Raw genomic sequence first — 72089 nt, 5'->3', positions numbered from 1 at the left:
GTTTGACCGTGGCGACAGTCTAAGTGCGAGTAGGTCAGAAATTTCTGCACAACGTTAAAGGACATAGTAACGATCGGAGGGCCATAAATCCTAAACCGTAACTCGGATTAAGATGAGTCTTATATGAAAAGTTATCTAATCAAAAAGATATATCTATAAATCAAGGTTATAACAGCCCAGGTCTACTGGTCTGTTACAGAATCACCAGGCCAGTAGCTTTTGGACAGAACGGTGAGTTTAAAAGGGTTCCGGTGGTCTTGGTGCTTGATGTTCATCATGGTTCTCATCCTTGATGCATATAGCTTCAAGTGTACAACTCATTGATGTATTTACATCATCTTAACCAAGTCTTGACCATCATAACCCATGTGCAAGTCTAAGACATGAAGCACAACTCACTTAAGAGTTGTTATGAAGTTTGATGAACCAAAGTTGCATCAAAGTCTTAGATCTAACACATACATGGACTTTAAAGCTAATAACAAGTTAGTTCCATGTTCTATATCTCTTAACTAGCTAGTTCCATGTTCTAAATGATACTTACACTTGAAAGAGTGGGCTAAAGGGTCCATTAATATCGTAGGGTGGGCTTGGAAGTCCAATAACATGAGTCCATTACACTAACAAAGCCCAAGTTCAAATAAATCACAAGTTAAACCAATTAAAGCCCAAGTAACTAACTAACAATATTAGTTAATTAAAATAATTAATAAACTTAATCATGAATGTAAATAATACTCTAAAAATATTATTCGTGAAGTTTCGTGTGTCACAAAGACGTTTCGGGCAATTAAAGTCAAGTTCGGGCAATCATGGCAACATGTAAATGTAATAACGTACATTCGTTTAATCACACGTATTAATAACAATAATTATTAATAAATAAATGTTGGAAAATCCAGGGTCGTTACACAACCTATTTCTAACATCAATTAACACATACAAACACATAATATGAAGATTCAAGCTCAAAATTCATCAAACCCATATGAACCCAAAACCCATTTTGAGCAAGAATTAGTACATGAATCTATGATATGCATACCTTATATTGATCACGAAATCACAAGGAATATATCTCTAGCTTCAATTAATCCAAAGGCTCACAAAATCAAATTAGGGTTCATGTGTGTGTTTGTGTATGCGTTCGTGTGTGTGTTTGAAGAAATGAGAAATGGATAGAACTATCCAGATACATACAGAGTACAAACTCATACCCCATATCACACAGGTATTTATCAGTTATCTTATCTGATAACCCTTCGTATCTCCTTAGGCGGTCCTAACGGAGTCCAAATTAAATAAACCAACCTGTTCTGGGACCCTTGTCACAAACTGGTCACAACACAATTATAATAAAACACTAATAAAATAATTAAAAAAAAGCACTTAAGACTAAGCACAAACCCTAAGGCAAAATAGGCAACTTACAACTATCCCGGGTTTCAGTCTGTTACAGTTATACTACGAAAGAAGGAAGTCTTTTGACGCCAAAAATGCATTGTTAAGTGATAATGCAATCTCCGAGTTACTTGTTTGGGCCATCTCAATTTCTACATCACCATCTTTTTACACTAGAAGATCATCTTCCGTTCACAAGAAGATTCATTGAAGTATGTGAAATTTCAATTACACGATTTAACCAGGAGACTACACTGTCTCACTCATCGCTCTAGACACGTCCAATTCTTCCACCGACATGTCAATGATCATCGGTACAGAATTTCTCATCTATCTATGACTTACACGTGTATTTCTATATTTAACATTATCGTATTAATTGGTTGTTTTCAAATACACGAGTATGAGTATATGCCAGTGTTGTAAATCTCCCGAGATCTCCACGAGATCTCCCCCGAGATCTCGTTTTTAGAAGGCAACCGAGACGAGATGTTCATCTCCCGAGATTTCTCGTTCAACGGGGTCAAACTTAGTCAAAACCACGATTTCTCGGATTTTCTTGCTAGTTTGTAAGATTTTCTTTTAAAATTCGTAATTTCTAAGATTTTCTCACTCATTTTCCGAATATTTTTGTAAAATCTCGTAAAAAAGTATATAAATATACATGTATTTATGTTTTTATGTATATTTTTATTAAAAAAACTACAAAGTCAACGTAAGTCAACGTCCGAGATCTCCCGAGATTATTCCGAGATGCCGAGATTCCCCTAAAAAGTCCAAACGAGATCTCCCCGAGATCCGAGTTCTCCAACCTTGGTATATGCATTTCTTTATATTTTTTTAAAGGTGTTTTTAACGGTGTTTCTTTACATTTAACATACGAATTATGGTGGCCAACAAAATTAATTTCAAAAATAAGTTACTCACAAATATAAAACGACAAATTTGAGTGGATAACAAAATCATTTTCAAATGTGAGTAGTCTAAAAATATAAAACCATAAACTTGGGTGTTCTTCAATATAAAATCTCTAAATTTATTAATGTGTTTTCAATCATTGTTAACCTTTAAGCCCGTTGTCAAGTTATTTCGTTCTTTTTCTGTAATTAATTCGATCATTTATGCTTCTTTCTTAATTTGATGAAACAACTTTTATGAGACTTGCCGGTTAACATAACATTGGGGACAAATCTCATCAAAAGTACAATGAATTTCTTTTAAATTAACATAGTTAAACCTTCTAGATGATTAAATCTGCTACAAACGATACTCGTTCACCTCATTCAAATATTCATTTTAATTGGACAAAGTTTTAAAATATTCATTAATTATACTTTTTCAACGATCAAATAATATATTATCCATTAAAGGCTTTTTGATTGGTTGTAAAATGAAAACTAACGTTATAAAAAGCAAAATAGTACTCGTAATTTAACACTATCATCTACGGAGTATAATGGGACGCCGAAGGGAGCATTGAGTAATGACAATTTTACTTGTTTTTTTTTTTTTGAAAAGCAAAATATATTATTATTAATGGAATATTTAATTACAAGATCCTATACTCATCTATACAATGAAATGGAGATACATGTTGTGGGGAACTAAATTATGAGGGTAGCCGTCGGATACCATAAAGACTAGCGAGGGCATAAGAACTTGAAAAAACAAGCCGGGGTAGAGAGAGGAACAGTGACGATCAAGCGCCAACAAAGTTACTACAGACTAACCCGATTAATCGAACCCTCAGTAGAAGATATAGTATTCGAGGGCTACGCTTGAGAGTAGGAGCGTATCAACCGATGCCGACACGATGTGGGGGATCCGCCACAAAGAATGAAGGATTGATGAGCCATTGGTGCCATATGATAGGTTTCTTTTTACTCAATCTTTTGGAGATCCAGCTAAAACTTTGAGATTGAATTTCGGAGAGGATCGATGCAATGGACCAGACTTTTTTGGAGAATACTTTTGCGTTTCTATGTTTCCATAACATGTAACATGTAATCCATTTGGTTGCTTGCCATATTGAAGAGCCGAGATTGTTGTGTGTGAAAGTTTGCTTATTGATGATAGCGTCATTAAGGTTTGAAATTAGTGAGTGGTCTTGGTTCCACCAATCTAGTACGTGTTTCCATATTTGGGCCGATTTTGGACAAAGAACAAGAGAATGCTCAATGGTTTCTATGTCCGATTCGCATAAAGGGCAAAGGATGGAGTCGAGATCAATACCACGTTTGTCTAATTCGAATCTAGTAGGTATCTTTTTTTGAAATGCTCGCCATATGAAAATGAAGACTTTTTGTGGTAGTAGATTGTTGCGGGGAATCGTCATGTTGAGGGTATTACCACCAAGCTTAAGGGAGTTTATCAAGTGTGCCATAGATTTGGTGGTGTAAGTGCCCGAAGGGTCGAGAGAACATTTCCAAGAGTCGGGTTTTTCGGACAATGTCACGGAGGAAATTATATTGTTTAGTTCAGTTAATTCATTGAGAACACGGCCGTATGGAGATCGTGACCAGCACCAATTACCGAGTGAAAGTCCATTATTTTGCGTGATTCTTTCAGCGACTGTTGCTTCTTTATTGGACTCGAGCATGTATAACCTGTGGAAAAGTGTGCTGAAACGTTCCGACCCAAACCAAATGTCATTCCAAAATTTAATAGAGTCACCATTTCCGAGGTATTTTGTGATGGCAGTAGAGAAGGAAGTCCCGCATTTGTTCGCAACCTTGCCAGCTTTGATGATTTCTTTCCAAACTGTGCGACCTGAAATATTCCTGCAAGAAACGTCAAATTCCAACCCCCCCTTTCCCGTATATACTTGTGATAATTTTAACCCAAAGCGCATTTTCCTCGTTTTTAAAACGCCAACACCATTTGCATAGTAGTGAGATATTTTTGCTAAATAGGGAACCCACGTTTAACCCACCGTTTTCGTAAGGAAGTAGAATTTGATCCCATTTTACCCAATTAGTTTTGTTTTCAGAGGATGTCCCACCCCAAAACAATTTGCGTCTTTTGGCCTCAAGGAGATTAAGGATGGAGGTAGGTGCATGGAAGAGAGAGAAGTAGTAGAGCGGTATACTACTTAGTATGGATTTAATGAGGGTGAGCCGACCTCCGAAAGATACGGTTTTGGCAGCCCAATCGGAAAGCCTTTTATCAAACTTTTCCACAATAGGATGCCAAGATGAAGGGTGTGATGAGGGGATACCGATAGGAAGGCCGAGATATGTGAAGGGAGTGATACCGGTAGAACAGTTAATGTAGTTTGCCATTTCTTCGGTTTCGGGAGGGGAAGTTCCGATACCGAAAAGTTTACTTTTTCGGAAATTGACTTTGAGTCCAGAGATTTTCTCGAAGCATTTAAGGAGTTTGGAAATGTTTTTGGCGTTCCTTTTACTCCATTCCCCGAAAAAGATGGTGTCGTCGGCATACTGTAGGTGGGTGACCGTGACGTTGTCATTCCCTACATTGATACCATGAATATGGCCATTAGAAAGTGCCCGTTTAGTAAGAATGTTGAGTCCTTCAGCGACGATGATAAAGAGAAAAGGTGAGATGGGATCACCTTGGCGAATGCCCCTTTCAGGGGAGAATTCCATTGTGGGAGAGCCATTAACAAGGATGGAAATGGATGAGGACGAAAGGCACGCACGAATGAGATTAATCCATTTCGGACCAAATCCCATGTAGTGCATGGTATTAAACAGAAAGTTCCATTCGATGCAGTCAAAAGCTTTTTCAAAATCAACTTTAAAAATCAGACCTTTGCATTTTTTTCGTTTAAGTTCGTCGATAATTTCGTTTGCAATAAGAACGCTGTCTAGGATGTTGCGACCTTTGAGGAAGGCTGTTTGCTCTACCCCAATGACCTTGTGGATGACTTTGGCGAGGCGATTAGAGAGGATTTTGGTTAGAATTTTATAATAACTGCCGATAAGACAAATAGGACGGTATTCGTTCAAACCGATGGGATTAGGTTTTTTGGGTATGAGGGTGAAGAAAGATGCATTGCAGCCTTTGGAGATTTCGGAGTTGGTCCAAAACCATTCGAGTGCTTTAATGAGATCGTGTTTAATAAGGTCCCAGTATTTCTTAAAGAATTTCATATTAAAGCCGTCGGGACCGGGCGCCTTAGAGCTATCACAATTGGAGAGTGCGTCCCAGATTTCTTTTTCGTTGAGTTCAGATTCGAGTATGAGATTATCCTGGGGGGAGATGTATTGAAGGTGGGGAGCATTATCGAAGGGGCAATGGTTATTAAGGTTATTGGATTTGAAGAGGTTTTTGTAGTAGAGGTATGTTTCTTGTTTTATGACGTTGGGGTCTTCGATCCAGGATCCGTTAATGGATATGCTGTGACGATCGCTCTAAATCCACTTGGACGAACACGTCATTCATTGATTTCATTGCGAGGTATTTGACCTCTATATGATACGTTTTGTAAACATTGCATTCTTTTGAAAAGGCACACCATAAATGAATATTTAAATCAAAGGTTTTCGACATCTGATGATTTCTACATATAGACAATCACCATAAATAATAGTTTACAACAGTATTTCCGTTGACAATGCAGTCAAAATAAGATACATGGTGATGATTTGGTGAATGCAACGTTTCCTTGAAAAATATGTCATGTAAGACTCCATGCACATAGCTTGTCTAACATCTAAGCAAACAGCGGAAGACTTCTAGGAAACCTGAGAATAAACATGCTAACAAGTGTCAACACAAAAGTTGGTGAGTTCATAGTTTTAATGTTGCGCATAATCTGTATATAAAGGTGGATCACAAGATTTCAATTGTTTCATCTAGAAACGTTTATCAAAATATTCTACGAAATTGAGCACCCTGGTAACTAAACTTAACATATATATAATTTGTACCCTTTGTATAATCATCTTAATAATACACGCAAACCAACGTGTACGCTTCTCAAATAGCATACGTCCGTTAAAAAGGCTAGTGCTCTAGCTCGGACGGGGATATCAAGCCCTATGGATCCATATACAATTATTCGCGCCCACCAGTCCATATCCTATGTACTGGCAGCTACTAGTTACCAAAGCTAAGGGATTTTCGGTTTAACTCAGTGTAGAATTTAGTATGTACTTGTGTCTTATCGCGTTTAAAATAAATTGCATGTATTCTCAGCCCAAAAATATTTAAAGTATTTAAAAAGGGAGACTATAACTCACGCATATAAATATTGTAAATCAGTTTATAAAGCATTTGCATGTATTCTCAGCCCAAAAATGTAGAGAGTAAAAGGGATCTTATGAAACTCACTGTTTAATATTGATATACAATATTGCAGGAAAGCACGTTGACGCATCGGAGATGATAAACACGAGGTTTAATTCACAAAAATACCCCCGAACATTACCCATAATTTCCTTGGCAATAACTCATATTTTTCTTAGCTCTAGCTCGCTTGGAAACACGTTTTGAAAATTACTTGGACAGCACTCCGTCGTAATATTTTATGTACATTATTATTTTCGTATCGCAAAAATAATAACACTAATAATAAAAAATAATAAGATTAATAATAATCTTATTAATAATAATAATAATAATAATAATAATAATAATAATAATAATAATAATAATAATAATAATAATAATAATAATAATAATAATAATAATAATAATAATAATAATAATAAATAATATTACGGAGTATATCTATATTTGTGTATGTGTGTGATTATCTCGAGCCAAAAACTGCAATTTATAGCAATCATACCTGAAAAAGTACCCCATGCGATCGCATGGTTATTGTGAGGGGAGGCCATGCGATCGCATGGCTCCTTTTTTCAGCCCACATGCATTTGTTTGTTACCTCGTCCACATATTAAATATTACGTAAATCGAATATTAAAATTTTAAAAAGTCGTATTTATTAAATACTTCAGGGGTATTCTATGTAACTTATAATTAATAATTTCTATCATGTTTTCATGTGAATAGTAAATGAATTAATTTAAATTCAACTATTTAAGCTACACGTTGTACGTTGTGCTTTACAAATTGTACATTATTAATTTAACTTCGTTTCTTAAAAAAATTTACAAAAATTATATCATAAAAATAAAATGACTTAATACGTAAAAATTTTAATTTGAAATAGCATCGTTTAATAGTAAATTTTTAATCATTTCGTATATAAATATTATTCGCATGATTCCGTATATATCGAAAACTCTTATATTTATTAAAATATGTATATAATACATGTTATGACATTCGTGAATCGTTGGACAAACAGGGTGGTCAACCGTTATATATAAAAAAATCATTTTTTAAAAGTTTTAAAACTTGTCAAAATTCATTGCTTATCATGTCGAAAATATTAAATCATATAGAGAATTGGTTTAAATAAGTCAAAATTTTTCGGGTCATCACAGTACCTCCCCGTTAAAGAAATTTCGTCTCGAAATTTGAGTGAGGTCGTCATGGTTAACAATAAAAATGTTTTTATGACGAATATGAGTTGATAAATAGAATTTCTATCACCGTTGAATAATATGGATAAAACAATCCAATTACTCGAAGCGTATGAGGGAAGTTATCGTAAAATAGTGAAATGGAGAATAGAGATGCGTCTTATCTCTTGACGTAGTAACGATTGATTTCCGGAATTTAAAGAATAGAAAATCTTCATAATCTAAATAAGATTTGATTCTTCGGTAATTGCGAAAATTAGGATTTCCTTTGATTAAATGCGTAATCTGCCTCGATTGCTATGTCTGATATTTCGCTATAAATTAACCACTTCCGTTTCATTATTTTCACCACTCCTACATCTTCTTCCTTATTTCATACTTCCAAAAGATTGTGAAATGCTTAATCCTGTTCTGATTCTTGATATACTCCTAACTTTTATATCTGTCATTCTTCTTTTTCATCTACCACCAGAGGAAGTTATTTTCTTCTACCATTACCTTGGGGTTATAGTGTTTTTCATTCTCCCGTGTCTTTACATTGCTGTACGTATTGATATACATGGTTTGTAAATTTCGGGGTTGTTATCGGGCCTATATTCTCCTTTATATTTCTGTAACGACCCGCACTTTTCCGATCGTTCTATACTTATGAGATTAATATTTACATAAATTAAACCTTACCAACATGATAAGCAATCCAAATTGTTGAGACTTATGTTTTTGAAAAGAGTTTTACACAACGTTTGACCGTCTAGTTTGACCGATGATATCACGAACTATACAATATATGATAATTATACATACATATTTAACATGATCTAAGGATGTTTTAATATCTCATTTTGTATTAATAACAAAAAGTCATAAGTATATTTTGAAACTACTAACTTAAGTTTTCAAAACAATAACCTACGTAACGTTATTTGACATAAATACTGATGATTTATAATGTTTATACATATATCGTATAAGTAATGTATTTAATCATTTTTAAAGGGCTTTTATACATAAAACAATATAAGTATATTTACAAAAGATAGTTATATTTGAATTCTCGTTCCGTTTCCTCAATAATCCTATACGTATATCTAGGGTACTATACACAGCTTCTAGAAGTATTTACTATTGGTATATACCAATAGAAATCTTCAATTATTGGAATAATATGTCATTCATGACATAATAAATTTTAACTTATCTTAGATATTTTCACTAAAAACCAAATTTTCAAGCCTATAAATAAGCACCATTTCTAACTCATTTTTACACATTCATTTTCTAAATTTTACTTCCAATTTTCACACACACTTGCAAGAACTCTCTCAACTTTTATTTTACTACTTCTTTCCAGCAACTTTACATTTTAAACTTGAGGTAAAAACTCTACTTCAACTCTTTTTCAATTCATATATTTATAGCTATATATATAAGAGTTTATAAACTAGAACATAGTTTGAATGATTTCAAACTTGTTCGCAAACTAAATAGATCCTTCTAACTTAACTTTTAAAATACTTCAAGACCTGTAACATATCTTAATTATATGCTAACTTAACAAGGTATAACTTGGTTTTTCAAAGAACACCTTAAAAACTGAATCTACGGTGTCGGAGTGTAATCGGGGGCTGTTTTGGGTTGGATAATTAAAAACTATTTTGAACCTTGAATTGGAGGTTTATTTTCTGGAAAAATGATATTTTCTATGAATATGATAATACATAAAAATTTCATGATTTAATTCAAAGTATATGTATTTTTAGAAAAATAATTATTTAAGGTTGTTTACATGATGGAAAATGATTAACTTCATAAGTTTCACTAAAGTTTGACCTATGCCGTGTGATTTTGAATACAAACTAAGGTATTTACAGTTCATAGTCTTAAAGAGGGACTCGATCCAAGGAGATGGCAAGTTGAATCAACGAAAACGGAGTTGTAACGAAGAAACTATGACCGAAACAAAATCGGATATCCAAGACTAGTTTAGCCACGAAAATAATTGGGAAAAAATTAAATAAATCACATCTTTTTAAGTTAACATGATATTTTATATATATGTACTTATAATTCAAATTTTATATGGTTCAGGATCACCCGTAAACAACACGAGAAGATTAATCATAAGATCCCATGATTGTACGCAACACGTCATTTGACAACACCGGTACTTTATGTACGCAACACGTCATTTGACAACACCGGTACCATGGGTCAAGATTAATCTCGACCAATACATATACGATGGGGTTTTATTTATTTCGTTGGGGGTTTTATTTATTTCATTGCGGGTATATTAAACATCTAAAAATGAACCATTAAAATTGAATTACTAACAACGAACTGCTAACTACGGACTAAGGAATTATTCAAAGTATTAAAAGTATAACAAGTATATATATGTGACGTTTGTTTAAAAAGAAAAGGTATTGATATATTATATATGGATAGGTTGGTGATATCAACCGGAGACCAAGTCAAATTATATATATATATCTTCAAGACGAAAGTGAGTATATAGTCCCACTTTTAAACTCTAAATATTTCGGGATGAGAATACATGTATTTTATGTTTTACGTTATGGACACAAGTAACTGAAAAATATATTCTACGTTGAGTTGTACCACTGGCATACTTCCCTGTAGCTTGGTAACTGTTATTTACAGCGGTATTGTAAACGCGAATCCTGTTGATAGATCTATCGGGCCTGACAACCCCAACCGGACTGGACGACCAGTATTCAACGGTTGCACAGTACTTCGTTTCGTGACTACACTTGGTACGGTGTAGTAAGATTTCATAATAAAGGGAATATGCGACGTGATTAAATGTTAAGTATGGTTACCAAGTGCTCAACCACTTAGAATATTTTTATTAAACTGTTTATATACGAAATCTTGTGGTCTATATATATATATTGCTGCCGGCATTAAACCTATATCTCACCAACTTTATGTTGACCTTTTAAAACATGTCTATTCTCAGGTGATTACTAAAGCTTCCGCTGCATTATGTTGAATTTGAGCAGGATCTTGCGTACGCATATTTGTGTCAAAAATAAAACTGCATACCCAAGGATTTGTGTTGTAAAATATGCTCGAAATCGTGTTGTTATCATTATATGTAAAGTTTGTAAGTCGAAGATTATCGCTAAATGATAATCATCTTTTTATTGTCTAAAGCTTGTAACAAAAATAATGGTTATGGTTTGTAATGTATAATATATGCAGTTTCTCTTTTAAAAATGTCGCATATAGAGGTCAATACCTCGCAATGAAATCATACGTTATCTAACACGTTCTTATGGTTAAGGACGGGTTATGACATGTGGTATCAGAGCGGTGGTATTAGCGAACCAGGTTTGCATTAGTGTGTCTAACCGATAAGTCGTTAGGATACATTAGTAAGTCTGGACTTTGACCGGGTCTGATTTAAAAACCATTGCTTATCATTGTTGGTTAAAATTTATATGTAAATATTATGTAGTACTAATGGGTTATTTGTTGTATGATAGATGTCGGGCTCAAAACTTGTTATCACATTCAGCGACTCCGAACCAGAATCTTCAGATGGTGTTCCAGTCATTAACCTATCCGATGACGAAAATGATATCTTTGGGGAAGACTCACAAATTCCGGATGAACCAACTATAGAGAACCCGGAAAGTGAACCCGAGGAGGAAAGTGAACCCGAGGAGGAAAGTGAACCCGAGGAGGAAAGTGAACCCGAGGAAGAAATACAGGAAATTACAAAAGACGAGTTCGAACTAGGAAAGAAACGAAAGGCTAATGAATTAGAAAATTCAAATCCCGAGTTTAGTAAGGATGATGTGGCACCAACTCCACTAGACACTACCACCCCTATTCCCGCTATTCCTATTCGTTCTATCCCGGCATCCAGTTCTTTAGTCCCACAGCCAAAATATAGGCAGACAGCCAGGATAAGCGTTAAGCGATTCTTTGAACCTAAACGTCCTAGAAAATAGACCAAACGATGCGCTGCCGTATTAAACCATGGGATCATATAATGTTTTGTATAATATTATTAGTGTGGTTTGTTTAATGTTCGATGTAAGATAAGCATATGTAAAATAGTGAAGTGTGAAATGCAATAATTTTCCATGGTTAAGTATTATTTAGATGGTAGTAATTGATTCTGTACTAAGCTATTAAGTATGGACATTAACGGGTAGGTACTACCCTAGATATAATTATAAAACGCTAATAAGAAGAAAAGGCTTTTATAATAATACCTGGTTCATATTATTAATAAGCTATAATGTACTGTAAATATACACTACATCTATAATATTCCATGTGAATAATTATTTTCTTTTCATTCTTATAGAAGAATATGGCGCGATTGAACCGAATGACGGAACAAGAAATCCAGGAACTCATCAATCAGCGAGTGAACGACAGAATGTTATGGGTCGAGGCTGCAAGAGGTGCTGCAGTTAACCCAAATCCTCGTGTGGGGTGCACTTACAAAACTTTTCAAGCTTGCAAGCCCTCATCATTCAGTGGAACAGAAGGACCAATCGGTTTAACCCGGTGGATAGAAAAGATGGAGACTGTGTTTAAAATCAGTGGTTGTGTTGAAAAGGACATGACCAAGTATGCATCGTGCACTTTACAAGATAGTGCACTCACGTGGTGGAAAAATTATGTGAAGGCTGTAGGAGGAGATGTAGCTTATGATACTCCGTGGGAAGAATTCAAAACAATGTTAATCAACGAATATTGTCCAAGGAACGAGGTTAGGAAGTTGGAAGATGAATTACGAAGTCTGAAGGTTGTTGGTACTGAAATCACCAACTACAATCAGCGATTCATGGAATTAGTTTTGCTATGTCCTGAATTGGTTCCAACCGAAGAACGGAAGATTGAAATGTACAAAGATGGTTTGCCCAAAAAGGTCAAGGCAAACGTTACAGCATCAAAACCTAAGACAATTCATGAAGCTATAACCATGGCAAACGAGCTAATGGATCAGGTCATCATGGATAAGAAAGCATCCAATACTGATGTGAAGGTATCAGGTAACAAAAGAAAGTGGAATGGAAATTATGATCGAGGTAACCAACAACAATCTTTTAAGAAACAAGAAACCATACAAGGTGCAGGTGGTGGTTCAAGCTTTGGTTACAAAGGACAAAATCCTTTATGCAACCGATGCCACAAACATCACTCTGGCTACTGTAATGTGGTATGCAACAAATGTAATCGAAAGGGTCATCTTGCTGAAGATTGTAGGGCTCTCGTTACAAATACAAATGGTACCAAGACTCCTGCCACCAATGCAAATAGAACTGCTTTGGCTACCATTACTTGTTATGGGTGTGGAAAACAAGGTCACTATAAGAGCCAGTGTCCGAATCCAGAGAAGAATAATGGATCTGCACGTGGAAGAGCATTTGTTATTAATGCTAGAGAGGCGTGTGAAGACCCGGAGCTTGTTACGGGTACGTTTACCATTAATAACTTATCCGCATCTATTATATTTGATACTGGTGCCGATAGAAGTTACGTGAGTAGAGGCTTTTACGCTAAATTGAATTGTTCATCATTACCTCTAGATGCTAAGTACATGATTGAGTTAGCTAATGGTAAACTAATTAAAGCCGATAAAATTTGTCGTGATTGTAAAATAAATTTAGCCGGAGAAACATTTAAAATTGACTTAATACCCGTAGAATTAGGAAGTTTTGATGTAATAGTCGGCATGGATTGGATGTCCAAAGTAGGAGCTGAAGTTGTGTGTGCCAAGAAGGCAATTCGCATTCCTTGTAAGGATAGAATGCCGGTGATGATTTATGGAGAGAAGGGTAACTCAAAGCTAAAACTCATTAGTTATTTGAAAGCTCAAAAGTGCTTGAAGAAAGGGTGCTATGCTATCTTAGCACATGTTAATAAAGTCGAAAAGAAAGAAAAAGAGAAGTGCATCAACGACGTGCCTGTGGCAAGAGATTTTCCTGAAGTTTTTCCGGAAGAGTTGCCGGGATTACCTCCATTTAGATCTGTAGAATTTCAAATAGATCTTGTACCAGGAGCTGCACCGGTTGCCCGTGCTCCATATAGACTTGCACCGTCCGAGTTAAAAGAACTTCAGAGTCAGTTAAAAGAATTACTGGATCGTGAATTCATACGACCAAGTACTTCACCGTGGGGAGCTCCAATTTTATTCGTCAAAAAGAAAGACGGATCTTTCCGAATGTGTATAGATTATCGTGAATTAAATAAGTTAACTATCAAGAATCGGTATCCACTACCGAGAATTGACGACTTATTTGATCAACTCCAAGGATCATGTGTTTATTCGAAAATCGACCTAAGATCGGGTTATCATCAATTACGTGTCAAAGAAGAAGATATACCGAAAACTGCTTTTCGGACACGTTACGGTCATTACGAATTTTTGGTCATGCCGTTTGGATTGACGAATGCGCCAGCTGTATTCATGGACCTCATGAATCGAGTTTGTAGTCCATATTTAGATAAGTTTGTTATCGTTTTCATTGATGATATTCTTATCTATTCCAAGAGTGAGCAAGAGCATGAGCAGCATGTAAGGTTGATATTAGAGTTGTTAAGAAAAGAACAGCTATATGCTAAATTTTCTAAATGTGCTTTCTGGTTGAAAGAAGTGCAATTTCTTGGCCACGTTGTTAGTAGCAAAGGAATTCAGGTTGATCCAGCAAAAATTGAAGCCATTGAAAAATGGGAGACTCCTAAGACACCAACGCAGATACGCCAATTTTTGGGTTTAGCCGGTTATTATAGAAGGTTTATTCAAGATTTTTCCCGAATAGCTAAGCCGTTGACAGCATTAACGCAAAAAGGGAAGAAATACGAATGGACCTCGGAGCAGGAGAACGCATTTCAATTACTGAAGAAGAAGTTAACTACGGCGCCTATTTTATCGTTACCTGAAGGGAACGATGATTTTGAAATATATTGTGACGCTTCGCGACAAGGTTTTGGTTGTGTTCTTATGCAACAAAAGAAAGTTATTGCATATGCATCCCGACAATTAAAGATTCACGAGCGGAATTATACGACGCATGATCTAGAACTGGGAGCAGTCGTGTTTGCATTGAAGATATGGAGACACTACTTGTATGGGGTTAAATGCACTGTGTTTACTGATCATAAAAGCCTTCAACATATTTTTGATCAGAAACAGCTGAACATGAGGCAACGTAGGTGGGTCGAGTTAATAAACGACTATGATTGTGAAATTCGTTATCATCCCGGGAAAGCGAACGTGGTGGCCGACGCTCTAAGCAGAAAGGAACGAGAACCAATTCGAGTACGAGCGATGAACATAAAAATTCGCATGAATCTCAACTCACAAATCAAAGAAGTTCAACGAAAAGCACTTACTAAATAAAATATAGGAAATGAAATAATGAAGAAGTATGAGAAGCAACTCGTTATGCGGGAAGATGGAATTCGATATTTTGCAAATCGTATTTGGGTACCGAAGTTGGGTGGATTAAGGAAGTTGATATTGAACGAGGCACATAAGACAAGATACTCGATACATCCTGGAGTTGGAAAGATGTATCAAGATCTTAAGACACATTATTGGTGGCCTAACTTAAAGACAGACGTTGCAACATATGTTGGGGAGTGTTTAACTTGTTCCAAGGTCAAGGCAGAACACCAGAAACCATCAGGGTTACTTCAACAACCAGAAATCCCAGAATGGAAATGGGATGGTATTACCATGGATTTCATCACGAAGTTACCAAAGACTGCCTGGGGATACGACACCATTTGGGTGATTGTTGATCGTCTTACCAAATCTGCCCATTTCTTGCCTATAAAGGAAACGGATAGAATGGAGAAACTATTACGATTGTATATAAAGGAAATTGTTTCAAGGCATGGAATACCTATTTCCATTATATCCGATCGTGATAGTAGATTTACCTCAAAGTTCTGACAATCACTGCAGGAGGCACTAGGAACTCGTTTAGATATGAGTACCGCATATCATCCGCAAACCGACGGGCAGAGTGAAAGAACGATTCAGACTCTTGAAGACATGCTCAGGGCATGTGTGATCGATTTTGGAAACGGATGGGATAAGTATCTACCGTTAGCAGAATTTTCGTATAATAATAGTTATCATGCAAGCATTAAAGCTGCACCATTCGAAGCATTGTATGGAAGGAAGTGTAGATCTCCTATCTGTTGGAATGAAGTAGGAGATCGACAATTAACTGGTCCCGAGATCATACACGAAACGACTGAGAAGATAGTACAAATCAAGGAGAGATTGAAAACAGCCCGAAGTCGCCAAAAGAGCTACGCCGATGTCCGAAGGAAACCATTAGAGTTTCAGATTGGGGACATGGTTATGCTAAAGGTGTCACCTTGGAAAGGTGTAATACGTTTCGGTAAAAGAGGTAAACTGAACCCAAGATATGTAGGCCCGTTCAAGATCATCGAACGCATTGGACCGGTAGCTTATCGACTCGAGTTACCGCAACAACTCGCCGGAGTACACAATACCTTTCACGTCTCAAACCTTAAGAAGTGTCTTGCAAAGGAAGACCTCACCATTCCTCTTGAAGAAATCCATGTAGATGAGAAACTACAATTCATCGAAGAACCAATCGAAATCATGGATCGTGAAGTTAAACAGCTCAAGCAGAGCAACATACCAATCGTTAAGGTTCGTTGGAATGCTCGGAGAGGTCCTGAGTTTACTTGGGAACGAGAGGATCAGATGAAACAAAAGTATCCACACTTGTTTCTCGATGACGCAAAATAGGTACAATTTTAAAATTTCGGGACGAAATTTATTTAACGGGTAGGTACTGTAACGACCCGCACTTTTCCGATCGTTCTATACTTATGAGATTAATATTTACATAAATTAAACCTTACCAACATGATAAGCAATCCAAATTGTTGAGACTTATGTTTTTGAAAAGAGTTTTACACAACGTTTGACCGTCTAGTTTGACCGATGATATCACGAACTATACAATATATGATAATTATACATACATATTTAACATGATCTAAGGATGTTTTAATATCTCATTTTGTATTAATAACAAAAAGTCATAAGTATATTTTGAAACTACTAACTTAAGTTTTCAAAACAATAACCTACGTAACGTTATTTGACATAAATACTGATGATTTATAATGTTTATACATATATCGTATAAGTAATGTATTTAATCATTTTTAAAGGGCTTTTATACATAAAACAATATAAGTATATTTACAAAAGATAGTTATATTTGAATTCTCGTTCCGTTTCCTCAATAATCCTATACGTATATCTAGGGTACTATACACAGCTTCTAGAAGTATTTACTATTGGTATATACCAATAGAAATCTTCAATTATTGGAATAATATGTCATTCATGACATAATAAATTTTAACTTATCTTAGATATTTTCACTAAAAACCAAATTTTCAAGCCTATAAATAAGCACCATTTCTAACTCATTTTTACACATTCATTTTCCAAATTTTACTTCCAATTTTCACACACACTTGCAAGAACTCTCTCAACTTTTATTTTACTACTTCTTTCCAGCAACTTTACATTTTAAACTTGAGGTAAAAACTCTACTTCAACTCTTTTTCAATTCATATATTTATAGCTATATATATAAGAGTTTATAAACTAGAACATAGTTTGAATGATTTCAAACTTGTTCGCAAACTAAATAGATCCTTCTAACTTAACTTTTAAAATACTTCAAGACCTGTAACATATCTTAATTATATGCTAACTTAACAAGGTATAACTTGGTTTTTCAAAGAACACCTTAAAAACTGAATCTACGGTGTCGGAGTGTAACCGGGGGCTGTTTTGGGTTGGATAATTAAAAACTATTTTGAACCTTGAATTGGAGGTTTATTTTCTGGAAAAATGATATTTTCTATGAATATGATAATACATAAAAATTTCATGATTTAATTCAAAGTATATGTATTTTTAGAAAAATAATTATTTAAGGTTGTTTACATGATGGAAAATGATTAACTTCATAAGTTTCACTAAAGTTTGACCTATGCCGTGTGATTTTGAATACAAACTAAGGTATTTACAGTTCATAGTCTTAAAGAGGGACTCGATCCAAGGAGATGGCAAGTTGAATCAACGAAAACGGATTTGTAACGAAGAAACTATGACCGAAACAAAATCGGATATCCAAGACTAGTTTAGCCACGAAAATAATTGGGAAAAAATTAAATAAATCACATCTTTTTAAGTTAACATGATATTTTATATATATGTACTTATAATTCAAATTTTATATGGTTCAGGATCACCCGTAAACAACACGAGAAGATTAATCATAAGATCCCATGATTGTACGCAACACGTCATTTGACAACACCGGTACTTTATGTACGCAACACGTCATTTGACAACACCGGTACCATGGGTCAAGATTAATCTCGACCAATACATATACGATGGGGTTTTATTTATTTCGTTGGGGGTTTTATTTATTTCATTGCGGGTATATTAAACATCTAAAAATGAACCATTAAAATTGAATTACTAACAACGAACTGCTAACTACGGACTAAGGAATTATTCAAAGTATTAAAAGTATAACAAGTATATATATGTGACGTTTGTTTAAAAAGAAAAGGTATTGATATATTATATATGGATAGGTTGGTGATATCAACCGGAGACCAAGTCAAATTATATATATATCTTCAAGACGAAAGTGAGTATATAGTCCCACTTTTAAACTCTAAATATTTCGGGATGAGAATACATGTATTTTATGTTTTACGTTATGGACACAAGTAACTGAAAAATATATTCTACGTTGAGTTGTACCACTGGCATACTTCCCTGTAGCTTGGTAACTGTTATTTACAGCGGTATTGTAAACGCGAATCCTGTTGATAGATCTATCGGGCCTGACAACCCCAACCGGACTGGACGACCAGTATTCAACGGTTGCACAGTACTTCGTTTCGTGACTACACTTGGTACGGTGTAGTAAGATTTCATAATAAAGGGAATATGCGACGTGATTAAATGTTAAGTATGGTTACCAAGTGCTCAACCACTTAGAATATTTTTATTAAACTGTTTATATACGAAATCTTGTGGTCTATATATATATATATTGCTGCCGGCATTAAACCTATATCTCACCAACTTTATGTTGACCTTTTAAAACATGTCTATTCTCAGGTGATTACTAAAGCTTCCGCTGCATTATGTTGAATTTGAGCAGGATCTTGCGTACGCATATTTGTGTCAAAAATAAAACTGCATACCCAAGGATTTGTGTTGTAAAATATGCTCGAAATCGTGTTGTTATCATTATATGTAAAGTTTGTAAGTCGAAGATTATCGCTAAACGATAATCATCTTTTTATTGTCTAAAGCTTGTAACAAAAATAATGGTTATGGTTTGTAATGTATAATATATGCAGTTTCTCTTTTAAAAATGTCGCATATAGAGGTCAATACCTCGCAATGAAATCATACGTTATCTAACACGTTCTTATGGTTAAGGACGGGTTATGACAATTTCGGAGCTACATGCTTTCGATTTCTCTTCCCGACCTTAAGTCAAGCGGATAATGGTTCAGAATTTGTAGGTATGAATTTCGGATGAACATAATTAATGTTCTAAGAAATAAATTGTAATGGCACGATCTTGATTTGTCAAATTACCAGAATATCTGGAAAAGACCGAATCATCAAGCAATATATTTTCTTGATATATTTAGAGATTATATAGAATGAAAGAGTTATGTAACATGGTTTATGATGAGGGTATGATCTATGAACCTTTATCACGTTTCATTAGAAACTCATCATGATTTACTGTAATATAATCACGTTGATCAAGTGTCATTATATTATACTAACTCATGCTTCAGTTCCCAATATTACTTCAAAACATCCATTTTTTTTTTCTTCCAGATTTTAGAAACCTAAATAGTTTCTTTTATGATGTAACACAGATAGTGTGAAGAGATGAATGATTTCCGATAAGAATAGGTATGAAGATATCTTCAGAAATATCGAGGATATTTATAATGAAAGATACGATGATATCTTAGAATTTCTAATATCAGAGGATGATGAAGAATATTGTCCGCAAGAGTTTAGATTCGGAAGCAAGGTATTCGTTAATGGCTTCAGCAGATACTGAATCATTTGGATTCTTTGAAGACAGGTTTCGTCCTTGTGATTTATCCACAGCCTCTTTCATACTTTGCTCAATCCGTTTTCCAGTTCCAAACTTTCTCTTTTTCTCAGCTTTACCACCATACTATTCTTTATCATCAAACTTTTGACTGTTAAGGTCGTTTACAGTTTTTGCTGCTTCATCAACATTTTTCCAAAATATGGAGAACTAGTTTCGTAGTTTGGGGTGTTTTTCGGAAACTTCACATTCGAAGTATGTAAGTCCAGGAGGTAGACGTTATATGTACACATATAACTGTTGGCGTAGACGTGCTACAAGATTTCAAAATACTGATTGCTAATTCCCGATAGTTGGTATGTCAATTGCCGTTATAAGATGTGGATGAGTACATGATACGGTTTCAATGAGTATAAGGATTTTTCGAAAGGTCAAAGATCAATGAAGTTGTTGGTAAATTTACTGCTAATGTGGTGGAACATGAAAGATTCCACGATAACAAAAATGTATATGCCAAAGTTACAAGTCTGAAAGGTCATCGTTAACTGGTTGAACGGTTGATAATACTGGATACTTTGAAAATAAATTGCATGGTTATTTTCAGTAATAACAATGCTAAAGGATCTTTCACATTTTTGAAGTCAAAGTATAGCTTTGAAAGATGTAGAGATCTAAGAATGATGTCACCCGTTAAATCTTGATTTGGATTCTGATCCGTCAATATCATAATATGTAATTGAATTTGTATGGAAACGATTGTATATCGTTGTGAGCATAGTTAATAATTTTTGAATCAAAGTTGAAGAATGTACAGTATAACATATTAATTGTGAACTTATATATTTCCTGGGAATTACCTACCCGTTAAAGATTTCACAAGTAATATTTTGTACAAAAGAATTTTTATTACCGTCTTTATGAAAATATATGTATATTTTCTTCAGATGTAATACAGATTTGATGAGTTAAGCTCATTTAATTTTTGGCTGGATTAGAAATGAATAATCTTTAAAACATTAAAGATTTCATAATCTTCGTGGAGTATTTTACTAATGTAATCAATACTTCGTTATTCAGTTTTATTGATATTTCCTCAGTGAATCATGTTGGTGCTTATGGAACTCTTGCTAACTTCGCAAGGTAAAAATGATGTTTTCTAGAAAGTTTCGAGTATATCGAAATTGAAAATGTAAAATCAATTATGTAATTGATTAATACACTTGGTTTATTATGAAATGGAATTCATTGGGTTGAAACAGAGATTGTAGTTAACAAAGGTTAAGTTGTTAAGGAAGGATGTACATCATTGCATATTAGTAATATGAACTAACCGAGTAGTACCTACCAGTTAAGATTCACACGTAATAGCTTAGTACAAAAAGATTTATTTTGTTTTAAAAATTCATATATATTAAATATACATAAAATTTCTTCAGGGAAATGAGTTAATACTTCATCGGTTATTGTTGCTGGTATTTCTTGGTAATTACGGTGCGTATGACGTTGATGTTCAAGGTACATATTGTGATGTTGAGGCTTGCGGTGCGGATGTTGTTGGTGGTGGTAATGGTACTGTTGGTGTTGTTGTCGGTGGTACTGTTGATGCCGGAGATTCTGCTGGTGCTTGTAACCTTTGCACCATATTCTCCAAAGCCACTACCCGAGCGCGAAGCTCGTTGACTTCTTCTACTACACCGGGATGATTGGCGGTTCGGATGAGTGGATGAATAAGATCCAGAATTTGAGAGAGTATATGATTATGACGAGATCATCTGGAGATGAGAGAGAAAATGGTATTACGAACAGGTTCGCCGGTAAGTGCTTCAGGTTCTTCGCCAAGAGGGCAATGTGGTGGATGGAAGGGATTGCCTTCTTCTTGTCTCCAATAATTAAGTAGGCTACGAACCCATCCCCAATTCATCCAGAATAGATGATGGCTAATTGGTTGATCCATTCCGGTTACACTGTCTTCGGAATTCAGGTGAATATCCATATCGGAATAGCTGTCAGAGTTTAAGGAATTTAAACTAGATACGGGATCCATCTTGTATAATTAGGGAGATGATTTTTTTTATATGAATTAGATTATAGAATGTAATTTGGTATTCTTCAATACATAATTTACATATGTATATATAATGCCAAATTCCATAAATCACGGAGAAATTTTCGGAAGATGTCAGGAAAAGTTTACAGTAACAGATACGCTAAGATATGAATTTTGTCTATACGCTATTCATACAATCAATGCAGTAAAACGTTTCTAGACTAGGAATGATAAGCAGGTAATTTCCGACAAAAATGATAAGTAAAACTTTTGACATGCAGACACGGTCGAAGTCCAGACTTACTAATGCATCCTAACAACTATTAGTTAGACACACTCATGCAAGACCTGGTTCGCTAGGACCAACGCTCTGATACCAACTGTGACGATCGCTCTAAATCCACTTGGACGAACACGTCATTCATTGATTTCATTGCGAGGTATTTGACCTCTATATGATACGTTTTGTAAACATTGCATTCTTTTGAAAAGGCACACCATAAATGAATATTTAAATCAAAGGTTTTCGACATCTGATGATTTCTACATATAGACAATCACCATAAATAATAGTTTACAACAGTATTTCCGTTGACAATGCAGTCAAAATAATATACATGGTGATGATTTGGTGAATGCAACGTTTCCTTGAAAAATATGTCATGTAAGACTCCATGCACATAGCTTGTCTAACATCTAAGCAAACAGCGGAAGACTTCTAGGAAACCTGAGAATAAACATGCTAACAAGTGTCAACACAAAAGTTGGTGAGTTCATAGTTTTAATGTTGCGCATAATCTGTATATAAAGGTGGATCACAAGATTTCAATTGTTTCATCTAGAAACGTTTATCAAAATATTCTACGAAATTGAGCACCCTGGTAACTAAACTTAACGTATATATAATTTGTACCCTTTGTATAATCATCTTAATAATACACGCAAACCAACGTGTACGCTTCTCAAATAGCATACGTCCGTTAAAAAGGCTAGTGCTTTAGCTCGGACGGGGATATCAAGCCCTATGGATCCATATACAATTATTCGCGCCCACCAGTCCATATCCTATGTACTGGCAGCTACTAGTTACCAAATCTAAGGGATTTTCGGTTTAACTCAGTGTAGAATTTAGTATGTACTTGTGTCTTATCGCGTTTAAAATAAATTTCATGTATTCTCAGCCCAAAAATATTTAAAGTATTTAAAAAGGGAGACTATAACTCACGCATATAAATATTGTAAATCAGTTTATAAAGCATTTGCATGTATTCTCAGCCCAAAAATGTAGAGAGTAAAAGGGATCTTATGAAACTCACTGTTTAATATTGATATACAATATTGCAGGAAAGCACGTAGACGCATCGGAGATGATAAACACGAGGTTTAATTCACAAAAATACCCCCGAACATTACCCATAATTTCCTTGGCAATAACTCATATTTTTCTTAGCTCTAGCTCGCTTGGAAACACGTTTTGAAAATTACTTGGACAGCACTCCGTCGTAATATTTTATGTACATTATTATTTTCGTATCGCAAAAATAATAACAATAATAATAAAAAATAATAAGATTAATAATAATCTTATTAATAATAATAATAATAATAATAATAATAATAATAATAAATAATAATATTACGGAGTATATCTATATTTGTGTATGTGTGTGATTATCTCGAGCCAAAAACTGCAATTTATAGCAATCATACCTGAAAAAGTACCCCATGCGATCGCATGGTTATTGTGAGGGGAGGCCATGCGATCGCATGGCTCCTTTTTTCAGCCCACATGCATTTGTTTGTTACCTCGTCCACATATTAAATATTACGTAAATCGAATATTAAAATTTTAAAAAGTCGTATTTATTAAATACTTCAGGGGTATTCTATGTAACTTATAATTAATAATTTCTATCATGTTTTCATGTGAATAGTAAATGAATTAATTTAAATTCAACTATTTAAGCTACACGTTGTACGTTGTGCTTTACAAATTGTACATTATTAATTTAACTTCGTTTCTTAAAAAAATTTACAAAAATTATATCATAAAAATAAAATGACTTAATACGTAAAAATTTTAATTTGAAATAGCATCGTTTAATAGTAAATTTTTAATCATTTCGTATATAAATATTATTCGCATGATTCCGTATATATCGAAAACTCTTATATTTATTAAAATATGTATATAATACATGTTATGACATTCGTGAATCGTTGGACAAACAGGGTGGTCAACCATTATATATAAAAAAATCATTTTTTAAAAGTTTTAAAACTTGTCAAAATTCATTGCTTATCATGTCGAAAATATTAAATCATATAGAGAATTGGTTTAAATAAGTCAAAATTTTCCGGGTCATCACATATGCCGTGTATGTTGTTTTTACTTGTGCGTTTTTTAATGTAATTATGGAAGTATTTTGAGTTTTCATCGCCTTCGAGGGCCCATTTAATTCTTGATTTTTGTTTTAGCATGTTGGTTTTAGTTTTTTCTTTTTCGAGGTGAGAGAATTTTTCATTTAACCAATTATTTTTCTCTGTTTCGGACAAAGGTCTAGATTCAGCAATGGCTTCCCATTCGTTGATTGCATTAAGGTGATCTTGGATTTGGGAGTCGATGTTATCAAGTTGTGTACTATGTTTTTTGAGTTCCATTTTTACATTTTTGAGTTTGTTACGAAATACACAGTCAGGGCGGTTTCCAGTCGTTGGGAGTGACCATGCCCGAGTAATGACGGAATCAGCATCTTTAAGGTCGAGCCATGTGTTAAAAACGCGAATAGGTTTAGGTCCGGAGTCAGCAAAGGTATTCCTAAGGAGTATGGGGCAGTGGTCCGAGAGGTCACGGTCAAGAGTTTTGGAGGAGATGTTAGGCCACAGTTTGAGGATTTCATCGGAGACAAGGAATCTGTCTAGTTTACTAAACTTCATTCTTTTTATACAGATTCGAGTGAATTTTTTTCCGCCGAGTGGCAGATCAATGAGACCGGAATTGCTAATGAAATTGTTAAAGTTATTAGCCCAATGTTGATTAAATTCACAGTTCATGCGTTCAGAAGTATTTCTGACTTCATTAAAATCACCGAAGATGATGAATGGGAACGTGAGAGAGTTTACGAGAGAGGATAGTTCTGACCATAGTCTGATTTTCTTGGATGGGGAATGTGGGCCGTAGACGTTGATAAGAGCGATCTTTGAGTCATACCCCGCCCATGACCCACATATAGCAAGGAAAAATTCTCCCTCGATAGCATAATCGAAGGAGAATATATTACAATCCCATATCGTAATGATACCCCCTGAAGCACCAACCGAATCTTTTTGTACGAATTTGAAATCCGAGTTTCCCCAGAATGATTCAATGATATTATCTTGGGTTTGTTCGCATTTAGTTTCTTGTAGCCCTAGAATTGTGGGTTTCTCTTTATTACAAATACGCTGTAGCCAACTGATTTTACCCATTTGCCCAATACCCCGGATATTAAGAGAGATCGTACACATTTATAACAAAAAATTATGAACGAGGAGTAAGGAACGAGATTACCTTGAGTTCCAACGGATACCGATGCTTTGCCCGAATTCGTTTGTGTCGAGGCTAGCGTCTCTTGAGGAACCTGCTGAGGCTTTGGTGTTGATACGCCTAGAAGTGTTCTCCGAGTTGTGGGTTGGAGTTTTGCCGCGATTCGATAATTGAGAAAACCTTAATTTTTGTCCACTCCTGGCTAGGTGTTTGATATAGAGCATGTTCGATCTAGGACGAGTTTTTGGATTAGGATGAGGGGCCACAGGTGGGATATGGTTCGAGGTGTTCTTCTTAAGGATATCGTCTTTGATACATCTTTTGAAAGGGTGATCTTTATCTTTTGGGATCAAGATGGATTTTGCACGTGCAGTGGATTTTTGTTTCGTTTTGGTTCTGGCTTTGCCAATGGAGAGTAATTCGTCTAGGTTAAATGGATCAGAGGATTGTGTAGGAGGTGGGTCAGGCATGAGGTTCACAGGCGAGATGTGCTGATGCTGTTTCAGGGAGTTATGATCGTTTGTAATTGATTCAGGGTTAGGAGTGTCTGGATAAGGTGGGTCAATAGTGCTCGGGATGGTGGGAATAACAGGGATGTGGTTTGATGGGCTATTGTTATTGGGGTGTGGGGTGTTGGGCTGAGAGGTGGATAAATTGGGCTCAATAGGATCTGATAGAGTGGGTTTAAAGCAATTAATTGGGCATGGCGTTGCCTGGGCTATGGTTGGATCAGAGTTAATTGGGTTATCAGTAGGGTAAGATGATGACTCGGGTACTGTGGAGTCACGGGTATTAATGGTATCATTAATGTCATCGTGGGTAGCGGCATATGAGGGGACAGAGACGTTAGGGCAGTTAATGTGGGGAGTTGGGGAGTTAATGTTGAAATTGCAGGTATCCATGCGTTTCGAAGGTTGGGGAGAAGGTGTATTTTCCGGTAAAATGTCACCGGACTTTAGATCAAAGTTGTTTCCAGGATGAGGTGTTTCGTGATTATGTACCGAGGGATCAAAGTGAGGAATATCATCGACTGGATCATCATCATCCATATTCGAATCCTCGTCAGAAATCGGTTCGTTAATATCTGATCCATTATCCGAATTGGATTCGTAAGGCAAGTCATCGTGATAGTTAAACATCGAGAAGTTTTGCACTTCTTTAACAAAAGTCGAGACATGCTTGGATTCGTCATGGATAATAATAGCTTGCCCGTCAATAGGTTTGAAGTACGTAGTTTTAATGATAACCGAGCCGTGAGATAGATCTTGGTTACAGTCGTTGGTAATAGAGCAATTAAAGGTTTCGACGACCTGACCCCAATTACAAGCAATATCACGGAATGTAGACTCCAACCAACAAGTGATCGGGACACCGAAAATATTAATATAAGCTAGCCGGCCAGAATTGGAGTATTCTTCCGGGTCCCAGGGGGTAATATCATCTAGCCAATTCCATAATGGGTGCCTCGGGTTATTAAGCATATCGAGGGCCGGGCGTTTATCCTCGTACACAAGCATAATATCATGGCCCCCGAGATATTTGATAGTGAAACCGTCAAGGTTTTCGCTTTGACAAATCTCGTGGAAATATTCAAGATATTCTAGGTCCTTGACTTTACCAATAACCGCGTGGCCCAAAAGATCGATAAGAGGTTCGTTGTGGTTTACCTTAATTGCAGGGATTTTGGATGTAGCAGACTGTTTATTGGTGGTTGCTTCCTTGTAACTACGATCGTCGGTGGTATTGAAAGCGTACGGTTTTGATTGCCGTGGAGTTACAGGTTTGGCGGTATGTTTATGGTTAGTTTTTGTGTTGGCATTAGGGTTATTATCCCATGCCTTGTAGACTTTGAGAAGGAAATCACCAACAACAACGAGACTTAGACATCTTGCAAGCGAATCCTTGTGATACTCAGGCACATCTATAAACCGAACAAAACCGAATTTTTTGCCACTTTTGAGGGTTTTTTTTGGGATGTAGACTTCATGTATGTTGCCATATTGCTTAAAGATATTCCAGAAGTCAACCGAGGTCCAATTATCGGGAAAGTTATGAAACATGTACGAGGTGATACGGGTCTTATCAATGGGTTTCAATGATGGTGCCGTGTTGGTATTAGGTTTGCCGTGTTGTTTGATGAGGTTAATAGCGGCTTCCCTCTGTTTGAAGTGGTTGTATATTAGGTTAGAGGAAGAGTTTAATTTGGTAATGTTGGGTTTCGAATTGTGAGGGCTGGAGTTGTTGGAAGATTTAGATGGTGGTTTTCGATTATTTCTATCAACGGTAACCCAGATGCCCTCATTGACAGGGCGGTAATGGATGTGATTGGAGGTGGTGCCGGAGGTGTTCGACCGGCGGCCATTGGTATTAGGTGTGAATGGAGATGTGTGGAATGGATACATGGTGGAGTGTAGATCGACAATAGGAAGGGAAAACAGAAAATAAAAACAGAACAATAAGAGAAAAAAAACAGTAAATTAGTTACCGGAATAGGTTGCCGGCGGTGAAGACAATAGATGGGAGAGAAGAGAGCGTAGAGAGCGTTTCATTTTCTTAGCTTTTATTCTTTTCTTTTCTTCAATCATAAGAACTAAATACTTGTTATAAACGCTAATTCGTTTATTTATTCTCTTATTATAAAAAAAAACAACATTGGCAAACAAAACAATTCTATTATGAACTCTTTTATAATTATAATATAAAAACACAACAAATTTACGAAAAATGTTGAAATTATTAAATTAAATAATAAATTAAGTCAAACATAATAAAGTATGAGTTTTTCAATTCAATATTTACAATAAAAATATCGGAGTCACCAAAGAAATAGTAACAAAATTACAAATCCAGTTCTTCATATTGTGTTGTAAGAAAATCTATAGTTTCTATTATATTGCTAAAATGATGATGTCATTATTAGGTTAATTCCTTTGTTAAGAAAAAATTAAAAAGAAAAAGGAAAAAATCTAAGTATGGTTGGTGATGTCATTAATCTAAATAATTTTAAATTAAATTTAAATCTTATTAATTAATTATTATTATTAAATCTTATTAATAATTATTTTAATTATTAAAATTAAATAATTTTAAATTATTGTAATTAATTATTTTGAATTGAGTACGAGGATGTATAAAAGTTAGGCAGAAGAAAATCAATTTTACGTTCACTTAATACCTAAAACATATGATTAAACTGTTTCATTTAAACAAACTCGTGGTTCCACGGGTCATTTCACTAGTTTATATTACTCCGTATATTATTGTGTGAGTAAGGTCAATCTCGTAATTTCAGTCAAACAATTGCTAAAATGATGATGTCATTATTAGGCTAATTCCTTTGTGAAGAAAAAATTAAAAAGAAAAAGAAAAAAATCTAAGTATGGTTGGTGATGTCATTAATCTAAATAATTTTAAATTAAATTTAAATCTTATTAATTAATTATTATTATTAAATCTTATTAATAATTATTTTAATTATTAAAATTAAATAATTTTAAATTATTGTAATTAATTATTTTGAATTGAGTACGAGGAGGTATAAAAGTTAGGCAGAAGAAAATCAATTTTACGTTCACTTAATACCTAAAACATATGATTAAACTGTTTCGTTTAAACAAACTCGTGGTTCCACGGGTCATTTCACTAGTTTATATTACTCTGTATATTATTGTGTGAGTAAGGTCAATCTCGTAATTTTAGTCAAACAATTGCTAAAATGATGATGTCATTATTAGGCTAATTCCTTTGTGAAGAAAAAATTAAAAAGAAAAAGAAAAAAATCTAAGTATGGTTGGTGATGTCATTAATCTAAATAATTTTAAATTAAATTTAAATCTTATTAATTAATTATTATTATTAAATTTTATTAATAATTATTTTAAGTATTAAAATTAAATAATTTTAAATTATTGTAATTAATTATTTTGAATTGAGTACGAGGAGGTATAAAAGTTAGGCAGAAGAAAATCAATTTTACGTTCAGTTAATACCTAAAACATATGATTAAACTATTTCGTTTAAACAAACTCGTAGTTCCACGGGTCATTTCACTAGTTTATATTACTCCGTATATTATTGTGTGAGTAAGGTCAATCTCGTAATTTCAGTCAAACAATTGCTAAAATAATGATGTCATTATTAGGCTAATTTCTTTGTTAAGAAAAAATTAAAAAGAAAAAGAAAAAAATCTAAGTATGGTTGGTGATGTCATTAATCTAAATAATTTTAAATTAAATTTAAATCTTATTAATTAATTATTATTATTAAATCTTATTAATAATTATTTTAATTATTAAAATTAAATAATTTTAAATTATTGTAATTAATTATTTTGAATTGAGTACGAGGAGGTATAAAAGTTAGGCAGAAGAAAATCAATTTTACGTTCACTTAATACCTAAAACATATGATTAAACTGTTTCGTTTAAACAAACTCGTGGTTCCACGGGTCATTTCACTAGTTTATATTACTATGTATATTATTGTGTGAGTAAGGTCAATCTCGTAATTTTAGTCAAACAATTGCTAAAATGATGATGTCATTATTAGGCTAATTCCTTTGTGAAGAAAAAATTAAAAAGAAAAAGAAAAAAATCTAAGTATGGTTGGTGATGTCATTAATCTAAATAATTTTAAATTAAATTTAAATCTTATTAATTAATTATTATTATTAAATCTTATTAATAATTATTTTAATTATTAAAATTAAATAATTTTAAATTATTGTAATTAATTATTTTGAATTGAGTACGAGGAGGTATAAAAGTTAGGCAGAAGAAAATCAATTTTACGTTCACTTAATACCTAAAACATATGATTAAACTGTTTCGTTTAAACAAACTCGTGGTTCCACGGGTCATTTCACTAGTTTATATTACTCCGTATATTATTGTGTGAGTAAGGTCAATCTCATAATTTCAGTCAAACAATTGCTAAAATGATGATGTCATTATTAGGCTAATTTCTTTGTTAAGAAAAAATTAAAAAGAAAAAGAAAAAAATCTAAGTATGGTTGGTGATGTCATTAATCTAAATAATTTTAAATTAAATTTAAATCTTATTAATTAATTATTATTATTAAATCTTATTAATAATTATTTTAATTATTAAAATTAAATAATTTTAAATTATTGTAAATAATTATTTTGAATTGAGTACGAGGAGGTATAAAAGTTAGGCAGAAGAAAATCAATTTTACGTTCAGTTAATACCTAAAACATATGATTAAACTGTTTCGTTTAAAAAAACTCGCGGTTCTACGGGTCATTTCACTAGTTTATATTACTCCCTATATTATTGTGTGAGTAAGGTCAATCTCGTAATTTTAGTCAAACAATGTTTGTTTTTGCGCCAGCATAAATAAGTGGAAAAATTACGTAAAATGAGGACAACGAGTTCTCAATCCTGATCACCAAGCGTCTCTCTCGATATGAAATCAACCAGATACGGAAAACTTGTTGCTTACGTGGCAATGGCAATTGCGCCGGTGATTATTTTCACGATCGTCGTCGTTGTATTTCTGATCGTCTTCTCCGGTGGTGACGTCACTTACTCATCCACCAGCTCTGATTTCAGACCTGAATTTTCAATTCCAATCGTCCGATTGCAAAGTAATCTGAACTTTAGCCGTCAACATTATGATCGGTATAACTTACGTACAGAAATTTTGTTGAAACCGCCTTTGCGTAGCGTTCTCAATCGGAATCGAACTTTTGTTGTAAGTATTTACGCTACGAATTAGTGTTTTGATTAACTTACGATACATGAATTTAAATGTATATATATTCATCCAATTTTAATCGTTTATCATCGAATTAAACTGTTTAAATTGCGTTTTTGTTTACGCTTTTGAAGTTTATATATATAATCGACGTTTTGAATATCTACTTAAGCGTAATTCGATTCCTGATTTTAAACTGATTTCTGATCAACTCATAGCAGTCGAAGATTTCAGTTGTATGTTTTTATGAAATTATCGGTTTGAAATTTTGAAATTAAGTTGTTGATACGTAGCGATAATAGTTATATTTGATTCTGAATTGTGTAAGTTACAATTAATTTTATATATACTCTGTATCATAATAGTGTGTGTGTATATGTATATATATCTATATTTTTAGTTTTATTTTTAAATGTGAGAATTCAATTAACTGTTTAAACGTTGCAGAGGCCACGTCAGCAACGGCAGCCGGAGATAGAACTATCTAGAGCACGAGCTGCGATCAGAAAAGCTGCTTCTGTTGGTAATTTATCACAGTTATTAAGAAACGGTGACGTTTTGTCCGGTGACATCTATCATAACCCCGGCGAGTTTTATCAGTAAGCTTCCCGCCTCCACCTGAACTTCATATTAATGTTTCTGAAGTTTGCACTTTTGGTCCCTGTTAATATCAGAAACATTTAGCTTTATCACTATTTTAAAAAGGAAATATATGAATATATGATATGTTGAATTACATTATTAATAAAAATATCAAAATGTTGTAACTTCTAGACAAAATTAAATGTAATGGTGACTTTGATGGTAAATGTAAATTGACTTATTTGTTACAGTAATTATTATTGTTCTTTAAAAAGAAAATAGCGTTATATTATTTACTTTTAAATCAACCACACCTGAAGTTCATGTTCATATTGAACTAGACTATAAAATGTTACCGTATTAGTCTTGTATCTTTTAACTATCGAGCTTATAGAGATAGACACTGACATAGTGACATAAATACGTGATTCTCTAAACATTTACTCTGTAGTTTTTAGTGTAATATTCAAGGATAAAAATTTTTATACTTAGTAGCCCCCAAAATTATGTCATATTATCATGTATGCCTAAAAGGATTCTAGTTTATCGGGTGAAAATGAAGATTAAAATTTTTTATTTTACGAAAAAAAAAAACGTAAACTTTATAACAAAAGTAAGAAAGTAATGTATTATTGTCATTTCTCTCTACTTATACGTAGTCTTGACATTGTAAAAGTTATGTTAAAACTTTTGGACAGAATGGTACTTTTGAAATTTTATAATCTTACAGCTCATTACTGAAATTATCAGTGTTGCAAAAGTCGGCCGACTTGGCCGACTCGTTTTTTTGGGTTCTCCGTCCCGTTTTTTCTAAAAACGACTCAAAAGGCGGTCAAAGCTAAAAGTTCAGTCAAAGTCTGTCAAAGACGATCAAAGTTGGTCAAAAACGGTCAAAATCAGCCAAATTTTCGTCAAGATGTGATATGTTTCTAAAATTAGGGTTTGTTTTCACTTTTTGGGCCGCCCTTTTCTCTGTATCCTTACTGATTATGTACTCAGTAACATTAATTGAGTTTGAAGTTTGATTGTATTTAAATTCAAGTTCTTATTTAAGAAATTTATGGTACAGAATCAACTATTTTATACATATATAAATATATATTCAAGAAATTATTAATAAAGTCAACGTTGGTCAACGACCGATGCGTCACCGACGCGTCCCCGACTCGACCGACGCGTCCTTTTTAGGTCTCGACCGATGCGTCCCCGACTCGCGACTTTTACAACCTTGGAAATTATACAACCTTTAATTATATCATTTTTTTTCCTTGAAGTTTAACCAAAAAGATATGTAGATTTTAAAATTAACTAGAAGTTTCAAAATTAGAACAAAATTTTGTTACTTTAGTTTTGCTTCTATAAACTAAAAAGGTACCAAAAGACAACCTAAATGCGCAACTTATGTTAAAAGTAGGAATATAGTTATATGTTAACTACAATATCCTTAGATATTATTAAAAAATAGGAAAAACTTGGATTGCCTTTTGAAACTACTTCCCTTCTAAGTGATTACCAGAATGATAACTACAACATTATCATTCATCAAAATGGGAAATGTCATCGTTTTTTAGCTATAATCATAATCATGAAAAAGACATGAAAGCCTAACTTGTAATAGAAGCATGGGGCGTATGCCCCTTCCCTCATCCCTCCACTCCTGATCTCCACTTACAAACATTACTTCTTACAAAATCTATAACCCATGCTTTTTAGATAATGCATCATATATGTGTCTTACATATATACATATTTCATATACTTTATAGAATAAAAGTTACTAACCTTTAACCTTAAAAAGCTATACATCATGTAAACTATTTGCTAACCTAACTTGTATCACATTTGTGATTTGTGTCCATCTTAAGTACTACGTTAATCGTTATTGACCTTAATTAATAAGTAAACAAATGCAGGAGTTATATAGAGATGGAGAAACGGTTTAAAGTATATGTATATGAAGAGGGTGAGGTACCAATAGTTCATGATGGACCATGTAAAGACATATACACAACTGAAGGAAGGTTCATACAAGAAATGGAACATGGTAAAACAGGACATAGTTTCAGAACTAAAGATGCAAATAAGGCTCATGTTTACTTCATGCCTTTCAGTATCACCTGGATGGTAAAGTATCTATACAAACCTAACACTTATGACCTCACCCCACTCCAACAGTTCATCTCTGATTACATCAGAGTTATATCCACTAAACACTCTTTCTGGAACAAAACTCATGCTGCCGATCACTTCATGCTCTCCTGTCATGATTGGGTAATTCCTAAATACCTTTACCCAAGTATTACGTTCTTAGTCTATTTGATAGAATTTACGTTCATTTGTTGTTATAGCTATATCTTGAAAACGGGTCAGCTTGGGTCATTTTGGGTAACGGGTCGAAATGGTTTGGGTCAAAACGGGTCAGATTCTTAAACAGGTCCAAACGGGTCGGGTCTAAATGGGTTTAGCTAGCCTATAACATTTTTTTTCAATATATAGTTTTTTTTAACTAAAGTCAGGTCTTTTTTACCAGTTTTGTGATGTGTTTTGATTCTTTGTTGAAAATAGTAGTAAACATATGACACTCATAGTTAATATAAAAATTCAATTTAGAAATTATAAAAGACCAACATATCTATATATATGCGTTTGAAACCAATTTATAATAATTTATTTATAGCCATGCCTTAATTTCATGATATTGTACATTTCAGGGTCCGCATGCAACAAAAGCTAACCCGGGCCTTTACAATACTTCAATCCGGGTCCTATGCAATGCAAATTCTTCAGAAGGTTTCGACCCACGAAAAGATGTCAGCCTGCCCGAAATCAATCTACGCAGTGGGAACATCCCAATAAGCCTTATTACTCCACCACCACCTTCCTCCCTTAGACCCCACCTAGCATTCTTCGCAGGTGGGGTCCACGGGCCCATAAGACCCGTCCTTCTTAACCATTGGAAAGGTCGTGACCCGGATCTTCAAGTCTATGAGTATCTCCCAAAAAACTTGGACTATTACTCATTCATGTTAGCCTCAAAATTCTGCCTTTGTCCTAGCGGTTATGAGGTTGCTAGCCCCAGGATTGTTGAGGCCATTTATACAGAATGTGTACCTGTGATAATTTCTGAACATTATGTGTTACCTTTTAGCGACGTTTTGAAGTGGGAGGCTTTCTCGATTCATGTTAAGGTGTCAGAAGTTTCTAAATTGAAAGACATATTGACATCGGTGCCGGAAGATAAGTACTTGAGGCTAAAGAGAAATTTAAGAGCAGTTAAGAGACATTTTGTTTTGAACCAACCTGCTGAAAGGTTTGATGTGTATCATATGATACTGCATTCTGTTTGGCTTAGGAGATTAAATTTAAAAGTAGAACAAAATTTTTTATGATGTTATAGATTCAAATCTGATGACCAATTTAAAAAGAAAATACAAATATTGCAGGCCCATTATTTCTTTTTATGTTAAGTATCAAATGTGTCTGTTGGAGAATACCATTTGATCAGTAGAAAAAGGATCTGGATGAACTTTCCCTTGTTGTTGTACGGTATTTGGTACGAAAATTGGGTAAATAACCGAACTGTTTAATCTCCTAAGCAGCTATATAACGTTAGAGCATCTCAAGTAGGGGCGGAATTATCAATGGACAAAGGAGGGCTGTGGACACCCTAAAAATTTGGGTAAGTACCGGGATTTGTGATCCTCTGAGTTACGAACATTTGGACTTTTGAATCAACTAAACAACTAAACAAGTCCGTATGAAGGATATACGGCAAAAATGATGAAAGCTCGCATAATTTGCAAGTTATCACCGTTTTGATCATACCTCTATGTATTTAGCCGATTCACAATTTCAAACGCTCGCAACTCAAAGGGTTACAATTTTCAATTGCATACTTGTGGTAAATATGCACCCGTCAATGCCATTTTAAAGGTTTACTATCGGTCAAGAAAGACATTTAAAATTTCGCTAATCTGCTCGACCCTCCCACTACACATGTTTCACTCGAGACGTTAACCAAATGAATAGAGATCATTTGAGACATTTTTTTAGGAAGGGAATCCACTTAATTCCGTGCGCCAAGTGCTCAAAAATCGACTGATTATCAAAGATGAGCGCTTTTTTCGAGTTTTTTAATATTTACCTTTTGTATTCCCCATAAAAAACTTATTTTTAATATTTAAGAAAATCTGAACTTCATTAAATTCAATTTATCTTGTGCTCAGGAACACCTCATAAAATTATGTTGAAAATATAAAAAGAAAACCTATTCGAGATACAAAAAACATAATGAAACCAAAACTTCTCTAAATGACCTTTGATTAATTAATATGAATGAAATGGAAAACTCTGAAACATTTTCAACTGTCAGTTCTATTGGACCCATTTAATATCACCTTCCAAATACCTTATATCACAGGCTTAGATCAATATGATTTCTATGTTTCCAACAGTCCCTACCAGCCAAAATGACATGACCTCAAAAACTTGATAATTTGGCTATGTCCCCCGTGTGAGGTTGGGTTCAAGAATGGTTGAACCAAGGTCCAATTGCACCATTTGCATGGCCATTGCCATGGACCCCCATAACGTGTGGGACAAGAGTCGGTGGAAGTCCAACCGACATTGGTGGAGGTCCACCAGGGTACACCACTCCATGACCATGTGGTCGAGTCATGTGAGGACTACTAGCAGATGGAGTGGCTCCTTTTCGTTGTTGGAGAGCGTGAATTTGTCTTAAACCTTCTTCGTGAATCCGGGAAATTGTTTCGAGCTCCTTCATTGATAGAGCCTCGAGACCTGCACCGTATAGAGGAGCATGTCTTGACATTTCTTCTTGAAGGGATCCCTCCAGACTATGAATGTATTGCTGCACATGTTAAACACCAGTTTAGCACACTTTATTTCACCATGTCTAATCTAATCTATGCTCTTGGGTTTGGAGAAAATAAAAAATACTTTTTTGCACTGGTGGTCCCTCGTTTATTCATCAAATTGCATGCTGGCACGCTGCATCCCTGTCATTATTTTTTAGCTCCGGTGGTCCCTCGGTGTCACTCCGTCTATTTTCCGTTATAAATGTCCGTTAAGTGCCATCACGTGATTAACATGTGATGTCGTTTTATGACGTTTGATTCATCTTAAACGACTTTGCGTGATAGAACTCAACAGAAAATAGACGGAGGGACCACCAAGGCAACATTTGTAAAAATAAGGGACCATCGGAGCTAAAAGATAATGGCAGGTACGAGGCATGCAATTTGATGTATACACGAGGGACCACCGCAAAAAAAAGTCAATATAAAAGAAAAACAAAAGTAAAGGGATCAAACCTGACAAGTCTGCAACTTGGATTCCATGCCATCAATATATGCTTCACAACGAGCGATCTGTTCCTCCTTTTCACGTTTTTCACCTTCGGTTTGACCAACTGTTTGAGTCAATCGTCGGATTTCATCCTCAAGTGACTGCCTGAATTCTTCTCGGCTCACATTCTCTGTTGCATAACGTTTGAGTTCATCATCAAATCTTTTCCTAGCAGCCTCAGCATTACGTAGTCTTTCAGCAAGTGTATTTTTCTCTTTTGTTATTCTCTGCAACAACCACACATATATATATGCAACATAAGCTTTCACTAACCAAGAACCAAAATAACATACAAAAATACGAAAATACCTTTAACTCATCACGTTTACGAGATTTCAATTGAGAAAGCTGTGTCTCTGCATCATGAAGCCTCTCTTGGAGTATTTTCTTTTCAGAAGTAAGCTTAGCAATTTCATCATCTCGCTCTGACCGATGCCATTCAAGTTGACTTTCAATTTCTTGAATTTGCTCAGACATTTCCTTTCTCTCCGAAGCAAATTTATCCATCTCAGCCTTCATATCGATCTGCCATTTTGAACCATATATATGACATCTAGTTCAGTTATATGCATAAATTTATAGCCAATACAATGAGTACCTTAAGACGACTATTAGTAGCCTCAGCTTCACCCAGTTTTTGCTCCAGAACACCCTTTTCTTTAACCATGCTCTCAACTTCTGCTTTGCTATCTTCACGTATACGATTAATTTCATCTTCGCTGGCACATAGCTGATGCCAAAGAGCAGCGCGATCAACATTTGCCAGATCAGCGATCTCCTGCATCATGCTTAAAACTGGTCTAACAAATTCTTGTTCCTCAGAAACAAGAAACACCAAAATTTCCAAATCTGAATCTACTTCACGGCTCACATCTGTAACGCTAGTGGCTCGGTCAACAAGCCTCTTCAGTATCCTTAACCTGTGGGGCCCATCAGCATACCATTTAAACAATATAGTATAAAGCATTTTAACGAACCCTCTAACACAAGAATCTCTAGAAAGCCCTAATGCCTCAGCTAAACCGAGAACAGATGTAAAATCATCCCGTTGGACTCTCAATTGTTCGATGGTCTCTCCTTCATCATGCTGAAAATTTTCAGCAACAAACTGTGAAGTTAGATTGAACCGTCGAGCCAGTCTTCTTTCCAAGACCATAGCCACCGATTGCGCTGTAATTGCACCTTGAGCCACCGCTTTCTCGAATGTTTGGGACGATTCGATAGCAAGGCATGGGATCGACAACATTTCTAATAAAATGTATATATCCGGAAAATTAGCTGTTGCAGCACAGAAACTTTGTGGGTCGGTATGCAAGCTATCAGAAGTTGCTCCGTTTTCACCAAATAAAAAAGTTCCACAAGGCATTGATGGGAGAGTTTCACGATATTCATCATCATTGTCAATATCTTTTAGTATAGCCTCAGCAACATCAGTACAACTTGCTACAGTTCGACTCAAATAATCAAGAACGCACACAGAAACTTCATCGCCCAAAAATTTTAACCTCGTACGGACAGATCTGACCTGTAGCACAACAAATGCAATTATAAAGGTATGGCATAGACTTATGATAAAACCATTAAAAGAAAATTAGACACTTACAGCTTCTGGAAGATGCTGGCAGTGCAATGCAGCTTTGAATATGAAGTCAATTGTCGCTGCAAGACGCGCGTCATTTGAGTCCTCCAAAAGCTCAAAAGATTGATATAGAATACGTTCCCAAAATTCACTGTTGCATTTCAACTGGCTAAGAGCACCAAGAGCCTGAATATTATACCACATGTAAGATAACAAAATTACCAATTAGACATCAGGGAAAGCAAGCGTCAATATGCAGCATCTTACAGGTAATAGTAAATCAGGTTCGGCGTCTGACTTTTTTAATCTGTCTAGGAGTGCAGAAGCAGCAAGTGGATGTTCTGAATGGTCAACCAACTTAGGAATGAGAGAGATTAAGTCTGGCTGCAAATGTTTTGGAGCCTTGTCCAGTACAAGAGCAATCTTTTGCGCAGACTCTGGTCTTCGTCTTGGCTCGGGACATCCTTGTGGAACGGCACCATCGAATGATCTTAACGAGTTCACAATCAGTCCTAGGAGTTCCTCAGACTGCTCTGGCCATTTAGTCTGAAAACAACAATCTGTTAAGCCAAAAAAAAAAAAAAAAAAAAAAAAAAAAAAAAAAACTAAAGAATATAATTGAAACTATTAGGGAAGTGGATATGTGTACCTTATACTGAAGAGATGAACTATCTGATGAACTAGCAGCACACGTTTCAGGTGGACAGAAAGGCTGTTCATGTCCATCGAACGTCTTATCAGATGCACGATTACCGTTTGCGTCTGAGCTTTGTACAGCAGTAGCGGTGGATATCTCATCGGTTACAGAATCGAGTCTGCCATTGACGTAAAGCTGTGAACGTTCTGGGGGGCTACTAGCGCCACTCCTGTCTGAGCAATCGCCATTCGAGCTTTCTTCTGATGGTTGACAACACTCCACCATAATATCCAGAAGTAAATCGATTATTGCCTGCTGCAAAACTTTTACACCCATCAGAAGGTTCATTAAACTGGGAGAAGGTCCGTCAGTTTTAGCATTTTTCTTCCCATCACCGGGACCAGAGAGCTTGGTTGGTAAGAGAAAACGCTTTACTTTCGCGGGGTCCTCGAGATAAACTCGAAGTCCGGTTAAAAACCTGGCTGATGCACCGGCATCCAGGAGAAGCTTTTCTCGTAGAGTGACTTGGGGCTGGGAAGGATTATCACCATATGTGAGATGAAAGCCTGCTCCGGAAAGAATGTTCCGGAACATGTCTTCCTCGTCTCCACTAATTCCTTCACTGTCCTCTGAATCAATCAGTTCATCAGGATCAGTTGTCAAAGCATCCTGATCATCCTCAGAAGCATAAACCTTGAAGAAAAAGAAATATTCATAACATTAAGAAAAGAAAAAAGAGAATATATCTATGTATATCTTTACAAATCCACAATTCTACTGAGAAGTAACTCATAACATACAGAATTCGAATAATATCATACACACTGTTTTAATAGCATAATATCATTTGAGCATGGTATCATAGAAGCTCGTAAATATATTAGGACCATAGGTGTAAGATCCAAAAGCTCTGGTACTATTATGGCCTAATGGTCGAATTGCACCCCAAGTTATTAGTACAACCTAATAAACAAGCAACATCAACCTGATCAAGAACAAAAACACCATTCAAATAGATTTATTGTTTTCATACTTGCATGTTGACATGTGATAATATGGAGTAGTATACTACTCGTATATAGTTGACACATTCACTATTCAAAAAATAACTACAGATTATGTTCTTCCTCATAAAATTGACCTACAAATTTGCCTTAATAATGTACCATCTCACATGGTCCATATTCTTTGATAATAAGATTGCAAAGAAATGAAAGGATCCTTTATTTATCAACTGGACTTCTGCAATGAGTGCAGTCTTAAGGGTTAGTCAGATACAAATAAATGCTGCTAGCTTGTTTATTGATACAATTTAAATCGTGAAGCAAGGTCTTAAGATAAGAAACACTAGAATTTAGAATTATACTTAACATCACAATATAACTAAACTGTAGCAATTAATATATGAACTTGGATTAATAAACCAACACACTGACCTCTAGATCCGCGAACTCAAACCATGGGCAGCAATCTAATATTTCACAAACAAAGACAACTGTGTCGCGTACAAGAAAACCTGCATCTGCTTCAAGCATATCTGAAACCTTCATGAACTGAAGGACAGAATTATTCCAAGTCTTCGTACAAATAGATGACTCCTTCCACACAGTCTTGGAAGGATTCTTTTGGTTCAGTACAGCCATCCTGTATTTGACCCAAAAGTTCTTATCAGGGTCAGTACCAACTGACTGATCACTCTCAAGGTATATGCATATAGTGTCAAAAGACTCATAAACACCTGCAGTACGAAAACCAGACCGTCCATGTTAATTACTAAATCATATTTTAGAACTATAAAACTGGGATGAAAAACAAACACCCACCAAGCCTAAGCTCACATCCACCGGCTTGAAAGAATCTGCTAAATATTTTACGGGTCTCCATTATGTCTTTAAAAGACAAGAAGTTCTCCACCTTCCATGTAAAAGAACTCATTTTTCCACCTTCGATGGCATTGAGAGCAGTGTTACCAGACTCATTTTCTTGATCTTTAAATTCATGCATTGAAGATGTCTCCTTCAATATTAAAACCTCTGCAGAAAATACAACAACATCATGAACAAGGAACCCAGAGTCTTGATCAAATAGACTGGTGAGGGTTACAAATTCACGCCATCCCCAGTCCTTTGCGGATTTTGAGTAACGATTCTGTGATTCCTTTGTGACAGACTTGTCCTCCATTTTTTGATTTACAACTGACAAACGATGGCTAACGAAACAGCTCCAGTCACTTGTAGTGTTTCGTGAATCTGTAACTTCAAGGAAAACTGAAAGATGACATGGTGGCTGAGACTGCCCTGATACAATGAAGAAAAAGTGTGAGAATCATACGTATTTTTAGAAATGCTTCCAAATAGTTCCTATACAGAGTCTTAACTGGTGTAGGTGTTTGATATATTTTGAATCCTTAAGAAAGTACTGTAATAAGAATAATGTTACGCTAACTATTGATATTAAGATCAATTTTAGTAAGCCCAAAACTTATTACTCAAAAATGATTATTAAAAACATATAACAGAGTACAAAGTGACAATTGCAACTTGAAGTGACATTAATCAAACACTTTAAAACATACATCCAAACATCCTCTTATGACATAATAGTAGTATAGTGAATGCCAAGATAGAACAACTTATAAGGCTTTGAGAATACAAGAATTCTACAAGTAATGGTACAGAAGCTTGGTACAGAAATAAATTATAAATTCGTACATCTTACAGGACTCTTTAACATTCGACTGACCTGAAAGTGCGCATATTTAATTTATAACATCTTACTACAGTGTTACTGATCTACCCAAAACGCAATTGTTCAGAAAGAGGGCAATAACATTGCATACCTCGGGGGTAAACTATTAGACGACAATCACGATTTCCAATTTGAAACCTCCTGCTTTTGATACAAAGGCCTGTAATCTTTCTCTTCTTCAGAAGATCCTTCAACCTTGTGAAATTTTCAATCCTCCACGTGAATTTGCCCATATGGCCATCTGACTTTCGAGGGCCACTCACAATTCTACCTCCAATTAATCCCCCATTCTTAGAGAAACTACTTTGCTCCTTAATGACATGAAAAGACGTACTAAATACAGCTGTATCATCCACCAAAAACCCTCCCTCAGCTCCAGAAAAATCCGTCATCTTCATATAATCATTCCACCCTAAACTGGTATTATCCCCACTCTTATTATCAGCAGCAAATCGTCCATACGAATCCCTATGCATGTGGTTTAACCCCGGCTTTTGATTCAAAACAGACATCCGAAACAAACACCAACAACTCCTATCAGAAACCGACACTTTCTCAGTATCTTTACTCTCCAAACACATGGACAAATAATCAACACCACTAACAGTACTCTGATAAATACTAATCCGCAAATTACACTCTCCCGCAGGAAAAACAGGACTCATTATCTTCTGTGTCTTAATCATATCTCTAAACAAAGTAAAATTATGAACTTTCCAAGTAAACTTCCCACTCAAAACATCACCAACAGGTCCAGTCATCGATACAGAACTCGACGCTGAACTCGATTGAAGATCATTATTATCGCGCACAAAATTAATCGATTCGTTCAGTATCAAAATATCAGCAGTAATAAGAAGACAATTATCCTCATTAAACAGAAAACCTGATTTCAAATCAAGAATGGAATTAGATGGTGTAAAATCACACCATCCATGTGACTTCTTTTTAGTCGAAAACCTATGCCACGAATCTCGATGAACCGACTTTGAATCATCTATAGGGTTTACAACAGTTAATCGATAACTAGCAAAACAGTCCCACTTAGAAGATGAAGTTCCTCTAGGGTCCATGATTTGCAAATAAATTGAAATATAACCAGGTAATGCTTGTGAATCACCCTTAGGGTAAACTAACAAACGGCAATCATAACCGCCGACTTCAAAATACTTACTCCATAAAGCCCTAGTTTTAACCCTAGGGAAATTAAATATCGTCCATTTACACACGGCGGCGTATTCGCCACGTCGTTCGATTGTTACCGACTCCGACGACGATGAAGATGATGTCGACGATGATGATGAACAATCACGAGAAGCTGATGATGAAGCAGGATGCTCGTCAGTCGCCGGAGATGTCGCATTCATTAGCTGTACGGCCGGTGATGGCAGTGGCGGCGGCGGCTGCGGCTGAGATGTCATCGACGGTGATGCTGATGATGATGAAACGGCAGCTTCTGCTGCTGATGATGACGATGAGACAGCGTTAGATGATGTTTGATGATGATTGTGATGCTTCATTTTTGTGCGTTTGATTTAACGAATTTTTTGTGTTCTATTTATAGATTTTTATTTTAATTTATGTAAATTAATGGAGAAGAGGGTAGTAGTGAAGGGGGCTGGTGTATAGAAATGTAAACATAACACAGGGTAGGGGTTTTCTTTTGCAACTTTCAAGGACACATTCTTTTTGCAAAGTGTAGTCTATGTAATCCATACGACCTCGTTTTGTATAACATATTTTGTGAACGGGACGTTGTCTCAAAATGTAACGGTCCACGAAAATGTAGTTATGAGTGTTAAACATGTGATGCAGGATTTGTGTATAGTGCCAGTAATGTATAGCTGGATTTCAATAATAGTTGATACACATTATCATTTTGTATAACAAATATGATTGCACGTAAAGTGATGTCAAAAATTGTAACGGTGAATGGAATACAATAGCGGATCTGAGTTTCGTAGTCACTTGTGTCACTAGTTAAAAGTTTAAAAAAATAACTCACACTATCCAGTGATGTCACACACAAAAAATTACACTATACAATGGTATCACTAGTTAAAAATCCTGAAAATTTTTCACTGCATCGGGTATTCCAGTGGTAGCCCGTGCTACCACTGGATCCTATATAGATCCACCCTTGAATGGAAAAGCGTTAACGAGAGTCACATCTGAGTAGGCTGCACAATTTACGTAATGTGTACTCACTGATACAATATTGTTTACGTAATGTATAAGCATGGCTTAATTAGTAAGAGTACCGTTGAATGTAATAACAATTGTTGCACTTTAAATGGATATGGTCGTTATAACTATGTTACTCACCCGATTCAGTTATAGAACTCAATATTTGTGTTTGCAATGTTGTTAACCTTTAAAATGTATATACCAAATAATCTTACTTTTCAAAAAAATAAAAAAAACAAATAATCTTACTTTTTCTGTTTGTCATTTAGGTGTCTAAATTCATAGGGATTCATAAGGAGTGAACCATTAATTTTGATGGAGTGTAATATAAGGTAGCACCTTTGTGTGTTGGCAGAAGCTATATGAGCAGTAACGTGCAGGTACGTCTACGTGATAAGGGCGGTAGACAAAAATGGCCTTATTAGGCAATCAAATGAAGCCCGTGAGTATTCAAAACACAATCAGATCAAACAAAGCGAAACCTCTTTATTATACACAAAAATACAATAGAATTTGGTTCTTATACATATAAAATAAATACCGTCCAACATTCAAAAAAATAAATAACAATCCACGACCTCCAGACTGGCAGACATAAATAGTTATATAAAAAATAGATAGTTATAGGAATTTGGAAGAGTATCATAAGGATGAGAAACTGAACAACTTCACACAAAATAAATATACGAAGGAAAACAATCCCAGCAGGCGTCAAACCATCACCAAGATTAACAAAATGGAACTGGATTTGAAGTAGACGGAGTTCTGAAGTCACCTTTGTTAATCCAGACACCTTATAGACAAGTGGGAAGTGTAATCCCGTGGCAAACAAATGCCAATGCGACATAAACGATTACAAGAATAAGCAAGATGAGAGCAATCCTGCATTTACACACATAAATTTAAGTCGGTTATATGCGACATACTTCATGTAACAAAGAAGAAAATAACATTAAAGACAAATGAAATTCTTAGAATTAAACTCCAGCCAGAGGGTTTTTACATTTTAATCTTAATAAAAATTATATTTCATGTACATTTTGTATACCATGATGGTATAAATCCTATGTCACGATGATTTTGAAAACATGGACCTCAGACTCATGGGTCAATTTGAAATATGCATTTCCTCTATCAAGTTCAGAGGTAATAATTTCAACCCAAACTAGGGATTTCATTTTTAGGTTGTATAGGTCAATTTGGAACAGGTGAACGATTAGATGAATCGATAATCGATGTTTCAAATGCAAATAACAACCTTAATCACTTTACTATATAATATTACTTTTATCATAATGCATCAAGTAGGAGTATTTACTTAATTCAAATAAATGGACTAAGTTGTTGGCAGACCAAACCAACCAAAGCCGGAACTATTACCAACCAGCCCGAACATTTGTAATGGTTCCAAACCCACCTGTGTAAATAGAGACTTACAGTATGTCGCTCGTATACTCGCCTCCATTCAAAATAATAACACCATAAAAACGTGGTCTGATATTTTGGAAAGAAGACAGTATCATGTGCCATAAAAAGCCTAGTTCTTACATAAGTGTGAAAATGAAATCAGGCTACAAACCTATTAACATCCTAAAATAGCTCACTCTGCCCTGAAGAACAGGATAAGGGACTCTTATGGTGAATAATTTATCAGAAATAAATTCATTATCAGGCATTTCAAGTTTTCATTTACAGGGCCCGTTAATAGTAAAATGAAAACGAAACACTATAGGGCCATAAATCATATTAATAATACTTTGTAAAAAAAAAAAAAGAGCAGTGGTAAGAAATTATTACGTGAGCTTAACATTTCTCCACCAGACTGTACTCCTGAATCGACGAGTCTGCTTTCTGAAGCGCAGTGTATTACTTTGCATATTGGCAGTTTTGTCTACAAGTAACTCCAACCGATCACCCCTGTCTAATACCTTGTCAATATTCTCAATCATTACAGTGCGTACCTGTTTATCATAACAAGACACGGTAAGAATTCAGATATGCATCATTGACAAATATGCAGATTCACATACAAGAAGAACAAAAACATATAAGCTATAGTAATGCATACTTTCACTTAGGCTGTGTTCTCGAGTTTTTTTTAAGAAAGAAAGGAAAAGAAGAACAAAAACATATAAGCTATAGTAATGCATACTTTCACTTAGGCTGTGTTCTCGAGTTTTTTTTAAGAAAGAAAGGAAAGAATTTGAAGGGAGGAAAAAATAATAATGCATTCTTGAGTTGTTTTAAGGAAGGAAAGTGATAGAAAAGAGAGGGTTTGAAGGGAGAATATATAGACTTTTTTGTTGGATTACTATCAGCCCAATTTTGAGATGATTTGAATGGAAAACATTATATAACCTTTTTTTACTGTATCCCTTGTCTCTTTTAATCCATTACCTTTTTGAATTCTTTACTGTACTTCGAAAATTGTTCGAGCAATTGCAATTGCAGGCACTCATAACTATCCAAAATATTCATCGAATATTACTATGTTTTAAATGTATGTATATATCTATCTTTTTTATTTTTGATAGATGTATGTATATATCTATCAAGCAACATACGTGTTATCTAAATACTCATCCAATATTTTATTTAACGATGTACCTGTACATTTGGTATTGTCTATTATCAATTATCAACTATAATTTACAAATTATAAAGTTATATTTATTATATATTATTATATTTATTTATATTATATTATATATTATAAATTATAAAAATAAGTGTTAGTTTGTTTTCCTTTCCTTTCAACTCGAGAATACATATAACATATATTATATTACATTCCTCTCCATCATTATTCTCTCATTCTCATTCTTTTCTATTCCCTTCCACTTAAAAAAAACTCGAGAACACAACGTTAGATCAGTGCCGCACTATAAAAATCAATCAGAGTTAAGACTGAAAAGGGGCATTCTTTATAAGTCAAAATGAGCCGGGCCAGGCACTGGCGAAACTACTTGGGACAGAGGGGGGCGCCCGCCCCCAGTGGAATTTTTTTTCAGTATAAAAATTTTGGACTTTTGGACTTTGTCCTCCATGGATTTTTTTTTTTTGCCCCAAAACCTACATATTTTACCCCAAAACCTTCAAATTTTGCTTAAAAACCTTCAACTTTTGTCCAAAAAACTTCATAATTTGCCTAAAAACCTCAATTTTTTGCCCCAAAACCTCCATATTTTGTCCAAAAAAATTGCTCCCGTTTTAAATTATTATTTTTTTGCCGCCGGTGAAAAAAATCCTAGTTCCGGCACTGGGGCCAGGGTAGGTTAACACACAAACACGCATTTATCCCCTAAATCAATACATATCAAGATATACAACTATTTAAACTTATAAAATGAACATTTTTCATTGAATTGATATTCAGAACTCACCTGGCCCATTTCACCTTTTAATCGATTAATCCTATCAGCATTAGGATCATTCGAGTAATACTCCATTTGTTGACTCAAAACCCTCGAAAACTCATCGTTCATCCCATAAGCTTGAGCTGACAAAACCGCTCGACCATACGTCCTCACAAATCTCTGATGAATATCCTCCAAAAAAGCAAACGGAATTCTCCCTAAACATATCAGAACAAAAACTCAACCTTCTATACATTAAGTAGAAGCAGATTACATACAATACACATCACAAGTAACCTACATATCAATAAGATATTAAAAACACTAATTGAACAGAGGAAAACAGAGCATGATAATCATATTAGGTGTGAATTTTGAGCTTACTTCCAGCGACATCATCAGCCATACAAAGAACAGTGAGGCCATCAGTGCGTTTGACATGAAAAATATATCGATCTTGCGAATAAGAAACATTCATATCATTATTTCCAGGTATTTTTTCGAGAATCTGTCTGGAAATGGTGGTGGCATTCGTTTGGGTGCTGCTGAATTCTGCTAACACTACAGATCCCCGGGCTACAAGTGTGTAAAGAATCGTCATCTGAGTCTATCTGTTTATACAAAAACGAAATTAATTAAATCGAAATAGAATTGAGGGATAGAGAAATAGGATACGGTTCCTGGATATCGAAATTCAGGGGATCCGAATGTTTGGGAAGAAAGAATGGGGGAGATCCGAGGTGGTGCAGAGGATTGATTAGGGTTTCATCGGTTTCTATGCGAGGCAGCAGATTCAAAATTATCAATGTCAACTCTTTTATACTTCGTATTTTTCTTTTTCTTTTTTGTCGTCGATCAAAAACTACTTGGATATTTTGCAGAACAATTTTCTTAGGCTATAGTTAAATTTAAATTTAGGTCGACGAAAAAAAACTTCTTTTAAATGGTAAGTTGGGCTAAGGTTATTTTTTTATTCGTATATACATGTTTTTAAAAAAATACACTAGTCACAAGCTAGCAGATACATGGACATCAAATGATCAAGTAGATTAACCTCCCCACGACAACAAAATTAAACATCCATTACAACGGGAATACACAACTCACGATGCTACAAACACGAAAAACACACTCCAAAAGCTAACTACAATCCAACTAGAATACCAAAAAAAAAAAAAAACATAATGAATTCAAAAGCTTGAATCAATGGATGTAGCCAATGTTGCAAAATTCGTTATTCGGGATCACTTGGTGAGACTTTGGAAGGAGTAATTCGCAAATCGGAGATTAATCTGGGATTAATTGAATTGTACTTTATAGATTTGAATATTAAATTTCTAATATTATATATGTGAATATAGAAGAAAATCATAAACATAACCCTTAGAATACTTGTCTAAATTTGTTCATTTTAGTAAAAAAGAAAAAGAAAAAAATTAAAGTTCTGATTTAAATTCATGCTAAAATGGTGACCAATTTTGACTTTGACCGACTTTGATTACTTAATTTGATTTTGACCCACTAATCAACGTTGACCAATTAATTAAACGGATTTTGAAAAATCGGAACAGGCTGCTATTAAAAATGATTAATCGAGGATTAATCTGGGAGTAATCCGAATTTTACAACAGTGGATGTAGCAAGTCTTTTAAGACTCAAATCCGATGATGAAAAATCTTCATCGTCATCGTCGTCTTCTTCCTCCATTTTTCCCCGAATGTAATTAAAGAAATGATATTTATTAAACGCTCTTTTATTCTTTTTCATATGACAAACGAGTCACCGAACACTTTACCGATATATCCATACAACTAATGGATTTATCAACAACAGGCTCAACGTCCATTTTAAGCCCAACCAAAGATTTGGGCTTAACATAATAAGTCTTAATTTTTATATCCATACCATGAAGAATGAATTGCCCATCTCCCAAACTATCAACATTTGAATAACCATTATCACTAACTATTGGTCTGAAAGAATTTTTTTAGATCCACCTATTTAAAACCTAGCCTTTCAAAATAAAGAAAAATAATCAATCTATGAACTTAACTTTTGAGTAGTATTCTTACAGTACGTTTAACTAGTTGGTACCTTATAGGTTATAGCTGATAGTTTGTAGCTTTTAGCTCTTAACTGGTAGATGATAGATTACAGTTTATAGCTGGTAGTTTTTTATATGTATATAGGTGTTTGATATAACAGATGAAAATGTTAAAATAAAGAGTAAAGTGGTAAAAAGGTAAGAATTTTTTTTCTCAAACACTACTACTATTAGCTTTTAACTTTTAGTTTTTTTTCCAATCTAAAAGTTTTTAACTCTTTAAACCAAACTAAATATTTTACTATTATGTAAAAGTTTTTTTTCATTAAAACTATAAGCTAAAAGTTCCTTAAAGCAAAAAAATGTTTTCAACCAAAAACATGCTGTCACACCCCCAAATAGGGCCTGGGTTATTTGTGACTAATTATATCAAATCATAATTATATAAACGAGAACGACTCTATATGAGATGTTTTATTGAGTTTTGCAGCAGAAGATAAATAGATTACATTGTATTTAATAAACAACGCATTAAATATCTTTAATTGATATGATATGTAATGAAGACTCCAAGCATAGCAAGCAATCATCATCAAATTAGCAAATGCAAGTCCTTCAAATTATCCATGAATGACTCGTTGAAATGTTGCTTTCAATTAGCAAATACACAGCGGAAGCATTATGTAGGACCTGAGAATAAACATGCTAAAAAGTGTCAACCAAAAGGTTGGTGAGTTCATAGGTTTATCATAAATAATGATTTCAATAATAGTGTTAGACCACAAGATTTAATAAGAGTTGATTGATATAGAAATATCAATCTAAAAGTATTGCTGAGTTTGTAATATCGCGACTAAACAAAAGTTACCCCGTGACACTTGTTATTCGTGTCGTTGAATCATTATTATGTAGCCAAAGACCAACGGTCAACTGACTAGAGACGTCACTCTCAGTAGCGCTACTCACAATAACTAAGTTTGCATCTTATACCTCAGCAATTAACGATATTACGGTGGGAATTTAGCATGCCAAAGCACGTATATAGCATAAAAGTTTGAGTACTTGTGTCTAAACGTAAAACAGTTATAAAAGTTACGCATGTATTCTCAGCCCAAAAATATAGATAAAAAGGGAGCTATGAAAAATCACAATACTGTATTTCGTAGTAAATATGTGTATGATGGCACTGAACAAGTGCAGAGTTGTCCTCGAATTCACGAACCTATATCAAGTATATATATTAACACATATACTCGTAATTTGAATAAGTTTATATATATAAATGTATTTAGTTATGTCATTTTTACATTAATAACATGTAAGTTATTTATTTATATATTCTAAATATAAATTTTATTATGTTATGTGTAAATATATTTATATATATATATATCATTTATTTGTTAAAATAGTAATTTTAATAATACTAAAATAATATTAGTAATGATAATAATAATGATAATGATAATATTAATATCAATAAAAATGATAATAATATTAATGATTCTATTGATGATAATTAAAATGATAGTTTTTAATAGTAATGACAATCTTTATTAAAAATGATAATTTAATACAATGACAATTTTAATACCTTTAATAATAAGAATTATAATAATGATAGTAATAATAATAATTTCAATAAAGATAGTAATTTTGGTAAAAAATGATTAGTTAAAATGATACTTTTAATTATAACCATGTTTTTAATATTAATGTTAATAATAATTTTAATATTAGTAATAATAATAATATTGATAATTAATAATACTAATAATAATATTAGTGATGATGATACTAATAAGTTTTTAAATGATAATAATACTTAACGTAATAATAACAATAATCATAATAATAATAATAAGATGATAATAATAATAATAATAATAATAATAATAATAATAATAATAACAATAATAATAATAATAATAATAATAATAATAATAATAATAATAATAATAATAATAATAATAATAATAATAATAATAATAGTAATAATAAAAAGAAAAATAGGCTACCTTTAAATAAGCTTTGTAAAAAAAATTGCCATTGGTCGGGCTCGAACCCGAGACCTCTCGCTAACCCGTAAACACACTTGACCATCCAGGTAAACCCACTTTTCTAATTTAATTCTCCCTTTTATTTTTTTTTATAACTCGTATCTATTTTTCTGTTTCCTTTTCTTCATCTTCTTCTTTTAAAACTGGATCCACCAGAAATTCACAAATCATACCAATCGAATTAATTATGGGATTTGTGAATTAAAACAGAAGTAGTTATATTTGTTTTGATGAATTGAAAATAAAATAAATAAAACAAACACAGCAACAGCAGGTCTGTTTGAAAAAAAAAAAATTCAAACTCAAACCTTGATTTTGAAATTAAGAGCGTTTTAGCTTATGGTTTCTACATGAAAAAGGTTGTAATTCATTCTTAGAAACTTTCCAACTCGTCAATCAAACTTAAAACATAGCAGAAAATTCGAATTTTAGGATGAATAATTTGTTTGACTTTTAAAACCGAAACTTTGACTCCAAAATTCGACTTCGATATGATGAATTGGAACTTGGGATTTTGTAGAAAGATTGTTTGAAGGATTCCTAACACAACTGCATTTCTAGTTTTTGAAAAACAATTTGAAATCGAGCTTTTGAATAATTTAACAAGAACAGAGAATATGGTTTCAGCTTTTTGTTATTTTATTTTCTGTTTAATTCGACAAATTGAACTTGTTGTATTTGATATTGATAATGATGATGAAAAATCGATAGTTTTATAACCAGGAAATTTAACAGGAGAAATTTATAACCAGTAGAGAGATTAAAAAAAATAATCACGATTTGATAAAAAAATGAAAAACAAATCACGTTATATATAAAAATAAAAATACAGCATATCACAAATCTGATGGAAATAAAATTTATGTGGAGCTGACTCACGATAAATAAAAAATAAATAGATTAGGTCAATTAGGTATCTGTTGTATTCATCCATTTTTTTATATTTGTATAATATTATATTAATAAATATAATAATAAAAATACTAATAATTATACTAAAATTGATAATATTAATAATAATATTAATATCAAAATTATACTAATAATCATATCAATAATAATAATATTATTTTTAATAATAATTATACTAATGATAATAATAATCAAAATAATAAAATTATATTAATAAAAAAAATTTAATAATAAGAGTAATAATAATGCTTTTAATATCATTAATAATAATAACATTAAAAATGATAACTAATAATAATATTAGTAACAATAACAATAATACTTAAATGATAATACCAATAATAATGTTAATGATATAAATTATGTTAATGATATTACTAATCATATTAATCATAATAAATGATAAATAATAATAATTTTGATAATAATAATAAAATATTGTTTGACAATACTGATAATGATAATTGTATATGAAACTTTTAATATTGTTAAATATTATATTAATAATAATAATATTAATTAATACTAATGTATTATTATTTACAAAAAAATTGTTCGTGAATCGTCGGAATTTATCGAAGTTAAATGAAATCATGTAGAGATTTTGTTTAAATTTTGTCAAAAATTTCCGGGTTGTCATAGTACCTATCCGTTAAAAGAAATTTCATCCCGAAATTTAGTTGTTGCCATCAATCGGCGTTGTTCGTACATAGACGAGGATATTTACGTTTCATTTGGTCTTCACGTTCCCAGGTATACTCGGGGCCTTGCGTGAATTCCAACAGATAGAATATTGTTTTGTTTCAAGAGTTTAAATCATACAAACCATAAATTCTACAGGTTCTTTGTTGAAGTGCATTTTATCATTAATGCGGTGGTTATCTAAAGATTAACAAGAGTGTCTTTTGACTAGGTTATCCTTAGAAGGAATGATGGTGCTATACAAGCATTTCAGTAAACTGAACACATGAAATGTGTTATGAATAGTATTGAGCTCATTTAAAATCTTGAGCGTTTATGCCACAATATTAGGGCGGACAAAACAGAGAGGTGTAACAACCCTGCTTTTTCCGTCACTTCCGTTAACTTTCTGTTAATTAATTTAACGACGATTACTTGAATTTTATGCGTTTATGTGTAATAAATACATACTTGATCCTTGGAGGGTTACAATAATTAATATGGGTTGATATTAATGCGAATAAACATTTCAGATAAAGAAATACGATAAAAACGATACGGTTTTGATAACTGCTTTTCGAGCAACGCAACGCTCGGGTTTATTTTAATAATTAATTTATTAATTATTAACTTTTTTTTATATTTAATTTATTGGGTTTTTAATAAATTAAACGTTTGGTTGCGTTTTAACGATCGGTTTAGCGTTCCGGGCCTTCGGTACGACTAAACGGCACTTGAAACGGACCACGAGTACAAGCTTTTACGCAAAACGAGCCGAGACCCGAGCCCGAGGCCACATGGCCATGACCTCATACATCATCATCATTGATCTCATGAGTAGCCCATGCATGTTGACTATTAGTTTTAGGCCCATGCATGTTGACTATTAGTTTTAAGCTCATGTTTGTTGACTTTTAGTTTTAAGCACTAAATGACTAACTAGATAATTGTCTAGACAATTATTATACTCTCATTCTATCATACATCCACAAGAGTGTAGCTCATTCCTCCTCCCTCTCTTCTTCTTCACTTCAAACACACACACACAAATCAACCATCAAACTTGCTTGTTTGCTCTTACTCGTTGATCAATCTTGCTCCGATCGTCGTTCTCTACGCGCTAGTATACACAAATTGTGTTTTGAGGTATAATTACACTGATCCCAATTCAATTAAATCTAATTTTATTCAATTACATAGTGTAGTCAAGTCTAGTGCTCAATTGATTGTGTTATTACTCGTTGTTAGTCGTTAATTTGATCAATTGATATTGTTTACATGAAAAACGAATTGTATTTCAAGGATCTGATGAGAGTTGACTTTTTATCTGATCATTTAACATGTTTAGATGTTTAGCTTTCGAAAAACTATTAACTTTAGGCTTTGATTTCACTTGATTTCATTACCGTATGCTTAAGATATGCTAAATCGAAGTTTTGACTAGTTTATAATTGAAATCCGAATTCTCTGAGATATGTGTTTATTGAATTAGCTAATGAAAAGTGTACTAGTGTAATTCTTGTGAAAAATCATGCATGTTAGACTTAAGAATTGCATCAAAAGCTTTTGTAATGCTCCCGATATGTTTAAACGAAGATTCATACGTTAAAGTGTACCGAAACTGTTTTAATGCTAGAAATAATTACCTAGAGTGGACTAGAAATTGATTGAGGCTTTGATCTTCTGGATTATGTTATTTAATATGTTCCTTGACATATTTCATTTGCATGTTAACATCTGAAAACGTTAATTGCCATGAGTTATAAGTTTGATAAGTTGACATGTATAGTTCTGTCCAAAACTGATAGATCAGTAAAGATCGGTTAGTCGGTACAAATTGGCTAAACAAAAATTGCTCGATTTTTGATATGTGTTAGTTTAACTTGTTCTTGAACCATGGCCACTGGTCTTGTATCAATTGCATGTCCCTAGCTCCAGTTATAGCCAAAACGAAATCAGTGCGCTGTCAGAAACTGACTTGGCAAACCATAAATATATCCCTTCTGATTCCTGACTTTTAATTATCGTATGAGACCCTGGCTAGACTTTTTGGAATTGATTTTGAGTATACTTATGATCTGGAGTTTGCCATATTTGCATGAATTTTGTACTATGAGATAATATGCTAAGTTTGCTACATGTACATGAACTTTGTGCACAACGATAAACTGAAATTGTGAAATTGACCATGTATGACCTAAAATGTGTTGTTTGACTTAGGTTTGACATGTTGACCAACATTTAACATGAACCTACTGATGTTGACCTTAGTTGACTACTTTGACCAAGTTTGACTTTTGGATTGACTTTGGTTGACTTTGTTTGACTTGCATGATCTAGTTGACTATATGTTGACTTTTACTTTGAAAAGCGTCGAGTCGAGCAATAAGACAACTTACACTATGAAACCACATTTGCTTAAGACATATATTTTGACCAACCTGAATACGTATACTTAGGTTGCATTACTCGGCACTAAACCATACAAGTTATTTGTCCACTTTTCAATCCGAGCTTTATTCAAGGTGAGTCTACAGTCCCGCTTTTTACATGTTTTTCAGGGATGAGAATACACGCTATTATACTTACATTATCAAATGCTTTTGTATTGACACGAGTACTATATATGCATATTGAGTTTGTTCAAAAAGCCTCTAGCTTGAATACTTTAAATACCATCGGTGTAGGCACAATTTAGATGGACGGATCCGTTAGGTTGACAACCTCACCCGCTATAAAAACTGTGGTGCATTTACTTTGAACATTAAGACACTCGAACAAGTGTATAACATTTTATGAGGTAAAGGCGGGTATAGTGGATTCTATACTCGGGTCATTGCTAGTATTCAGGTGCTCATAGATTATGCAAACGTTTCGCAACTTGGAGTTGTACTTGTAGAATCTCGTGGTCAAGGATCTTAAACTATTTTTCTGATAACTGTTTTTCAGATACTGTTACATTACTTTAAACCTGTAGATTCACCAACATTATTTGTTGACCTATTTTTGCGTGTTTTATTCTCAGGTCCTTAAAAGGTAGACTTCCGCTGTGTTTGCTGCATGGTCTGGCCGTGGAGTCAGCATATTATTTAAAGAACATTAATTACTTTCGCATTTAAAACTTTTGTAACTGTTTAAATATTGTTGGCTTGTGGTTACGATCACAACAGTGTTTCTATTTTGGAGTTTATCGACTTATGTTTTGAAGTCAATTTTTAATAAAATTAAATGCGATTGCTTTAAACGTCTCATATAGAGGGCGTAACTGTTAACTGTGGGACCTTGATTAACGCGCCGTCAGATGGTAATTTGACGGGGTGTTAAAGATGGTATCAGAGCTAACGGTTCGTAGGGAAACTAGGACTTGCATTAGTGTGTCTGATTTGGTCATTAGGACACTTTAGTGAGTCTAGACTACGACCGGGACTTAGTCATTACATGAGTACTTTATGACTAACGTTATTTGTTTGGCTAACCTGCTTTATATGTGTTCTTGTCTTGTGAGATAGATGTCACAGAATTCCGGAAATAGCAGCAATTCAAGTGTGGCTGATGCCAATGCACCTGCTCATGCACCAGCACCTGCTCCACACCAGATGCCTAACTATCCCGTTAATCTTTATGAGTTGGATCTGATTCATACTAATCGAAACAGGAATGTAATTGATCGTGTTAATTCTTTGAGTGATGTTGCGAGGACATACCCCCATCCTGATGATCTCGACAGGTTGGACTCAAGGGTTACGTCCATACACACTTATATGTACGAGACCGAAGCAAGGTTCTTCGACATGGAGCGATTGATAACAGCCTTGACTGCCAGGATTGCTGCGTTGGAGGCAGAACGTGATAGGCCGAGGAATGATGGACCTGCCTCCCGTACCCGTCAGAAGAGGAAGTGAAGGGTCATTCGACCATGAGCTTTCTTTTCTTTTTCATCCACCATCCTTTCTTTATTTGATTATATAAGACTTACCGGGTGCTTTAAACCGGGCTACTAGCACATTATGATTATTGTTTGGTTTTATTACTTTTGGGATTTGGTTTATTACTTTTTGGATTGTAATAATAATAATGGTGGATTATGCTATTAACGATTATTATCTTTTATTGCTTACGGTAATATTCTGTATTTAGTAACATTGTATGATTATAATACTTGTGTTTTGTGATACTGCCATGATTTCATTGTTACTACTTAGTGCTACTACCATTGCTATCACTACATGACACTTGTGCCACTACTATTACCACTAGTGTAACTACTATCACTACTACCACTACTAATACTATTTACACTACTTACGAATATTTTCGTACTATTATTATTTACTAGTCTTCAACACCCGTTGCTAGTATATTTTCATATAGCGTTGTTTTGACACTGACCTAGTATGTTTTCTGTGTTGAAGATGCCTCCGAAGGAATCAACCGCTGCTCAGATCAGGAGATTGGTCGCTGAAGGTATTGCGGCTGAGAGAGCTGAACTACTGAGAGAATTCAACAATGGCCGCAACAGCAATGATCGCGGTGGTTCGAGCAACACCAATGGGAACGGCACTCAAGGCCGTAATGGATGTTCTTACAAGACATTCACTAGTTGCAACCCGCATCCTTTTAACGGAACTGAGGGACCAGTTGGTCTCACTAGTTGGTTTGAAAAGCTTGAGTCGGTTTTCCGCATCAGCGGGTGTAATGATAATGACCGGGTAGGTTTTGCTACGGGCACGCTGTCGGATAGTGCGCTCACCTGGTGGAACAACTATGCTCAATCCCTGGGTCATGATCAAGCTTATGCCCTAGCTTGGGAAACTTTGAAGCAAAGAATGATAGAGGAGTATTGTTCACGGAACGAGATTAAGAAAATGGAACGCGAGTTCCGAGAATTGAAGTTAGTAGGCAATAATCTCACCGCCTATAACAAGAGGTTCTTTGAGCTGGCACTGATGTGTCCTGAAATGGTTACTCCTGAGAAGCGAAAGGTTGAACTATACATAGAAGGTCTAAGTGAGAATATTCAAGGCGGGGTCACTACTTCTAAACCCGCAAATGTGCAAGAAGCTATTGACATGGCTAGTTTGTTATTGGACCAGATTGCCCAGAGAGGGAAGGGTACTACAGTGAATGAGAATAAGTCCAATGATGGTAAGAGGAAGTGGAATGGTGGCCAAGATAAGAATTTTAACCAACAGCCATTCAAGAAGCAAGATACTTACCGCAACGACACTGGGGTCGCCGGAACTAACTCCGGTTATAAGGGCAAAAATCCACAATGTCAAAAGTGTGGCAAGCATCACACCGGAAACTGTGCTATTCTAATTTGTGACCGGTGCAAGAAGTTTGGCCATTTGGCGAAAGATTGTAAGGTTAAGCTCAACGGCAACACTAACAACAACAACGCTACAAACAATGCGAACAATGCTGGTAATGGTAAGAACTGTTTTGGTTGCGGACAACCAGGTCATTTCAAGAAAGACTGTCCTAAGAACAACAACAATGGGAATGCTCGAGGCAGGGCATTCAACATCAATTCTGCGGAAGCTCGTGATGATCCGAAACTAGTCACGGGTACGTTTTCACTCAATGATCAACCTGTTTATGTTTTGTTTGACTCTGGTGCTGATAGAAGTTTTATATCTAAGGATGTCTGTCACAATGTTAAAAATCCCGTTTCTCCCCTAGATAACGTGTATTCCATAGAACTAGGGAATGGTAGCTTGATGAGAGCCGATAAGATTTATCGCGGTTGTACTTTGACATTAGAGGGTAAGCCTTTTAGCATTGATGTAATACCTATTAAACTGGGAAGTTTTGACCTTGTGGTTGGAATGGACTGGTTAGCTGATAACAAAGCCGAGGTGGTCTGTGACCTAAAGGCTATTCGTATTCCTATTGCTAACGGTGAACCTATGATGATTTATGGAGAAAAGAATGGCTCACAATTGCATCTCATTAACTGCTTGAAAGTTCAGAGATATGTGAGAAAGGGATGTATCGCGTTTATGGCTAATGTAAACCAAATTGTACCTGATGAAAGGAGACCCGAAGACGTTCCTATAGTTAAGGAATTTCTTGAAGTTTTTCCGGAGGAATTACCTGGTCTCCCACCGCATCGAGAAGTTGAGTTTCAAATAGATTTAGTGCCAGGAGCAGCACCGGTGGCTCGCGCACCGTACAGACTTGCACCCCCAGAGCTTCAAGAGTTATCTAGTCAATTGCAAGAGTTGTTAGACAAGGGATTCATCCGACCGAGTTCTTCACCTTGGGGAGCTCCAGTTTTGTTTGTTAAAAAGAAAGATGGGTCGATGAGGTTGTGTATCGACTACAGAGAATTGAACAAGTTGACAATCAAGAATCGGTATCCGCTACCGAGGATTGATGACTTATTTGATCAACTACAAGGATCGAGTTGTTATTCGAAGATTGATTTAAGATCCGGGTATCACCAAATGAGAGTTAAAGAAGCTGATGTCCCGAAGACGGCGTTTAGAACACGCTATGGACATTATGAGTTTACAGTGATGCCGTTTGGTTTGACGAACGCACCAGCAGTGTTCATGGACCTCATGAACCGTGTGTGTAAGCCATACCTAGATAAATTCATCATTGTGTTTATTGATGATATATTGGTGTACTCCAAGAACAAGGAAGAGCATGAACAGCATCTACGATCGATATTAACCATGCTTAGAAAAGAGCAGTTGTATGCAAAGTTCTCTAAGTGTGACTTTTGGTTACCAGAGGTACAATTTCTTGGCCATGTTGTAGGGGTCAATGGAATACAGGTCGATCCAGCAAAGATTGAGTCGGTTAAGAATTGGGAAACTCCAAAGACGCCAACTCAGATCCGACAATTTTTGGGTTTAGCTGGTTACTACAGGAGATTCATCGAGGGATTCTCTAAGATTGCCCGACCATTAACCGCGTTGACTCATAAGGGCAAGAAGTATGAGTGGTCAGAACCCCAAGAAACTGCATTTCAGTTGTTGAAGGAGAAGTTAACAACTGCACCGATATTGTCTCTACCCGAGGGAAGTGAAGATTTTGTTGTTTATTGTGATGCTTCACGTCAAGGAATGGGTTGCGTACTCATGCAACGAAATAAGGTTATTGCTTATGGATCGCGACAGTTAAAGATTCATGAGCAGAACTACACTACGCACGACCTTGAATTAGGAGTCGTTGTCTTTGCACTTAAAATGTGGAGACACTACCTGTATGGAACCAAATTTACTATCTTCACTGACCATAAGAGTTTACAGCACATATTCGATCAGAAACAGCTTAACATGAGACAACGACGTTGGATGGAACTACTTAACGATTATAACTGTGAACTTCAATACCATCCGGGCAAAGCGAATGTTGTGGCGGATGCTTTAAGCAGAAAGGAGCGAGAGAAACCCCTCAGGGTTAAAGCTCTTAATATAGTTGTCCGTACAAATCTCACATCACAGATCCGGGAAGCACAACGAGAAGCCATGAAGCAAGAAAATGTCGATGTTGAATTTCTAAGAGGAATGGATAAGAAATTTGACATCAAGGAGGATGGAACACGGTACTTTGCTAATCGAATCTGGGTACCAAAGTTTGGTAGATTGAGAGAACTAGTGTTGGAAGAAGCACACAAGTCAAGGTACTCAATTCATCCGGGATCAGATAAAATGTACCAAGATTTGAAGACGTTTTATTGGTGGCCAAATTTGAAAGCTGATATTGCTACCTATGTCGGAAAGTGCTTGACTTGCGCTAAAGTCAAGGCTGAACATCAGAAGCCATCAGGGTTATTAACTCAACCAGAGATTCCCCAGTGGAAGTGGGAAGGTATTACCATGGACTTCATCACGAAACTGCCTAGAACGGCGGGAGGATACGATACTATTTGGGTTATCGTGGATCGTCTCACTAAGTCTGCACACTTCTTACCAATAAGAGAAACTGATAAAATGGAGAAGTTGGCTCAGGTTTACATTAAGGAAGTCGTCTCTAGGCATGGAGTTCCTATATCTATTATATCTGATCGCGACAGCAGATTCACTTCAAGGTTTTGGCAGTCATTACAGAAAGCAATGGGGACCCGTTTAGATATGAGTACAGCATATCACCCCCAGACAGATGGCCAAAGCGAACGAACTATTCAAACTTTTGAGGATATGTTGCGAGCATGTGTCATCGATTTTGGAAATGGATGGGATAAGTACTTACCACTAGCTGAGTTCTCATACAATAACAGCTACCATGCGAGCATAAAAGCTGCACCTTTTGAAGCGTTGTACGGAAGGAAATGTAGATCTCCCGTTTGTTGGAGTGAATTGGGGGATAGTCAGTTGACAGGTCCTGAGATTATTCAGGAGACAACTGAGAAAGTTCTACAGATTCAGGAACGATTGAGAACGGCTCAGAGTCGTCAAAAGAGTTACGTCGATGTTAGACAGAATGACATAGAATTCCAAGTTGGTGACAAAGTTATGCTTAAAGTATCACCTTGGAAGGGTGTCGTACGGTTTGGAAAACGAGGTAAATTAAGTCCTAGATATGTTGGACCATTCGAGATAACCGAAAGAGTTGGACCGGTAGCTTACAGGTTGGAACTGCCACAAGCACTAAGTGGTATACACGACGTTTTTCACGTATCCAACTTGAAGAAGTGTTTAGCTGATGAGAATTTGATTATTCCATTAGAGGAACTGCGTATCGACGACAAACTTCATTTCATTGAAGAGCCTGTCAAAATCTTGGGCCGTGAGGTCAAACAGTTGAAGCAAAGCAGAATTCCTATCGTTAAAGTTCGGTGTAACGCGAGAAGAGGACCAGAGTTCACGTGGGAGCGTGAAGATCAGATGAGACTAAAATACCCGCAACTGTTTCCCGAGGAAACTACTTCAGTGGACGATCACTAAAATTTCAGGACGAAATTTTCAATAACAGGTGGGTAATGTAACAACCCTGCTTTTTCCGTCACTTCCGTTAACTTTCTGTTAATTAATTTAACGACGATTACTTGAATTTTATGCGTTTATGTGTAATAAATACATACTTGATCCTTGGAGGGTTACAATAATTAATATGGGTTGATATTAATGCGAATAAACATTTCAGATAAAGAAATACGATAAAAACGATACGGTTTTGATAACTGCTTTTCGAGCAACGCAACGCTCGGGTTTATTTTAATAATTAATTTATTAATTATTAACTTTTTTTTTATATTTAATTTATTGGGTTTTTAATAAATTAAACGTTTGGTTGCGTTTTAACGATCGGTTTAGCGTTCCGGGCCTTCGGTACGACTAAACGGCACTTGAAACGGACCACGAGTACAAGCTTTTACGCAAAACGAGCCGAGACCCGAGCCCGAGGCCACATGACCATGACCTCATACATCATCATCATTGATCTCATGAGTAGCCCATGCATGTTGACTATTAGTTTTAGGCCCATGCATGTTGACTATTAGTTTTAAGCTCATGTTTGTTGACTTTTAGTTTTAAGCACTAAATGACTAACTAGATAATTGTCTAGACAATTATTATACTCTCATTCTATCATACATCCACAAGAGTGCAGCTCATTCCTCCTCCCTCTCTTCTTCTTCACTTCAAACACACACACACAAATCAACCATCAAACTTGCTTGTTTGCTCTTACTCGTTGATCAATCTTGCTCCGATCGTCGTTCTCTACGCGCTAGTATACACAAATTGTGTTTTGAGGTATAATTACACTGATCCCAATTCAATTAAATCTAATTTTATTCAATTACATAGTGTAGTCAAGTCTAGTGCTCAATTGATTGTGTTATTACTCGTTGTTAGTCGTTAATTTGATCAATTGATATTGTTTACATGAAAAACGAATTGTATTTCAAGGATCTGATGAGAGTTGACTTTTGATCTGATCATTTAACATGTTTAGATGTTTAGCTTTTGAAAAACTATTAACTTTAGGCTTTGATTTCACTTGATTTCATTACCGTATGCTTAAGATATGCTAAATCGAAGTTTTGACTAGTTTATAATTGAAATCCGAATTCTCTGAGATATGTGTTTATTGAATTAGCTAATGAAAAGTGTACTAGTGTAATTCTTGTGAAAAATCATGCATGTTAGACTTAAGAATTGCATCAAAAGCTTTTGTAATGCTCCCGATATGTTTAAACGAAGATTCATACGTTAAAGTGTACCGAAACTGTTTTAATGCTAGAAATAATTACCTAGAGTGGACTAGAAATTGATTGAGGCTTTGATCTTCTGGATTATGTTATTTAATATGTTCCTTGACATATTTCATTTGCATGTTAACATCTGAAAACGTTAATTGCCATGAGTTATAAGTTTGATAAGTTGACATGTATAGTTCTGTCCAAAACTGATAGATCAGTAAAGATCGGTTAGTCGGTACAAATTGGCTAAACAAAAATTGCTCGATTTTTGATATGTGTTAGTTTAACTTGTTCTTGAACCATGGCCACTGGTCTTGTATCAATTGCATATCCCTAGCTCCAGTTATAGCCAAAACGAAATCAGTGCGCTGTCAGAAACTGACTTGGCAAACCATAAATATATCCCTTCTGATTCCTGACTTTTAATTATCGTATGAGACCCTGGCTAGACTTTTTGGAATTGATTTTGAGTATACTTATGATCTGGAGTTTGCCATGTTTGCATGAATTTTATACTATGAGATAATATGCTAAGTTTGCTACATGTACATGAACTTTGTGCACAACGATAAACTGAAATTGTGAAATTGACCATGTATGACCTAAAATGTGTTGTTTGACTTAGGTTTGACATGTTGACCAACATTTGACATGAACCTACTGATGTTGACCTTAGTTGACTACTTTGACCAAGTTTGACTTTTGGATTGACTTTGGTTGACTTTGTTTGACTTGCATGATCTAGTTGACTATATGTTGACTTTTACTTTGAAAAGCGTCGAGTCGAGCAATAAGACAACTTACACTATGAAACCACATTTGCTTAAGACATATATGTTGACCAACCTGAATACGTATACTTAGGTTGCATTACTCGGCACTAAACCATACAAGTTATTTGTCCACTTTTCAATCCGAGCTTTATTCAAGGTGAGTCTACAGTCCCGCTTTTTACATGTTTTTCAGGGATGAGAATACACGCTATTATACTTACATTATCAAATGCTTTTGTATTGACACGAGTACTATATATGCATATTGAGTTTGTTCAAAAAGCCTCTAGCTTGAATACTTTAAATACCATCGGTGTAGGCACAATTTAGATGGACGGATCCGTTAGGTTGACAACCTCACCCGCTATAAAAACTGTGGTGCATTTACTTTGAACATTAAGACACTCGAACAAGTGTATAACATTTTATGAGGTAAAGGCGGGTATAGTGGATTCTATACTCGGGTCATTGCTAGTATTCAGGTGCTCATAGATTATGCAAACGTTTCGCAACTTGGAGTTGTACTTGTAGAATCTCGTGGTCAAGGATCTTAAACTATTTTTCTGATAACTGTTTTTCAGATACTGTTACATTACTTTAAACCTGTAGATTCACCAACATTATTTGTTGACCTATTTTTGCGTGTTTTATTCTCAGGTCCTTAAAAGGTAGACTTCCGCTGTGTTTGCTGCATGGTCTGGCCGTGGAGTCAGCATATTATTTAAAGAACATTAATTACTTTCGCATTTAAAACTTTTGTAACTGTTTAAATATTGTTGGCTTGTGGTTACGATCACAACAGTGTTTCTATTTTGGAGTTTATCGACTTATGTTTTGAAGTCAATTTTTAATAAAATTAAATGCGATTGCTTTAAACGTCTCATATAGAGGGCGTAAATGTTAACTGTGGGACCTTGATTAACGCGCCGTCAGATGGTAATTTGGCGGGGTGTTAAAAGAGGAGTTCATGAAAATCATAGTCATGAAGTTTGATGGAGATCTTCGTTGTTTAAGAATATTTTAATGATGGATATAAGTTGAAAAATAAAGTTTTATCACTACTGAATAATATGGATAAAATGATTCGGTTATAGGAAGAGTATAAACGAAGCTATCGTAAAAAAGTGAATGAGAAAATTAAATGCTCGTCTTAACTTTTGACATAGCTAAAGTTGATTTCCGGAATTCAAGGGATTAAAGAAATCTTTATAATCTTTATAAGATTTGATTCTCCGGTAATTAAGGAATTTTGAGATTTCTTTAATTAAATGCGGTGAATTGCCTCGATTGCTGTGTTTGGAATTTTGCTATAAATTAGCTTCTTCCGTTTCATTATCTTCACCACTTCTATACTTTCTTTCCTCAATTCATACTTCCAAAAGATTTGTAAAAATGCTCTATCCCGTATTGATACTTGTTATTATATTGACCATATATGCAGTTATTCTTCTTTTTTCTTTTACCACCAGAGGAATCTGTTTACTTCTACTATGCTCTTGGGGTTATAGTGTTTTTAATTCTCCCGTGTCTTTATGTTGCTATACGCATTGATATACACAGTTTGTAATTTCTGTGTTGTTATCGGGCTTTGTATTTTCCCTTATATGTCAGAGCTCTTTGCCTTTTTATTCTCCTCTCGACTCTAAGTTAAGCGAGTAATGGTCCAGATGTAACGACCCTGGATTTTCCAACGTTTAATTAATAATTTTTATTATTAATACTTGTGATTTAATAAATGTACTTATATGCATTTGTTTGTTACCGTACTTGACTATACATGGTATAACAACCCTCATATTTCCATACTTGAATTGACTAATTTGCCCCTAGGGTTGTTATCCATACTTAATATATGATTAAATTCGACGTTGATTAAATATTTTTTTTTGTCGACACGTTTTGTTAACTAAAGTTTATACTAATTATATAAAATAACTTTAGTTAATATTAATATTAATGTGTATTATATATAAAACTATATGTAACATAATTATTAATTAAATGATAAGTTATTTTAATCATTATTTATATTTTTAGCTTATAAAAAAAGAAATAAGATTTTTTTATAAATTAAATAATGAGCCCATGAATTTTGACTAAATATTTTCAAAAACAAAAAACTTATTAAAAACATTTTTAACATGTTTTTATTATTTTGTCAAAATTGACACCTTTATTTTATTATTATTTTTTTCTTTTCACCAACCATTTTTAAATATAAATACATGGCTCCTCATTCATATTTTCTTGCCAAACAATAAAACTTAAGTTGTTCTCTCAAAACATTGAAGAAAATTTGAGGTACTTTCTATTTTTATTATTATTTTTTTAATATTGTCGATTATATTTATATTTATTGTATATTTTTTGTAAAATTCGAAATTAATTATGTTTATATGTTATAATTAGTATTATAAGTATTATGATGTATAAAAATAATTTTGATAATTTATGAAATATTATTTATAATTAAATACGAATTATGTAGTGTTTAAACGTAAAAACAATGTAAAATTCGTAATAAATACTTTTAACTAAAAATAAAATATATATAATTTTTTTATGAGTTTATAAAATTTATATAGATCTGAAAAAATTATAAAAATAATTACTTGGGTTGAATTGGTAATTATTATATAATTAAACTCTATTATTATGTAATTCGAAGGTAAATTAAGAATAAATATTAAATAATAAAAAGTATTTTTTAAATGTTTTTTTTACAGGTTATTAGATTGATAGAAACTTATAAAAATTATAAAAATAATTGTTTGGGTTTATTTAGTAATTATGTATAATTAAACTTGTTTTGTGAATAAATTAAGGGTAAAAACAAAAATAAATATAAAAATATAATAAAAATGTTTTCTTAAATTTTTCTACTAATATATATATGATTAATTAAGACTATAAAAATTATGTATATAATTTTTACATATTTAATTAATTATTTAGACATTTTTGGATAATGTTCGATTAACAAAACACTATTATTTTTGAAGTAATTTAGGTATTTATTTAAAGGTAATTATATTATATTTAATATATATAAGACATACTAAGGTATAATAACTAAATATTAAATAATACTTAGGTTATATTATCACATGTATAATTATTAGGTACATTAATAATTCGTTGTGTGTATACACCTAAAGTGAAGGTTAATCAAAGATAATGTACAATTCATGTGAACTTTATCGCTACTCACGGTTGTAAGTGAATGATGTCTAGGTTGCCATTTATGAGTAAGCTTGTGGATCTCAAATGCCATGACTTAGATTCTGGTCAAGAATCCTGAGCCCCCGGTTACATCTGGTCATTCCTGACTTATTTGATAGCAACGAAGTTTGAGTAAAGTTGTACAACGTCTTGCTAAAGATTAACCCGAACTTTCTAAAATTGAAAAAATTACTATAAGTGGAAACTTTCCATAAATAGTAACCTTCCGAAAATGGAAATTCTTTAGTGAACCATTACTATCAATATAGTACTATATACTATTGTCTGTTAGGCAATGTCTGATCATACGTTCTATCTCTAGATTGAGATCTCGATCACGTCCTTCCGTTCAATTCTTTCGTGGAATACTCTTTTGTGCTACTAAGGTGAACTTCATAGCCCCACTTGTTACTGTTTCATAACTATTTTACAACTTTTGGGGTGAGACATATGCTTACTTTATAACTATTTTACGCTTAGACACAAGTACTAAATTGTTAACTATGCTGTCATGCTTTGATTCATGCTAAATTCCTACCGTAATATCGTTAATTGCTACGTTTAAATGCAAACTTAATTATTGTGAGTAGGCCTATTAAGAGTAACGTCTCTAACCATTCGACCGTTGGTCTTTGGTTACATAATAATGATTCCACGACACTGACAGTACAAGGTGTCATAGGGTAAATTGTTTAGTAGCGATATTACAAACTACAGCAACACTTTTAGATTGATATATCTATATTGATCAACTTTAAACTAAATCTTGTGGTCTAAAACTTTGGATATTATTTATAAATCTATGAATTTCACTCAACCTTTTTGGTTGACACTTTAAGCATGTTTTGTCTCAGGTAAGATTGAGCTAGCTGCTACTTGCTACTAGATGATTGATGTATGCTTTGCTGCTTGCATGGAATCCATCATTCATATTTATCATTTTATTTAGACATTTCCCATTTACTGTACTCTTATGATGTAAAACTTTGAATAATGCTTCCGTTGTTTATTTAATAAATAAAACGTCTCATTTAGAGTCGTTCTCGTTTGTACAACTGTGATTTGATATAATTAGTCACAAATATCCTAGGTCCTATTTGGGGGTATGACAGATTGGTATCAGAGCAGGCTGTTGTAGAGAACCAGGATTGCATTTTATGTGTGTCTTATACAATTAGGTACCTTAGCAATGTAGGACTACAACTTTCCTTGACTATAGTGCCTTTAATTGTTGCCTTAAACTGTTAAATGCTACACTATACTTTAGAAACTTTAGTTATCTTAGAATGCCGAGCCAACCTAAGAACTCTGCTCACTTTTCTAAGTACTATTCAATTCCGCCACCACATTTAAATGCGACACCGTTCTCGACATTCCTATGTCATCTATCATAGTTTTGTGTATTACATATGTATTACATGAAATGTTATCCATGATTTTTGAAACTCCTATATTTGTTACTATTCATACTCAAACGTATATAACCTCCTTGTTATATCACGTACCTATATGCTTTATGCCTTTATGCATCGGTTTGTGAACCGGAAAATGTCATTGAGTTATCGAGAATCTCAAAGACATTATAATGTCATCACTACTTATATTCATTACTTTTAAATCTTTGATTTCTCGTTATTTTTTATCATTGAATTTTCTTGACGGATGGCGTCTACGAAACTCTAGAATAGAAGGGTTTGGATTATCGATTTAAAGGATCCTATAGCTCAAGCCCCTAGACCTGAATAGGCCATTATGAATTGAAAGTCTTTAATCGAAAGATTATCAGATTACATACTTATCATTTTATGATCTCGACACGTCATACTGCTATTATTGGAGTATAGACACATCATATCTTATTATATCTTATCATATCTATCTTAATAGACTTTGTCTAACACTTTTTCTAAATTTTCTCCGTAAATTACGGAAATATTTTTGCTATATATACGTATATCAAGAAGACAAATATATCATTCAATATTCAACACTCATCTTATAACAAAAACCCTTATTCCGATCAGATAATATGGATTTCTCACTTGATTCCTCGAACTCCTCAAGCTCTAATGGCAGCGTAACCGGAATGAACCAACCAATTAGTCATCACCTTTTCTGGATGAATTGGGGGTGGGTTCGTAGTCTACTTAATCAATGGAGAAGTGAAGAAGGTGATCCTTTTCACCCACCACATTGCCCTATTGGCGAAGAACCTGAAGCACTTACCGGCGAACCCGTTCGGAACACTATTTTCACCCTCATTTCCAGGATATCCCGTCACGAATATATAATATCTAGAATTTCAGATCTTATTCATCCCCTTGTCCGAACCGCCAATCATCCCGGAATAATAGAAGAAGTCAACGAGCTTCGCGCTCGAGTAGTAGCTTTGGAAAAAATGGTGTAAAACCTACGAGCACCAGCTGCAGCACCAGCAGTATAACCAGCACCACCAGTACCATCAGCATCACCGCCAACAGCATCAGCTTCACCAACAACAACATCTGCATTCCACGCCTCAACATCACACTCAGTACCTCAAACATTAACATCATACGTCCCATAGATACCAAGGAATATTAGTAATAATGAGTTAAGATGTATTGACTCATTCTTCCTGAATAATTATATATGTATACTTTATATATATATATGGTTTGGAACAATATTAAATCTTTTCGTACTAAGCTATTACGTGTGAATCTTAACTAGTAAATACTACTCGGTTAATTCATATCACTAATATGATATGATGTACATCCTTTGTTAATGACTTAACAATCGTTAATCACTGCTTCAGCACACTAAACTCCATTTTCATAATAAATCAAGTGTATTATTCAAATACATGTTTGATTTTACACTTCCATTTTCGATGTACTCAAAACTTTTTAGAAAACATTATTCGTGCCTTGTGAATTTCACAAGAAATCCACGAGCACCAACATCATATACCGAGATATATCAATAACAATGAACGATGAAGTATTGATTTATAACTTCATTAGCGAAATATTTCGCGACAATTATGAAATCTCTAAGGTTTTGGAGATTATTAATTCTTATTTCAACCGTAAATCGAATGAGTTTAATATTATATTAACTCATTAAATCCATGATTACATCTGAAAGAAAATATATATGTACGTATATTTTCATAAAGATTGTAATTAAATATTATGTTGTACAAACTGTTGACGGTGAAAATATTTTAACGGGTAGGTAATACCCGAGAAATATTTATATTTCACATTAATATGTTACACCGTACATTCTTCAATTCTGATTCAACAGTCATTAACTATACTACTTACATCCACATATGTATCCGTTCACTAAAGAACAACCATTTTCATACAAATTCAAATACATATTCTGATTTTGACATATCGGAATTTAAGTAAAGCTTTAGCAAGTGTTATCTTCTTAAAGATCACTACATTCATGAATTATATTCATTCGTATTCTATGATGAATTATCACATCAAACCACCGAACTTACCATTCCTTACTTTTGAAAATCACAAACATTTCTTCGTCAACTGTTAGATCCATTGATGGATGCATCTTACGCTTAAACACTTCAAATTCAAAATTTTTGAAAACATCCTTTGAATCTTGACGATCACAATCAGCGTTCAATCATCTAAAAACGAAATTTCTTGAAACCATCTCAGATTGATAACCGACAATTCAAATATGGCTGCATTAAATGCAGAGGAAACATCAAAATTGTAGATGGCCTAAATGGCCAGGAGTTTGATGATAAAGAATGGGGTATTGGGAACTCTCGATAGAAAATTTAGTGCTGAAAAACGGATTGAGCAAACCATGAAGGAGACCATGGACAAATTACAAGGACTAAACCTGCAATCAAAGAATCTAGATGATTCGATTTCTGATGAAAATCACAAAAGATCTCCTTACGCATTCTAAATCCTTACAGAAGAATTTTCCTCTTTATCATTTGATCTTAGAAAATTCTAAGATATCATCGTATCTTTCGTTATAAATACCCTCCATATTTCTGAAGATACATTCATAACTATTCTTGTCCAAAATTATTTATCACTTCGCACTATCTGTGTTACATAATAAAGGAAACTGTTTTAGTTTCTATATTTCTGTAACATACAAGTTTAAATTTTGAATGATTTGAAGTCGTGTTGGGAATTGAAGCATGAGTTAGTATAATATAATGACGTCAGGCCAACGTGATTATATTACAGTAAGTCATGCTAAATTTTTAATGGAAGATGATGATTCATAGACTTTATAATCATCATTTTCCATGTTAAATGACTTTTACATTCTACGTAACCTCTGAACATATCAAGAACATATATTCTTGATAGTTATATCCTTAGTAATTCTGGTAATTTGACAAATCAAATCGTGCTATTACCTTTCCTTCTGCTTTGTATATTATGATCATTCGAAACTCCATACCTACGAATTCTG

General features: G+C 34.3%; 4 protein-coding genes across 4 annotated transcripts; 1 reads left to right on the top strand and 3 right to left on the bottom strand.

The window, feature by feature from the left end:
* Window positions 1-3196: 3196 nt before the first annotated feature.
* On the bottom strand, window positions 3197-4000 carry LOC139859200 (uncharacterized). Its single transcript, XM_071847995.1, has one exon. It carries the CDS (start codon window positions 3998-4000, stop codon window positions 3197-3199), a length of 804 nt encoding a protein of 267 aa, XP_071704096.1.
* A 27027-nt stretch (window positions 4001-31027) lies between these two features.
* Window positions 31028-35289, top strand: LOC139859199 (probable glycosyltransferase At5g25310). Its single transcript, XM_071847993.1, has 4 exons — window positions 31028-31315; window positions 31766-31917; window positions 33814-34171; window positions 34612-35289. Exons 1-4 carry the CDS (start codon window positions 31028-31030, stop codon window positions 35287-35289), a joined length of 1476 nt encoding a protein of 491 aa, XP_071704094.1.
* Window positions 35290-36217: 928 nt separating this feature from the next.
* LOC139857048 (uncharacterized) lies at window positions 36218-43844 on the bottom strand. The gene is made up of 10 exons (XM_071845755.1): window positions 42323-43844; window positions 41307-41780; window positions 40920-41221; window positions 39496-40176; window positions 39114-39392; window positions 38871-39032; window positions 37866-38792; window positions 37577-37792; window positions 37234-37494; window positions 36218-36770 (listed from the first exon to the last, which is right to left on the bottom strand). Exons 1-10 carry the CDS (start codon window positions 43749-43751, stop codon window positions 36426-36428), a joined length of 5076 nt encoding a protein of 1691 aa, XP_071701856.1. The 5' UTR covers window positions 43752-43844; the 3' UTR covers window positions 36218-36425.
* Window positions 43845-44884: 1040 nt separating this feature from the next.
* On the bottom strand, window positions 44885-48573 carry LOC139857242 (vesicle-associated membrane protein 711-like). The gene is made up of 4 exons (XM_071845979.1): window positions 48159-48573; window positions 47802-47992; window positions 46216-46379; window positions 44885-45300 (listed from the first exon to the last, which is right to left on the bottom strand). The coding sequence occupies exons 1-4, from the start codon at window positions 48373-48375 to the stop codon at window positions 45213-45215; spliced, it is 660 nt and encodes a 219-aa protein (XP_071702080.1). The 5' UTR covers window positions 48376-48573; the 3' UTR covers window positions 44885-45212.
* Window positions 48574-72089: the final 23516 nt, after the last annotated feature.

The sequence above is a fragment of the Rutidosis leptorrhynchoides genome, chromosome 7 (genome assembly GCF_046630445.1).
Source record: "Rutidosis leptorrhynchoides isolate AG116_Rl617_1_P2 chromosome 7, CSIRO_AGI_Rlap_v1, whole genome shotgun sequence".
Classification (NCBI taxonomy): Eukaryota; Viridiplantae; Streptophyta; class Magnoliopsida; order Asterales; family Asteraceae; genus Rutidosis; species Rutidosis leptorrhynchoides.
This window is presented reverse-complemented; position numbering and strand designations above follow the sequence as displayed.

Excerpts from the sequence above, each read along its gene's own strand:
- LOC139857048 (XM_071845755.1), bottom strand. The coding sequence starts at position 43,751 with ATGAAGCATCACAATCATCATCAAACATCATCTAACGCTGTCTCATCG. Across the intron at positions 39,393-39,495 it reads GTTCATCTCTTCAGTATAAG|ACTAAATGGCCAGAGCAGTC; the intron begins GTACACATATCC and ends TGTTGTTTTCAG. Across the intron at positions 36,771-37,233 it reads CCAAGTTGCAGACTTGTCAG|CAATACATTCATAGTCTGGA; the intron begins GTTTGATCCCTT and ends TAACATGTGCAG.
- LOC139857242 (XM_071845979.1), bottom strand. The coding sequence starts at position 48,375 with ATGACGATTCTTTACACACTTGTAGCCCGGGGATCTGTAGTGTTAGCA. Across the intron at positions 47,993-48,158 it reads GGCTGATGATGTCGCTGGAA|GGAGAATTCCGTTTGCTTTT; the intron begins GTAAGCTCAAAA and ends TGATATGTTTAG. Across the intron at positions 45,301-46,215 it reads TGGAGAAATGTTAAGCTCAC|GATTGCTCTCATCTTGCTTA; the intron begins GTAATAATTTCT and ends GTGTAAATGCAG.
- LOC139859199 (XM_071847993.1), top strand. The coding sequence starts at position 31,028 with ATGAAATCAACCAGATACGGAAAACTTGTTGCTTACGTGGCAATGGCA. Across the intron at positions 31,918-33,813 it reads AACCCCGGCGAGTTTTATCA|GAGTTATATAGAGATGGAGA; the intron begins GTAAGCTTCCCG and ends AAACAAATGCAG. Across the intron at positions 34,172-34,611 it reads TGCTCTCCTGTCATGATTGG|GGTCCGCATGCAACAAAAGC; the intron begins GTAATTCCTAAA and ends TGTACATTTCAG.
- LOC139859200 (XM_071847995.1), bottom strand. The coding sequence starts at position 4,000 with ATGCTCGAGTCCAATAAAGAAGCAACAGTCGCTGAAAGAATCACGCAA.